General features: G+C 36.4%; 5 protein-coding genes and 1 pseudogene across 6 annotated transcripts; 5 read left to right on the top strand and 1 right to left on the bottom strand.

Annotated features, from left to right (window-relative positions):
- Positions 1 to 17212: 17212 nt before the first annotated feature.
- LOC137959596 (protein LURP-one-related 11-like) lies at positions 17213 to 18045 on the top strand (annotated as a pseudogene).
- Positions 18046 to 24531: 6486 nt separating this feature from the next.
- On the top strand, positions 24532 to 25330 carry LOC137959007 (protein LURP-one-related 11-like). Its single transcript, XM_068806261.1, has 3 exons — positions 24532 to 24768; positions 24873 to 25100; positions 25196 to 25330. Exons 1-3 carry the CDS (start codon positions 24532 to 24534, stop codon positions 25328 to 25330), a joined length of 600 nt encoding a protein of 199 aa, XP_068662362.1.
- Positions 25331 to 26056: 726 nt separating this feature from the next.
- LOC137959006 (uncharacterized) lies at positions 26057 to 37384 on the top strand. Of its 2 annotated transcripts, none has more exons than XM_068806260.1 (5): positions 26057 to 26734; positions 35589 to 35741; positions 35856 to 35997; positions 36260 to 36369; positions 36977 to 37384. In XM_068806260.1, the coding sequence occupies exons 1-5, from the start codon at positions 26309 to 26311 to the stop codon at positions 37181 to 37183; spliced, it is 1038 nt and encodes a 345-aa protein (XP_068662361.1). In that variant the 5' UTR covers positions 26057 to 26308; the 3' UTR covers positions 37184 to 37384. The 2 variants fall into 2 exon arrangements, with proteins under 2 accessions (XP_068662361.1, XP_068662360.1); XM_068806259.1 differs by having other exon boundaries at positions 36128 to 36369.
- A 1150-nt stretch (positions 37385 to 38534) lies between these two features.
- Positions 38535 to 39717, top strand: LOC137960545 (FCS-Like Zinc finger 17-like). Its single transcript, XM_068808196.1, has 2 exons — positions 38535 to 38836; positions 38995 to 39717. Exons 1-2 carry the CDS (start codon positions 38538 to 38540, stop codon positions 39164 to 39166), a joined length of 471 nt encoding a protein of 156 aa, XP_068664297.1. The 5' UTR covers positions 38535 to 38537; the 3' UTR covers positions 39167 to 39717.
- Positions 39718 to 42451: 2734 nt separating this feature from the next.
- LOC137959248 (uncharacterized protein At1g01500-like) lies at positions 42452 to 43772 on the top strand. Its single transcript, XM_068806632.1, has 2 exons — positions 42452 to 43162; positions 43438 to 43772. The coding sequence occupies exons 1-2, from the start codon at positions 42560 to 42562 to the stop codon at positions 43666 to 43668; spliced, it is 834 nt and encodes a 277-aa protein (XP_068662733.1). The 5' UTR covers positions 42452 to 42559; the 3' UTR covers positions 43669 to 43772.
- Positions 43773 to 43798: 26 nt separating this feature from the next.
- LOC137959249 (uncharacterized) lies at positions 43799 to 56974 on the bottom strand. The gene is made up of 9 exons (XM_068806633.1): positions 56929 to 56974; positions 56414 to 56526; positions 55108 to 55280; positions 53762 to 53855; positions 44966 to 45076; positions 44764 to 44853; positions 44475 to 44564; positions 44108 to 44168; positions 43799 to 44010 (listed from the first exon to the last, which is right to left on the bottom strand). The coding sequence occupies exons 1-9, from the start codon at positions 56957 to 56959 to the stop codon at positions 43904 to 43906; spliced, it is 870 nt and encodes a 289-aa protein (XP_068662734.1). The 5' UTR covers positions 56960 to 56974; the 3' UTR covers positions 43799 to 43903.
- Between the last annotated feature and the right edge of the window lie 14910 nt (positions 56975 to 71884).

Raw genomic sequence — 71884 nt, 5'->3', positions numbered from 1 at the left:
AAATGATATTTTTGTATTTTATTTTTTTATAGAAAAACAAAGATGTTGAGTACGTTAAGCATCAAAGTTGTTTCAACTATAAACTTTTCTATACCATGGTTGGAGAAAATTTAACAATTGGAAGTTTTGCGATTATGGCAGATGGTGAAAGTGAAACAAATGAAGTTACAAAAGTTAGTCATAATGTGCAAGATGGAGTATAAATAGGGTACGACAGTGTAATGGATTCAGGGACTTAACAAACACTTGGATCAAGTGATGGAGGTGGTGCAACTGGTAGCCATAGTCGAGGCCATCAGACTCCTTTGTTAACTAAGCGTAAACATCAAGGTTGAGTAATGGGGGGGCAATGGTGACTTGTATTGAGCAACTTTTTGCAGCAATTAAAAAATTAATAAAAGTTTGTAATAGTTTTAAAGCAAATAAATGGATTGATGAAATTCAAGAAATTCCTAATTTGGACACAAATATTCGCCACCATGTTCCTTCTTTGTTAGATACAAATGAAAAGAAAGTGTTATTTATTCGATATGACATTGGAAAACGGAAGAAATTTTTGATGTTCCTTTATGAAGAAAACAAAAATAGGAGGATATAATAGGAAAAAATTATGTTAATTTGTTCATTTTATAATCATTATATTATAAATTTTTAATTAACGTTTATGTTTTGATTTCTCTTGTTGATAATGAAAATGTTTGTTTGAATGTTATATATGAATTTTTAGCTATGTATGTGAATTTTAATGTTGATATCAATGAGTTCTTAATTTTTATGTGATTGTTATATAGTTTGGTATTTATATTTTATCATTATATTAGTATTCAAGATTACCATGGTTATTATCAATGAAACTGTTGATATTGCTTTAGGATTGCTTTAGGAGTACTAGTTATCATATCATTTATTTTAAAAATGTATTTACGCCTCAAAAAATTGGATTGAGTGGAAGGGCTCATATAAGCTTACTGTTGGAGCATAATGAACATCTATTTAGACATGTGTATAGGATGAGACCTTATGTTTTTACCAACCTTTGTAATTTACTAAGAAGTAGGAGACTTCTTATGGACACCAAGAACATTAAAGTTGAAGAACAAGTTGTTATATTTATTGTTACCTTAGGTCAAGGCCAAAGGTATCCATTGTCAATGGAACGTTTCAAATGCTCAATTTAGACTATTAGTACAAATTTCAATAGACTACTAAAGGTGATACTCAAAATGAAAAATTATTACGTACGTCCTCCTTCAACTAGAAATGTTCATAAAAAATAGGGAGTAATGAACTTTTTAGAAAATAATTATATTAACTTTTAATATGCAAATTTAGAATTACATTAGAGCAATTGATGAAACTTACATAAAGGCCCATATTATTGGTAAGGACATTGTTAGGCTTTGGAATTGAAAATAATACTTATTCCAAAATGTGATGCAAGCATTAGATGCACAAAATGAGCTTGTCGTCCCTAGAGGTAATATGCTTTTTTTTTTTGTTATTTTTGTACATGTTACCTTTATTCATATTAATCATTATTATTATTTTATATTGTAGGAAATTACTACTTGGTAGATGTTGAGTATGCTAACTTGTCGGGTTTTTTTTCACCTTATTATTCAACTAGATATCATTTAAATGAATATAATAAAAATCATCTCCCTCATACTGCAGCAGAATTATTCAACCATCAACAATCATAACGAAAAAACACAATTGATATGACTTTTGGTGCATAGAAGCAACGGTTTACAATTTTAGATCGAGCACTTCCATACTCATACAAGACTCAAGTGAAAGTTATCATTGTATATTGTATTATTCACAATTTTATATGTATATCAAATCACAATGATGAAGGGATTGAAAGAGAGAAACTAGCAAAAGTTATTGGGGAAGATGTAACATTTGGACAAGATCAAGAAGAAAGTGAAGACAGATTTGGAGGAACTAATTAACCAACCTACAATCACAATATGAGAGAAAAGAATGAAAAATGAACAAACTGAATTAGCTAACAATGTTCGTAACAATATATCAACTCAAATGCAAGACATTTATGACATGTACAATAGTTGATTTAACATGACCAGTTTGTTTGTAGAAAAAAAAAATTAAAATTTTTATTTGATATTTTATTTTACTAAAAATTTATTAGATAAGTATGGCAATATATGAGATTAATTATTAACTTTTATTTATTTCCCAAAAAAATGCACTTACACTATCTAATTTTCCTTGAAAAAATTTAAATTTTTTCTTGTAATTTCCTTGTAAGGCACTAATAGGTTTTTATGTGAAATTTTCTCGAAAATGCGTATCCTAAGAAGAGCATTTCTAATTTTTCCTGAAATATAAATTTTCAACTAGGCACTAATGGATCCTAAAAGAATTTAATTTCAAATAGATGAAGTGGAATATATTTGGCCATTTCCCTTGTTTAATGGACAAGCAATCAATACCAATAAAAGTTTGAAAGAAACAAAATTCTTCTTGACATGTTGTTTATGTCAACACAAGAAAACAAAATAACAAAGATATCAATTCTCTATAATTAATTTTATATTGGTAAATAATTTTCCTTTTATCGATTTCTTTTGTTTTTATTGTTATAAGAAGCAATTGGAAAATGATTTAAAATGTTGTGCCTACAATGGAAACAACTAAAAAATCAATTACAATGTTATGCCTAAACAAAATAAAATGTTCTATAAATAAGTGTTAGTTTCATAAGATAGATGATATCTCCATCCTAAAAGGATCCTACACTTAATACCAGCATGCAATATTGAACACATTAGACAAAATGGAAGTGAGAGAGGAGAGTGATGATGACAGATCAAATTAGGGCTTTCAATATACTTATCACTTTACAAGCAATTGCTACAAAAATTATCATGTTCATGTACATTTTCCATATCTCTATAAATCCAACATCCGTGTTGTCTTTCCCATAGAAAAGGTCACACGACTGTCTTTTAGCATAGAATTAACAGGTATTTTCCATTTCTACTCACCTTTTGCTGAAAATGCAGTTCATCATGAGCAAGAGTTTCCATCTGCAGAGATTAGCTGAAAGTCAAAGTCTTTCAGATTTATGAGCAGAAATTTCAGTTTTCTCTGAAAAACATACCCAACCACTCACTGTTGTGCTGTGTTTTATATTTAGATGCTCGCAGGTGGTTCCCTCAAGTTTTAAGCCTCTTCAGGGTTTGTCATTAATGAATCTGTATCTCCAGAATCATTATTAAACAGGATACTTCCCCTGTAATTTGTTACTTCAGTGGCAATTTAGGCAAGTACCTAGAGCACATTATTGAACTGGTGAGTGCAATCCGAGTATCTCGAATTGGCGCTACACATTTATCTTTTGCAACCTGGATGGATGCCTCTCTAGAAGCTGCAAGGTAGGCTGACATCTCACACTCTTCACATTCCTCCCCCTCAGCAAAATCTTCAGGTGAAACTCTGAACAAGGTTTTTGTTTGATGCAACAATGTAACATCCTACACAAGCTCCTTCCTTCATTCAAAAATGTCTTTATTAACTACCCTTCAAATGAGAAAAAAAACCATTCAACAATTAAGCTAATCATCAAGTTTGGAACTTAGCAATGTTTCCAGGTATCATTTAGAAAACAGCAGTGAAGCTTAATCTCATTTCATAAGGATAAGAGAGTTTTCTAGTAAAAACCTGGGGACATACTAGCACCAAAAAAATATTCTTTTTAAGGCGATATTAGCAAAAATTTCTCATATGTGAACTCCAGGAGAAAATACAAAAAAGGTAGGAACTGAAGCAGGATAAGAACAATTCTGTATGCATGTTTTGAAAATTAATCCGACAAGATATAGAGCACTGTCAATCTTGGCTGCTATAACTCTGCAGTCATGAGCTGGTTTGTGCTCCAACTTAAATTTCTGCAGCTGATTAACTTACTGCCCGGCGATTCTACAGCCGACCAGCTCGGCCAGCTGCGGCAATTAAATAATTTCATGAAGCCTACAAAAGTTAGAAGGCAAATGATTTATGTTCACCAATGGCCAAGCAACACAGACATAATGATTTATAGTAATTCTCTCCCGTAAAATGGAAGCATCCACAAAAGACAGTGGCAGAGGAATCATATACTTAAATTAACACGATCGATTAGAAATCGATTTTTTTCCCAAAGAATCACATGAACTGCAGCCGTTTCTGATTTTTCTTCAGATTCAAGTAAATATAAGAGAGAAGATCATTTCCCATGAAAGAAACTAAAATAAAACTTGAAACATCGTCAAACGCACCAATCGAACCAAAATGCACATCCCCTCAACATCCGTCCGTAAAACCACAAGTTAGGAAACGCGGTTAAATCACAAAAAGGTTATGGTAATTTATTGACCATTTAGTCTACAAAATGAAACCAAGTTTAAAAGCAATCGCACGTAATCGTCATTATCAGAGGCTCATCCCAACTAAAAATCAAGAACTATTTGACCAAAGTTGAGTAAACCCTAACAGGGTACCTCGCATTGTACGATAATTTTCGATTGCGTCTGTTGAAACGCTGATCTCCAACTACGGTCGTCTCGGGAGGCAAGGACGAAGGGGACGACGGAGGAAATGTCAGATAACCCGGCCAGACCCTGGGCAAAGGAACCGAATCGAAAAAAGAGTCACGCATGGGAAGCCGGAAAGTCACCGCTGTTCTAGGGTTTCTAATATCGCAGGAACAGATAAGTACAGTTTTAATCTTTTAACCCAACAGCACAAGAAATCAGCCGAAACTGAACCGAAATCAAACCCGACCGATTTATTCTCCTGGCACACGCACGCACACATACACACGTGATAAAAAAATCGTGTATAAAAGTAATTAATTAAAGGAAAGGATAACATGCATGTACCACATGGATAAATAGAGTTTTTATTATCAATGTTTCTCTATTGGTATTCACGGCAAAAAAATCTTTGCTTGGGAAAATTCCACTATTAAGTTCTAATAGTTGGAAAATTACAAAAGAGACTCCGACTATATTTGGACAATCTCTCCAAGAGATTGCTGGTAAATTTTAGTTTTAGCTAGGCTTTTCTATCTAAATTAACAGGTTCTAGATTAACCTTTCACAAATACATAAAAGAGAAAAGAAAAAATTACACCCTTACTTGGAGAGATGTTTCTCCTAGAGAGATTCAAGTCGCCTCATCCTTTGTAACACGTGAACTAATCAAGGAGTTTGTACTATGATGAATGCAATGATGATTGAAAGAGAATGAATGTTTTCCAAATTATGTGGCTCTCTCTCTCTCTTTCTCACTAAAACACTTTAATGAGAATTTGTAATATAAAGGTTTGTAGCTTGAGATATACCAATAAATACCCATTACCTCCTTTACTCGTTGTTTGATAGGGTATTTATAACTTTCCTAACACAAACTAGCCATTATTTGCCCGTTTGTGAAAATCTGTACTTTGATTGATTGATCATTGGTAAGTGATTGATCTATCAATAAATAATAACATCTACTTTTCTATTAGACAATGACTTATTAATCAATGGATTGATTAATCAATATGTTATTGTTAGTCTAGAAAAGTTAAGTTGATCGATCATTACCAGTGCCTAATCGATCAATCGAGATTCCCTCTGGTTATGCAATACAACTATGATCGATCAATGTATTTTCCTTTGATCGATCATGCTTGAAGTCCCTTATTGGCAAGGTTCTGATTGATCGATCAATGTATTTTCCTTTGATCGATCATGCTTGAAGTCCCTTATTGGCAAGGTTCTGATTGATCGATCAACTAGGAAGGATGATCGGTGATTAATCATTCCATGAGAATTCTACTTGCTTGGACAACAATTATTGATCAATCCAAGTGGGATGATTGATCATGCGTTATAGCATAAAATGACCATGTCATGGATGATCGATCAATCAAATATGGTTGATCAATGATGCTTTATATTTTTGGCCTGCACAGTTCAGGATGATCGATCATTATCAGTGGTTGATCGATCATTCTAATGCCAATTTAAAAATGTAACTTTATAAAGCATGAATTTTTTTCTCTAAGTGCTTTAACATGTTTCTAAATGATGTTTATGATGATCCTATATATGTTTATATGCAATTTATAATTGTTAGAAGATACAGATAGGCTTGGGTGTTACTGATGTAATTATGTTATGATCTTTGTCCCTTATTCACTTCTACTAGGGAGAAGGGTACACTTATAATCTGTGTACTATTGACACCTATAAATAAGGCTTTAGGGGGAGGGTTAGGACACAAGTCCACGACTCTAATTCTCCTCTCTTTCTCTCCTCAATGTGCTCTCTCATCTCCCTCTCTCTCAGTCGTCCTCTCCCCTCTCCTCTTCTCCTTCTTTCATCTCTCTTCCATTACTTTTAAGTTGAAGACCTTATATTTTGGAATCCTGAAATTAACATGGTATCAGAGCATTGATTTTAGGATTCCAATTGTTTTTTTTTTATTCAAATTATGAAATATGAATGTATTGTTCGATCTTGAAGATGTGAAGATTGCATGGGTTGTTCAATTTTGAAGGAGTTGCCTACGTTGATCCGAAAAAGATAGTTCATCTCTTAGTTTCTCTATCTCCCATATCTAAAGCAGTATGTCACGGGGCCTAAGCCCACTGCATGCCCATTGGGCTCGTGATCCATTTGAGGATACATAGAGGGGGTTCTTGTCCAAGTCCTCTATGGATGGCCCAACCCATGTTCTAGAAGGAGGGATCTCTAGAAGCTCTTTAGAAAGTTCCGTACATACACCAAATTGGGTCTGGTATATGTACTTGGGCATACACCCTAATATTGTATATAAGAGTCTAGAAAAGTCCATAGCTAGATGGTAGTGGAATAGTCTAGAAGGATCCAAGCCATTGGATCAATGACAAGTGTATACAATCTAGAATATTCATTGCTCCCCCTCAAAACTAAAAATAGAGGAGAACCTCTCATTTGTACACAACACATTGGAGTGCAATACAAACTCTCTTGAGCAAGTCCCTTAAGTCCTCGTAAGTTCTCTCATTGCTTTCATTGGGTGAGTGAGCGTAGCCCTTGCAAGTAAGAGTTATTAGGCTGACTTGTGTATTTGCAAAAGGAGTTTGCACACAAGTGTCGCATGGGCTAAGCAAAGGAGTTGCAACCCCATGACAGTTGGTATCAAAGCTTCGGTTCAAGAGGGGGAATTGCGGAGGATTGTTACTGCATCATGGCTAGTGATTCGCAAGTGACCAACGTGTTGGTGGAGGGCCAGTCTTCAAAGTCGAAGAGAGATGGGTCAAGGGACCGAGGTCAGGAATTGGCTTTGGATGCTCGTATCTCTATATTGGAGACTCGGTTCGGTAAGTTCGAACAAACTCTCTCTGAGTGTGTGAACAAGTCGAATGCTTTTGTAGATGTCTTGCATAGTCTTGAAGCTGACATGCAAAATGCGGCAGGGGCTTTTAAAACTTTGGGTGAAAAGGTGACAGGGAAGGTCAAAAGCATGTCGGAAAAGTTTGAGACTATGGAAGGTGAAATGACTAGCCTCCGTGAGGAAGTAGCTGAGCTTGAAGATGTTAAAATTCGGTTGGCCCTGTTGGAGAAGGTGGTAGCCACTGGGGGAGGGCTTGGACCGAGGGAGTTCCCTCCAAAGGTCAAAGTCCCAGAACCTAAGGGCTACAATGGGAAACGAGATGCCAAGGACTTGGAAAATTTTCTTTGGAAAATAGAGCAATATTTTAAAGCTGCTAAGAAGACAACATGTCATAAGTGGAGTCCCAACGAGTTGGATAATCAATAACCAACCTCTTTTCACCAAGTTCTAGTTGTCGTACAATTTCAGGAAAAAATGCGAAATCTAACCTCAGACAGATTTATGAATTTGATACTCTCACGCACATTATCAATGATATCCTTAATCTGAACAAGACCATCTTGGACTAATAAATTCAAAATATGAGCACAACAACGTACATGAAACAACTTTCTACCACAAACCAAATTTTTTTTCCTTGAAAAATCTTCTTTCAAAACTCTCATACAAACATCATTATATGTAGCATTATCAACTGAAATAATAAAAACTTTATTTTCAATCTCCCACTCTTTCAAACACTTGTAAATAGCATATGCTATATCAACGCCATGACGAGGAGGAGGAACATACACAAAACTCAAGACTCGTTTTTGTAGCTTTCAATTACTATCAATAAAATGCCCAGTAAAAACCATGTATTCAATCTTTTGATTTTGGGACTTCCAAAGATCCGTGGTAATACTAATCTTGTTAATTTCTTTTAACAAAATTTTCAATTTCTTTTTCTCTGCCTCATATACCTCCATACACTCCTTCTCAATTCATATTTGCCATCTTCATTAAAAAATTAAATCCCTCCTCTTCTAATATCTTGAATGGATGCTCATGCATAAGAATCTAATGAGCAATGAGTACTCTCATTTTAGCTTGATCATAATTTCTTCCAAAATCCATAAAAGGAAGTCCAGATGGACTCTGATCAATATTAGACCCCGCTCCCACTAGTTGAAAGTTTAAGGTGTTTTGTTTTCTCATTGCCACTTTTCAACTAGGGCAACATTTCAAATGTCGACGCATATGTGTGGTCACTCCACTACTAATAACACTCAAATTGATTTTACAATAAATACACTGAGCCTTTTTTGTACCATTAAGTGATACTTCTTTGAATTCCAACCACACATGAGACTTTTTTTGTCTTTTTGATGTATGGGTAGAGTCACCTTCATCCTCATTTATGGTAATTTCATCTGGGCCCACATATATGACAGAGGGTAGTGACTCTGGTGGAGTTGAGTCACTATATATGGCCACACTAGAACTAGTGTTAATTATTGATGTCAATTGAGGAGGTGTTGATATTCATACTTCTACAAAAAAAAAAAATTACAAATTAAAAATATAAAGAAAAGAAAGCAATCCAAACAACAAAGATCCTACACATAATTTAAGATATTTATCAGCAATAAGGAGAACAATGCCTAAGAAGATTAACAATTCTAGGGGGAACACTTTAATGACATTGATAGGAAAAGACAAAGCAAGATTATCAAAATATTCAAAAGTGCTGAAGTAGGAACTTGTATGTACCTCCTTCGGGAGGTTTCTACATTAACTACAACTTCAGAATACAATATCCTAAAATAAAATTACCTAAATACCCCTGACCTTTAATATTCTTATAAAATTACCAAAATACCCCTAACCTTTAACTTTCTTATATCTCTAAAAAAATATATGAGGTAGTTATTATTCTGTTATATCCGGATGATTTATTTCTCTCTCTCTCTCTCTCTCTCTCTCTCTCTCTCTCTCTCTCTCTCTCTCTCTCTCTCTCTCTCTCTCTCTCTCTCTCTCTCTCTCTCTCTCTCTCTCTCTCCCTATTTTTAAGGTGTCTATTATTAGGCCTAATCTTATATTGTCAAACTTGTCTATTCTTAGAGGAAGGTACTTGACTTGTGACAATCGGGAACGACCCTTGTCTTTCAATGCAGTTGGGTCTCTTCTAGCCTGTAGCCCTGCACCCAATAGTTTCCAGTCCAATATACCGATCCTTTTTTTATATATAAATTTAAAAAATTCTAAGAGAAGGAAATAGGCACACCAACATTCTCTTCTAATATTATGATGAAATTCAACCTCAATACCAAGAAATTAATGATAAAAATGAAAAAAAAATCACCACTTACAGAAACAGAAAAAGTGTTCGCCATTCAGGGATATGTCCAAAAGACTTTCCAAGAATGAATGAGCACTACTGAAATGAAATGAGAGTTATAGATTTTGTAGGGTTAGGTCAGCGACGAAAAAATAAGAGAACATTCAATAAAAATCTTACCTCCCGTCGGACCGTCACTTTCATCTTGTCAGCGAGGAAGAACTTCGGATGAAGAAATCAAAGAGGAAGGATAAAAATCGATTGCAAAAAAAGAGATTATTTACATCCGTTTGTATCTAACGTATCAATTCAACGAAATATTGGCTCTGAAAATAAAAATTATGCACTGTATTCCAAAATTGTCTATTCTGATATGTATGATGAATACATGCTTACTAGACTTGTTACTAGTCTAACATAATAGAATTGGGTTGAGTTCCATATGCATAAAAAAAAGTTTTGTTTTGGCGAACAACAATTTAATTATTATGGTTGTTCTATGGGCCACAATGACAGTGGTATTATACTAGAATATAATGGGGGAAATAGCAACACTTCCTCTTTGAACAGTCAAGAGGGGAAAACAAATAAAAAAATAGGGGTTGGTTGCTCCTCAATGTAATATCCATAATTATGGTAAGAATGGGTTCATCGAAATCGAATATTATATTTAGGAATAGGAAGAGTTCAGCTGGACAAATTTCCTATCATGTGTATTCCTTTGAGTTTTGAAATACGTATAACATCAAAATCAAATCATTCAAATATAGATCGAAAGATCATAGTTGTGTTTTGCTTGAATCAACACCGAAATCGTAGAGAAATAAAACGTACAGAAGATAAAAATGAAAAAAAAATCAACACCGAAATCACAGAGGAAGAAAATGTATAGAAAATAAAAATGAAAAAAAAATCAACACCGAAATCGCAGAGGAAGAAAACGTACAAAAGATAAAAATGAAAAAAAAATTCAACACTTACAGAAACAGTGTTCGCCGTTCGGGGATATCTCCAAAACCTTCCCAAGAATGAAGTAGCACTGCTGAAACGAAGCAAGAGTTAGAGATTTTGTAGGGTTAGGTCGGCGACGCAAAAAAACCAAAACATTAAATAAAAATCTTACCTCCCGTCGGACCGTCACTTTCATTCGTCGGTGAGAGGAAGAAGATAGAAGAGGAAGAAATCGCAAAGGAAGAAATCGTAGACAATAAAATCGAAGTCTTTGATAGAGATTGAGGAATCGAAGAGGAAGAGGGAGAACGGTGAATTTGAAGACCAAAATCCCCCATTTCCCATGAATACCCGCCGACGGACAACGATTTCTGCGAGAAAATCATGCTGAAACGGCAGATAAGTAAGGGTTTGGCAGGCGGCAAGACGGAATTGAAGAGACGGGACTCTCTAACCCAAAAAGTTTCCAAATCCCCCGATTCCCGAATCACCGCTCGTTTAATTAACAAGTCGGCTTGCGAGCCAGCGAGCCGAACCTGGCTCTGCTAGAGCTCGGCTCATTAATCTAAACGAGTCGATTTCTGATCTCGAGCTCGAGATATAACGAATCGAACTGAGGTGGCACCGAGCTGAACTCGAGCCGCTTGCGAGCCGGCTTGGTTCAAAGCCACCCCTATATATATATATATATATATATATATATATATATATTATAAATAAATATATCATCTCCATGTCACAACTACCCATTTCATCATGAAAATGAAGAGGACTCGCATGTTTCTGCTCGTGGTCTTGATCTCTTTGGTGATCATTGTAAAGTCAAATCAATGATCCAATTTTTTATTTTTTTTTTGTAGCAAAGCATAGATTACTGCTTGTTTTATAAGGTAATAATTATTTTTTCAAAAGCCCTCTTGACAAAAATATTCATGAACTCTTCAAAGATGACCTCAATATTACCTGCCAAATATCATTTTATGGGTGTCTAGTGCACTGGGTAACTTAGTTTCATTTGTATCTCATATTTGGATAGTTTAGGTTGCCTTCTTCACTCTTTCGAGCATCTTTTTTATGCAGAAATCTATCAATCTATGATCGAAAAAAGCAAGAACATGCAAAACAATAATAAACATAAATAAGATATATAATCTTCCACCTAAACTCATTTTGACAAAGCTAAAAGTGATGTTGATAGATCTCTAACATAATAATAATATAAAAAAAAAGAACTAGAAAAGGCGTTGGTCTCCACAGCTTACTTGTCTAGTTTTAGTCCATGGATTTGATTCAACCCATTTGCAATGGGGTAGGCACCACATATTATATTTAGTCACTTAAATTTCATATTGAAGGCGTTTCTAATATATGTTCTTTTGAACAACCTAAAAACCAACGATAGTTAGTACATTGATATCATATTTCAGTTTAAACAAAATCAATACAAAAACTATTATATCTACAATTGAAAGAAGGCCAAGATTAGTGAATGGACAATGAAAGGATTCACAAATGGGATTGATAGATTAGTCATCATCATTGTGAAACTCCCTTCACTCTATAGAAGCAATTTTTTTTGTCTCGTGGTCCTTTGTTGAGTATATCTTCAACATTTTCCAACTAGAAAACAAGTCTATTGCTTCATTAATAATCATTTAGAGGAACCCCTACCATACATTTCCTAAATTACAAAATAAGTCAATAGATTTGTTACAATCAGCATTATGTCCTTCTCAAGAGAGTCAAGACAAAAAAACATGTGACACATTGAACCATTTTCTATCATCAAACTTTCACTAATGGAACTTGCTCTAGAATCAATGGAAACTGTCACAGTCTTTGGAGAATGGAATAATATATATTTATTTGTAAAGGACAAAGATTGAGATCATGGTAGCTTTCAAAAAAATAATAAAAATAACTAGTAGAAACCCTACAAATTATAGTTTCGTAAACAAAATGAACAAATTAAGTTGAATACAGAAAGAAAACTAAAAATGGGCTCAACATGGAAAGAAGACCAGTCCCTTTTTGTGGTACTTAGTAGACTTATGTTTTCACTTGTAACGATATTAGTTCTTCCAAAATAGTCTAAAACAACCAGCATTTACTTCTGCATTGCAATTTATTTTCAGAAATAAAATAAATTAAATTCCCATAGATTTGTAGCACATGTGGCAACATTGTCATCAACTTGGTTAGATGGATCCCAATAAACAAAGGATAACATATCCTAATGTGTTACTCATATAAAAGAAAAAGAACTCTAGTATACATAAACTGACAAAACCCTCAACTATAAGAATCTATAAAAATGGAAGCTGGAAAAGATATCCAAGAGAATGGGAGATAAAAATTGAAGACCATGGATGAGATGGAGGAAGTGCACATTGTCTTGCTTGATAGGTCATTCTTGAAGTTGTAAAACCACCAAGAATGCAATTCTAGGAGTTGTTTTCATAAAATTAAATTAAATTAAAAAGGAATTGGGGAATTTATAAAGAAAGGGGAGATAGGTATTAATTTCGAATGGAGCAATAGACTATAAATTGCTTACACAAACGTTCAGAATTTTGCCTAAGAAAACAACAACATCGAAAAAAAGACACTATGAAACTTACAAAAGCTTAAAGGATCGAAAATTATCATCAGTTGAAAGGTACTAACCTTAAAAAAAGTAAAGTGAGAGATGTTGGAAGATGGGCCCAAGCCCACACGATCAAGGAAGACCCATATATTCAAGAGTATTGGTAGACAGACCCAAACCCATAAGACCAAGGAAGGCGCACATATCTAAGAGTGTTGGAAGGTGGGCCGAAGCCCATAAGATATGGGACCCACCATGATCACGTGAGGTGGCATAAGAAGTCTAACAGAGCCAGAATTATTATGGAATCAGGTCTCACAGAGGAGTTTCAATTTAAAGGCGTTTTAGTCATGTTAGTCTTTTATTTATATTGGGTTACTTAATTATGCTTAGACTTATCTTTAAGTGTTAGAGTTTGGGTGTAATTGGGACAAATATAATTTAATTGTGATTGAACTCTAGTACCTTCCTCTATTATAAATAGAGGTTTATGTACTCTGATTACAATAAGTCAATGAAGTATTTCTCTTTTTCATAAATTCAACAAGATAGATTTTAGTTCAGCCATGAGTGGTGTTGGGGAAGATAGTAATGTGGCAGTAGAGCCCTAGGGAGAAGTTCTCAATAAGACGGGACCGGAAAGAAGAGGTATGGATGGTGGTGAATAGCAACAAAGGAGATTTACTCCTACACATGAAGACATAAACAAAAAAACTGTTATCGGATAGGGCTCCCCTACAGGCCTGCATAAGGGGAGTTGGGCTGGATTGTGAGAATCCCTTAGTTGATAAGTGGGAGGAGGGTTTGGTCAATCGATTCACTACATGAACAAAGCAACAATGGTGAGAATCTCTTTGTCATCAAGTGGCAGGAGAGGGGTAATGCCCACCTCCTTTTGGGGGTGGGGGTACCTTAGTCAGTTGGTTCACTACAAGCACTAAGACAAAAAGCTATTGTGATCAACAAGACTAAACCCATTTTTAGGTCTTGTACAATGGGTGGTATGGTTTGATGGAAAGAGAGAAAGATTCTCTTCTATTTTTATTATAAACTCTAAACATAAAATAATAGTGAGCTTATAATTTAATTTGGAAAAAAACTTAAATTAACATCAAACACGAATGCATGGAGATAGTGAATGAATATAGAATAAGAATAAGTTAAATTTTATGATTAAATTAAACATAGGTGTACCTAACTTATATGAACTTAGGCATCGAAGTGCTTCTCTCTATTGGTGTTCCTACTAGATTATTACGACTCAAAATGGGGATTTGACTTGGGTCTCTTAAATTCCTACTTAGATTGCCTGGCCTACACATGCAGGCATATTTAAGTGGCCTACACATGCAGGCATATTTAAGGATTCTAACAGAGCATAAATGCTTCTACTGGAAACCATTTACTATTCAGCTATCAACAAAGTTGAAACCTTTTCCTCTAGTTTTTAGTAACACTTAGGCCATGTTAGTGCCTTTTCCAAGAAACACTAGAAAAATATTTTTAGTAGAAATATATTTCCTAGGACCATTAGTGTCTCATGTTTCCTGGAAACACTTTTCTATCTAGAAATTCTTACCAGGAAAATCATATAATTTTTTAGGTAAGATTTTCCAAACAAAATGGACCAGAAAACCATATGGAAAATTTTTGAATAAGTATTTGTCAATTGATGCTATAATACTTTTAGCACAAGGTAATTTTTGTGGCAATTTTGTATTTGATATTTATTTTACTGAAAATTTATCAGATAAATATGGTAATGTAAGTGATTGATTATTAATTTCTATTTATTTCCCTAGAAAAAGGCACTAATAGGACCATTTAATTTTCCTTGGAAATTTATAAAATTTTCCATATAATTTCCTATTACGACACTAATAGGGTTTTATCTGAAGGTTTTTTGGAAATTTGTATCTTAGAAAAAATATTTCTAGTTTTTCCTGGGATATAAATTTTCAACCAAGTGCACTAACAAGGCCTTACTCTTGCACATACAAGCATAAACAAATATTTCATAAGTTGATTGGATCGAAGTGCATATTAAGTTCAACCACTTCATTGCATCAGATGAATTTAATGTATTTCTTTACAAAAAAAATAGTTATATATAAACCCTAAAAATTATCACAAAAGATTTGAGCCAAAAGTTGAAGCAACCATTTTCTATTGTTCTTTTTTGAACTTAAGCCACCACAAACCTTATATAGAAGCAATAAAATTTCCTTATACTTGTACTTGATTGGCTGCATGACAGGCTCGCTTTGTCAAGTTCCAATAACTCTTGATAGATTATTATCAAAATTCTCCATCAATCCCATGTTTTTTATTTCATTTAGGCAGAGGCTATATGACTGCTTCTACTTAAGCATATGACCGATGGCATTGGCAAGAAGTCTAATGAAGAGATAAGGTCTCATGGAATAGTTAATTAAGGGCTAATGCATGTTAATATTTAAATAGTTCAAAGATTGCATCAGGGTCTCAATAATTTAATGGGAAGTAAATGTAGTTACGAAAGATTCGGATTCCACTGATGCAAACTAAAATGGATTGTTGGACTCTAAGCACATCAACCATTAAACTAGACCATGTTTTATAGTTGTTGAATGTCGACCAAAGAGATCATCAACAAACAAATAATTTTAAGGGAATTTTAGGATAATACCCATTTTTTTAACATATTAACACAAATAGCCAACTTTTTAACTTATTTGCACAAATATTCAACTTTGATCAATCAACTACACATGTGTATAATTAAAAGTGATATGTAAGCTTTGACCGATTATGTGCTACCACATCATCATGCCACATTAGCACCCGAAGAGTCTTACGCCACATAAAATAACATGTCATCGACAAGCCACGTCACACTGTAGTATGCCACATCAACTTGATGCATCATTGAATAAATATTTTTTTAAAATAAAAAAATTGATTCTTAAATTCAATATTTTAAAAATACTTTAAAGTATTAAATCGATTTATAAATATTTTAAATAGTTTTTAGTTATGAAATCAAATTTTAAAATATAAAATTTTATTTTATAATTTTTTAATGATTTAAATAATTTTTAAAAAATAATTTTAAATATTTTTATATAAGGTAATCAAACATGTACAGATAAATTAGATTTTTAAACTCTAAAATAATTTTTTTAATTAAAAAAATTAAATATCAATAATAGAAGGTGTTAAATCGGTAAAAATAAATTATTTTAATTAATTACTACGAATTTTATTTTTTTTGTTACTATAAAAAGGTAGAATATTTGTACCAAAAAATAAAAAATTTAAAACTAAATTAATTTTTACTAAATATTATATTGAATTAAATAATATCTTAAAGTTAAATTTACATTAAGGTATTAAATAAAATAGCATTAATTTTATTAACAAACATTTATTAAAATAATTAATAATCAAAATTTATATTTTTATTATATTAAAGTAAAGGTAATGAAATGAAATGCGTAAGATTTTTTATAACCAGAAATTAATATTTTTTAAAAAATATTAATTAAAAAATAACCAAAATCAATCATGAAAAGAAAATAGGAGAAAAAAAGTAAATTGAAGTAGAGGGCATACGTTACATTCAATGACCTGTCAGATGATGTGTCATCCTACATGGATGATGACTTGGTTTGATGATGACGTGTCGGTTGATGTGGCTTAAGACACAAGGGTTTTGATTGGGCATGATGATGTGGCACCACGTAATCGGTCAATGCTTACATGTCACCTTTGACTGTACACATATGCAGTTGACGGGTCAAAGTTGAATATTTATGTAAATAAGTTAAAAAGTTGGTTATTTATTTTATTATGTTAAAAAATTGGGTAATATCCTAAAATTCCCAAATTTTAAAAGGCCAATCTCAGGTAGGCTTCATCTGATCAATGACTGGTTTTTATTGAGCATATTAGTTTAGTCTGCTACCATTCCTGACTCTTCACAGTCATCTCCGATGGCAAAGATTCATCCAGAGTCCTCTTCTTCTTTTCTGCTTCTTCCTCGCCCTCGCTTTCTTCATCTATGACTCCAAAAAGAAAAGTTTATACTGTCTGGATGAAATCTTTGATACTCAATGGCAACGGCTGCGCCATCTATGATTCAAATGGGCAGATCGTTTACAGGGTTGATAACTATAACCGGAGATGCAATGATAAAGTTTATCTTATGGATCCTAGAGGCCATATTCTGTTTACGATACTCAGAAAGGTGAGGTTCAGAAACTGGCATACTTGAATTATGATCCTTTGTTACTTGATTGTTTCCACAGTTGGTTTACTCTCTTTAACTCCATGCAGAAACTCAGAGTTTTTGGGCGTTGGGAAGGCTATAAATCTAGTGTCTCGAACGTTGAGGATCATGAGCTGCCATGGTTTAGAGTTAGCAGAGCTTGCAGCATGTTCAGGGGAGAGACGACTTGTTCAGTCACAGTGGGTCTGGAGAAAACTCAGCCAAGCTGCTACAGCATCAAAGGACTCAAGTCGGGATGCAAGATATTCAAACAAACAGGAGAGCTTGTTGCGGAGGTAAGCTCTTACAGATCTTTTCTTCCACGGTTTATTTGGCTACTATGAATCGCTCTCTACACTGGGTCAGCTTCAAATTCCTCAAATCTCTACTGTCTAAACTTCTGTTACAATTTCACATGAACAGGTGAAGCAGAAACATTCGAGTTCAGGAATTGCTTTAGGAGATGATGTTCTGAGTCTAATGGTGGAGCCCGACACAGATCATTCACTTGTCATGGGACTGGTGGTGGTATACGGTCTAATGAACCGGAACATGTGAAACTCTTCATTCACATTTGCTCTTTTCATGAGAATCATCAATATGAGGGATTCCTCAAAATAGAGAAGGGCGGGCAGGGCTTCTGCAAGAGCCTCCCCCTCTTCCCGGTCAAGATACTGTCTAAACTTCTGTTACAATTGCATATGAACAGGTGAAGCAGAAACATTCGAGTTCAGGAATTGCTTTGGGAGATGATGTTCTGAGTCTAATGGTGGAGCCCGACACAGATCATTCACTTGTCATGGGACTGGTGGTGGTATATGGTCTAATGAACCGGAACATGTGAAACTCTTCATTCACATTTGCTCTTTTCATGAGAATCATCAATATGAGGGATTCCTCAAAATAGAGAAGGGCGGGCAGGGCTTCTGCAAGAGCCTCCCCCCTCTTCCCGGTCAAGATAGATGGGAAGGAGACGGACATAACCAGCCTCTTTGTTTCAGGGTGGAGCCGCCCTCCCTCCTGCTAATCCGGTCATTCCGAACCTGTCTTTCCCACCCCATTCAATTCAATTTTGGACTTCTCCATTCTTGCGATTCCTAGCCCCTTAACTGTATTGATTTCTTTCAGAAGGCTAGAGTGGGCTGGCAGCGAGGAGGCTAGTTTGCCACTATTAGAGGCAAGGAGGAAGACCCAATCACAATACAAACAGATCATTTGATCGTCTTGTTAAAGTTTTGTAGCCTGATTTCGGTTCATGAAAAGAAACTGAAAGTGAACTGAAATCGGGGTCTATTACGGCCGGAAAAGGATTAGAAGAAGAAGATGATGAAGTAGCCTGATTCGAGTTATAGAATGTAGGGAAAAAATCTTGAACATAGTTTTTATCAAATATGGGACATTAGCTTCATCCCCCTTTATTGCATTATTCCCCCTCCACTCGGCTCCTTCCTTGTGTATAAACGGAATTGTATTTTGAAATAATTTAAACGTTATTTTTTATATGAAAAAGAGAAGATAAATTTTTTATTTTAAATTTATGTATCTTAAGGGATGGTTCGTTCCACCAAAGGAAAACAAAGTGGTGGAAGATCGTTTTCTCTTTGACTACTTTTCTCTTTGGAGTTTTTTCTTAGTAAAAGAATTTCTTGTGATCGATTTTCTTGTGTTTGTGCCACCATACGAAAGAATTCAAAAAAAATAGTTACAGTGTTTATGTTTACACTAGAAATAAATATGATAAAGTTGAAGTAAGAGCAAGTAAATGATCAAGATGACAAGAACTACTTTAGGGGGGGTTAGTCAACAAAACGAAAATTTGATCTTCATCTTCATCTTCATCTTCATCTTATGTATCTACATGATCTTCATCTTCAAAATGGGTGTTAGTGTTGACAAGTTCATCTTTGAAATCTTCGAAATAGAGTTAGTCTGGACAAGTTCATCTTCATCTTCATCTTCGAAATTTAAAACCATTGATTATATTAATTATAAAAATGAGTTAATTAAACCAAATGCTTGAAGTAACAATATTTTACTTGCCACTATTAAATCACTAATACAATAGAGTAAATAAAAAATAAATATGATTAATAAATAAAAAATATTATATTAATAACATAAGATAGATTTTTACATGGTATTAATTAATAATATATTTTGACAAAATTAAAAATAATTAATTAATCAAATGCATACTTTAATTATATTTTATTTACCAAAGACTTAAATATGAACTTTAATATAATAATAAAATTGAACAAAAATAATAAATAAATACATATACAACTTTATTAATAACCTAAAAGAAAGATTATTCAAATAATGAGTTCGTGCCTTTAATATTAAAATCATCAAGTTACAAGTTTAGGACATATAAACGACGCATGTTCAAAAGTAATAAGATACAACCATCATTTATCGTTCCACAAGGAAGTCGATATGGCATCTCGAAATTGTGTGGCTCTTGTGGATTCTAATGCACTCTGCCTCTGAAAGCATGTTGCTTGGCTACCCACATTGTCAAGACCATCGCAATTAGGGGTGGCATCGAGCCGAGCCTAGCCCGAAACTGCCTATGTTCGAGCCTTGCTTGATTTAAATATTTTGAGCTGAACCTCGTCTCGAGCCTAAAACTGTTATCGAGCTCGAGCCCAAAAATTTTAACCGAGTTCGAGCCAAGCTTCGAGCCGAACTCGAGCCTCAACATACATTTAAAACTTTTCAAAAAATATATATCAAATAAATTGTATATAAAATTATGCATACATTATACATAAAATTGGACATGATCTCTACATAAAATTAGGCATAACATATATATACAATACATGTATAAGATTGGGCATAACCTCTTCTTAAAATTGAGCATAATTTATGTATATAATACATGTATAAAATTCGGCATGACCTCTACTTAAAATTGGGCATAATCAATATACATAATACCTGCATAAACACTTCATAAACACTTCATAAACACTCCATAAAATTGTCTATATATTCCAAAAACACTCCATGAAATTTTTTATACACTCCATAAAATAGTCTAAACACTCCATACACTGCATAACATTATAAATAAACTCCATACAATAATCAAACACAACAAAATTAAATGAAATATCACTATCAATTTATAATCACCCAAATAAAAACTATAAATCCACTATAAATTTACAAACTATAGTTGTTTCTCTTCATGCTAGAAAATGATATACGTCCCTGCATGAGCAAAATCTCCCATTATGACAAAAACAAAAAAATAAAATTAGAGTTATACTAACGCGGAAAACATAAAAAATACTTTATAGTACATTATGATTTACTGACCTTTATGTAGTCAAGCCATACAGAATTACATGCAGTAACTCGTCGTGTGGTTGCATCCCAACCGAACCCACTAGTGTTGATACAACTCGTTACCGTTTGGTATGTTTCCTTCCATGATCTTGTTCGATTCTTCACCTGCTCAACAATTTTTTTTATTGACTGCGTCTTCATTGAACTTATTAACATAGTCCATATATACCTCATGCTTCCATACCCCGTTAGGCAACTTGTTCCCTAGATTAACCTGCTCGACCAAGAGATCGAGTATTTTGCTATCGTCTTCGAAGGTCCAAATGTCATATGGTTGACCAGTCGGTTGTCTTCTTGTAGCCATGTATAATCTAAATCTGAGATGGTCCTCATGGAAAAAATTTTATTAGACAACCTTTACCCGTTATAGAAACACAAACCATAAAAAATAGAATACCATGTAGTGGATATGTATAACACCGGAATCTCCTCACCACATGGCAAAAATATTCCATAGCACTTCAAAAATTCTCAACAACATTCTCAAACATTTCAAAATTAATTAATCTATTTTCACTACTGCATATGCACTAAATAATGAGAAAACACACACATCAAGTCCAAATTCACCGAACACCCCTGGTAGAGCCCCATATAACTTCGCAGTCACTACGAACTGTACCTCATCCGTGATGGGGGTCGGTTTCGTTGGCTAATGGACGCCTGTGTAGGCTACTCAGCCTTGTTTGAATTGGACTGAAAAACCCCTAATAAAACCTAAACCATAAACCATCAAACCCTAAAGTCAAACCCTATCACCTACTAAACTCTAAACCCTAAATACTAATTCCATAACATAATACCCTAAACCCTAGACCCCCTAAACCTTAGAAGCCCTAACCCTAAACCATACACCATAATTCCAGACCCTAAATCCGAAAAACCCCTAGAGCTTAAAAACACAAAACCACCAAAACCTTAAAAACCCTAAACCATCAAACCCTAAACCCTATCACCTACTAAACTCTAAACCCTAAACACTAATGCCAAAACTTAATACCTTAAAAGCCCTAAACCTACACCCGAATTCCAGACCCTAAACCCAAAAAACCCTAGAGCTTAAAAACACAAAACCCCCAAAACCTTAAAAACCCTAAACACCCTAAACCTTAAAACCCTAATCCTTAACCATAAACCCTAAACCCTAATTACAGGACCCTTAAATACCGAGCAGCAAACCCTAAAAATAATCCATACACGAAGAAAAAATTTAGACTATAAACCGTAACCCTAAATCCCACAATAATGCACAAATAACCCCCAATTAGGCACTGAAAATAAATTTAAATCAAATAAAACACTAATTTAATGAAAAAAATTAGAGTTTAGGCATGCCTTTTGAAATTTGGGGAAAATCGAAGTTGAAGGGTGAAATCGATGCCTAATCGAAGTAGAAATTAAGCAATTGATGCCCAAATGTCCAAAATCAAAGAAAATGGATATGGAAATGGGGAAATCAAACGAAATCGGAAGGTATTTTGTAGGGAAAGGAGAATAGCCAGAGAGAGAAGGGAGTGGGAGACCGAAAGGGAGAAGACAGAGAAGAAAAGGAGGTCGGGAGGGATAAGAGAGAGAGAAGCGAGAGAGAGCATGTCTGAGAGAAGAGAGAGAGTCACGGAGACGAGAGAAGACCGAGAGACGAAGCCGGAGACGAGAGGGAGCTGAGACGGTGGCCGGAGACGAAAAATCCGATCGATTTTACGGCAGCAACGACGTCGAGGCACAGGGAGACAAGAGAGGGAGTGCGGGAGAGAGGAAGAAAAAACGAGCAATGACGACGCGCGAGGGGGGGGGGGGGGGGGGGGGGGGGGGAAAGCTAGAGTCACGCGTCCTTCAACTCAAAGAAGATCAAACAAGGCCTTCTTCGAGATGAAGGAAATTAAACCGTGGAGATGAAGAACCCATTCATCCCCTGCATCGAGATGAAGCTTCATTTGTGCTCCACTAACGACTTCAAGTGTTGAAGGGCGTTATGCTTTTGAAGATCATCTCGTCCTTCAAGTTGACTAACCCCCCTTTAGTGTTTCTACTTTTCTTCTTCTTTTAATTTCATATTGGAGCAATAGGAAACTCATTTTATATCCTTTTTAAGATTTCTTAAAAGCAAAAGGAATCAAGAAGAATCAAGTGAAAAAATTTCCCCTCCAAAAAATGATACAAACACTACAAAATTTTGATAGAACAAAAAAGTTTTCGCTAAGAATTTTTTACTTATATGAGGTTATTAGTTTATTAATAATTAATGATAATCTTTCCAAATGAACCACAAACACTTATGATTCTTTGACATCGACTTTTCAAAGGTATTTCTTACTTTCACAACAATGTTTTCATGCTATACTAAAAGCAAAAATACTCGTGTTCTCATGCTCTGTCTATTACCATAGAAGAGTGAAAAATAGATAAATAATTTGTATATAAGGCAGAAAGTAATTTCAGAATTCAATAAGTCAATCAAAACATGCCCTAATGTAAGAATTGTTAACAACTTTGCCTTAGGGCCTGTTTGGAACCCACGTAAAAGAAAAGAAATGAAATGGGAAAGAAAATTATTTTCTGTTGTATGGTAGCAGAAAATCATTGAGAGAAAAGAAAATAACTTTCTTTCTCAATTAATAATGTTCTCTAAAAATATGATGGAATTTAGGGACAAAAGAAGAAATGAAAACTTGAGAGAAATCATAAAAAAAATTAAAATATTACTAATTTTCTTTTCTTTTTCATTTTTCACTCGTATCCAAACAAGAGAAACTGTATTTCTCTACCATTTTCTCTCTTATTTCTATGGGCATCCAAACAAGAGAAAAGAGAAAAGAAATCTCATGTCATTTCATTTCTTTTTTCTCCACCTTTTATGTTCCAAACACAACCTTACATTTAGTTGAAAACAAGACTTCAATTTCAGTGTTATTTCTCATTCACATCATCAGCTAAAATAGCCGTTGCTATACATGAAAAGATTACGAGTAATTACGGGGATTACAGACAGCTTACATAATTACAGGATTGACGAAATATTTATAGGATTTATTCTTAGGGGAAGAAATCTTGGAGGAAATCTCAACACATTTGGCTTAGAGTTGATTAAAGATATGGGTCAATCTCCATCATTCAATAATACCTAGTAAGGATTGACATTAAGCTATACATGTAAGCCAACTAGATGTGTTGATTAGTCACATCATAATCATATCCTAAACTCTTAACTCATTACCCATTTTTTTTATACTCTTGCCCCCTGTTTGATATGGCAAGAAATTAAAGCACCCTTTAGATGATAACTTATTCTTATTCCCACCCTCAGTATTGGACTGGTTCCTTCTTAATATTCAAATTATTAAGAAGATAAGATCTGATGCAATCTCATATTTAGATAATCCAATGCAAATGTCATCCTGCAAATATTTTAGCCAAACCCAAAGCTGGGCACAAGGGTATGTTTCTTATTTATCAAGAAAAATATTGGATGTCAGGTCAAGCAAATGCCCTTGGACTAGCTGGGTGTTCTTATAATAAACTACTGCATTATGTTACATTAATTTCAATGACTTCAACGTGTTTTTTGTATCAAATTGTCTTCTTTGAATTGATCTTCAATAAGGAAGATGCTTGTCTTGTTCCCACCAAGTACTAGAATAAGTATCCATGTCTGCGGCTGAGAAGATAGTTCAGTCTAAATTTCAAATGGCAAAAGTTCAACCAAAACCCGTCTTTGCTTCTTCTTCTTCTTCCTACATGACTTCCAGAAGAGAATCGTTCACCATCTGGATGAAGTCTCTTGTATTCCATGGCAGCGGCTGCACAGTCTTTGATTCAAAGGGAGAGATCATCTATCGTATTGATAACTATAATCACAAGCATAACGATAGAGTCTTCCTCATGGATCTTAGAGGTCATGTTCTGTTCACCTTAGTTAGAAAGGTATATATCCCAGTAAGCTCCTCCCAGTTGAATGCCATTTCTATGTAGTTTTTGGTTGCTTTGTCAAAGCAGAAATCTAACTTGCTTATCTGTGAATGCTGCAGAAACTGACCGTGCTGGGAAGCTGGGAAGGCTACAAATCATGTGATAGTTCAACGGGAACTGAGGAGAAGCCGTCCTTTAAAGTCTCACGACCCAGTTGGATTTTCAGAAGAAGCTCACCCTGTAAAGTCACAGTGAGGTGGGATCGGAACCAAAACAGCTGCCATAAGATAAAAAAACTGAAATCTGGATTCGAGATCGTAAACCCACAAGGAGGTCTTATTACAGAAGTGAGTTCTTCGTCCGTTCTCTTTTAATGGTTTTCTTTTCCTCTCTTTTTGGTATCATCATCATCTTTTCTGATAGGAATTCTTTGCTTGGGCAGGTAAAGCAGAAACATTCAAGTTCTGGAGTTGCTCTGGGAGATGATGTCCTCAGCATGGTAGTAGAGCCCGATATAGATCATTCACTCATCATGGCGATCGTCGTTGTCTACAGTCTAATGAATCATAACATGTGAAGCGTCTTCTTCAATTTGCTCACTGAAGCACTTTCTGAAGCAATTCAAGCTCACTGAAGTGCAGTCAGAAGAAAAAGGCCAAAAAGCCAAGAGACGATAGTATTCAGACCTTTCAATTTTGCCTATAAAAAAGCTCGGTAGATGTATCTGTAGATAGAAAATTTTAATATTTGTTTTTTGTGAGCCATCTTAAGCAGATTGGCTTTTCAATTCTTGTAAAAAGATTACTCGTTTCAATCTATTTGTTCCTTTCTTTTTGTAAAACAGAGAAATCGAAAACAATAACAAAAATTCAAAGAATGATTTTTCGATGATGTATTCTTCTCCGTTTAGGAGGCAATTTATAATATATTACATGCTGATTTTAAGATCAATTTAGATGGAATAAAATTACAATCTGTTTCCTACAATCACTTTAATCAATTTATAAACAACTTATTACAGGCTTACAAACACTTTTTTACATCAAATTAAAAATATTAGGATAAGAAACGATTTTAGGATAAAATAAGTTTTAGGTTCTTTAAAATTATTTAATAATTAAATTTAAAATTAGGTATGACTGATTACATGGATTTAGGTTCAATTGTTTTGTTTTATTAAAAATGGATTAAATTTCTAGAATTTAAAATGATTTTTTACTTGGAAAAAACCGAAGCTTGCACGGTTGCAGGATCTAGTAGAGTACTGGAAAAGTAGCCAATGAATTTCCCCGTCGAACGCCACGAAAGGGCGGAAGTGGAATTGGATACGCCATGATCGATATTTGAAACTTCTTCAATATACAAATTTTAAGGAGAAACGATCGGCGTCGATTTGGATTTTGAGCGTAAAGGAAAGGGGAAAGAAAAACGAAGCGCCAAGGAACGAGAAAAAGGGTTCGAAAGGAAAAAAAATCCGTTTCTTTGCTCGAAAAAGCTGACGGGGGCGAATTCGACGGGCATTTCTATCCTCCACCTTGATTTTGACACCCTTTAAATGTGGACCAGATCGGCTTCCTTCATTCTGGATAAACGCCAACAACCACCTCTGGACCATGACCAGAAGAAGCTGACCCCACCCATCAAAATGGCCGACACCCTCCAAAACCCTACCCCTCCCATTAACATCTCCGCCTACTACCAGACCCGAGCGGAGCACCATGCCGTCGTCTCTAGTGACTGGCTCGCCCAGGCGCAGGCTGCCGTCCTCGGGGAGACAACTGAAAACGAGCGGAGTTCCGTTCGAGGAGGCGGAGGGAAGGCGTTTAGCGTGATCGAGGAGTTCAATTACTGGAGGAAGAAGCCCGACCTGGCCGAGGCAGTCGCCGCGATCATGGCGTTGGCGGCCGTGACACGCTGTAGCGAGGCAATGACAATGATGGAGCTCGAGATTGAGCTTAAAAAAGCGTCTGATACCTTGAAGGTAGGAATTCGAGGCTTTCATTCCCCTAAATACCGGTTACCAAATTCGATTTGGGACTGTTTAGTTTACTCTGCGGGGAAATGGTATTCGTTCGATACCGTAGTCTATAACAATTTTCAAATTTTATGTTGAGATTCAGTTGCATTCTTTAATTACGATTTTCTATGTGTGTGTGCCCTTGCTTGCTTGCTTGTCAGGTTCAGTTTTTTCTCCGTATAGGCAACCCGAGCAATTGTTGCAATAAAAAGTTCTTGAGATTGATTTGGCATTGATAAGTATGAGTTTTAAATCTCTCTTTCTGTTTAATGGTGTTGTTGATTTTCTGTTTTTAGGTAAATTTGTTTTATATTGCCATGTTTTGAACGTGATTTGATCTAAAAATGGGGGTTGCCTGTTGTTCTTGTTGTTCTATTTATGTACTTCTTGTTTTGATGTAGTAATGCTTGTCTTGAGGGAGACTTGTCTTGTCTATGGCCTGCATGTCAAGGATTAGAACTTGTGCCAGCAACCTGGTAACAGGTTTCATGATAAAGAAGCGGATAGTATGATTTTCATTTTGAGCAGATATTTTATTATGGAAATATTCTGGAGTTCCACTGTCAAAACGTTTTCCTTCAATCATGAGTCCAGAATCGCTTTCAATCTCTGAATGACAACTAGTTCATGTGAACCTCTCTTCTAAAGGTTTTGTTTTTTTTTTTTTTTTTTTTTTTTTTTTGTAGAAAGAATTCCTTACTTGACTGTTCGGCAGAAAGACAAAACACAATTTTCTGTCTATACTTCAGGCATATTACAGAAAAATTATTACAAATAAATGAAAATTAAATGTTCCTTATAGGTGTTGCAGCAGGCTGACATCCCACTCAATGGAAAGGCAAACTGGTCCTGCCTTAAATAGATCAGGGCAGGACTTGTTTAATGGCCCTGCCATCCCTGGTTATGAAAAAAATCAAAATGAAGGAGAAATTGGGTGTTCAGTAAGCAAGCCGAATTCTGGATCTCTTTTAAGTATATCAAATTTATGGGTCCATTTCCTTGCCATCGCCACAAAATTGACTGCTGTTGTTGATAAGCCCTGCCTTCCTGGTAACAGTAGAGACTCACATGAATAAATGAACCTGTCTCAATCTTGCTCACATTGTTATTGTTGCTTATTCACTAGATTTCTTGTGAATGGATCTGATTTGACTTCTGTAAGAATCTTAAGTTTCTTTAGTTAGATCTGATTGAGACCTGGACCTTTTCTGCACCCTGAACCTAATCAATTTAGGTATTTAAGCTATAAAAGACAAAAGAGAATAATTAGTCTGTGACTCTTGAGTTCTACAAAATCAGGACCTGTTTACGTTCCCACTACCATGGTAGGGCCCACTTTGTGTTCCTAATAGTTGAGTTTCAAACCTAAGCAACAGTATCTGTCAGTTAATTATTTGATTATGCTTTTGCGAAATATTCGTTTGAAAACAGTACCTATGTTTTTTTTTAAAAAATGAAGGTGAAGATATTATTGCAGTAATCCTTCATTTTGAGTGGCTTTGAGTTGTTACTACTGGTGCACAAAAGCCTTGAAAACAGCTGTTGCAGTTATATGATAGAATTTTTGGTTAGGAAAAAATTACAGAACTTTCAGCAGTAAGCACAACTCACTTGGGTGCTTAATAGAGCATTCAATTTACAATACATTACTTTATGCAAGCTTTGTTGGTCTAGGTGGCGCTGAACATGTGGTGAATTGAGTCATTAAACTAATCACATTTGCTATCTCATGTATATGGAAAAAAGGTGTCAAGTGTTGAAATATGATATGCAAATAAGGCTCACCTGAAATCTTACGTGGTTCAGCCATTCTTGACCCAATCCATGCTTACGCAACCTACTTGAGATTTGACTAGCAATCATGGGATTTAACAGAGCACTTAGCACCACCTGTTGGATTTAATGGAACCACTTCACCACATACAATATGAGCAAACTGTTCTTTTACAACACACCCAACTTCAATACAAACAGTCCACTGACCTTTACTACAAGATTCAAAAGAAAAAATTTCAAAGAAAATACAAGCTAATGGAATAAACTAGTGGACTACTAGCTTCATTCCTCCTTGAATGTGGACAAGACTGAAGATATTCAAATTTTAGAGCACTTGTGATTGACTTGAATATGTTTTGGCACAAAGATTTCTCAAGTTTTAGCTCAGTTAGATGACCATCGTTCTTCAGAAATGGGTATTTTTTTTTATAGAGCTAAAAAAGCAACTAGCTGTTTATGGGATGTTAGAGGTTGGTCAACCCAGCCTCGAGTCCTCTCGAGATATCCAAGAAACAGCTTAAAAAGCTTTCCCAAATATGATCAGGTTGACCTGACCACAACCCTAAGCTTTTTGGAATTCCATCCTGTCAATCTAATCCCTATCAAGCTGACTTCATAAATTCCATAAGTTTATTGGAATTTCATCCAGTCAACCTGTTCTATATCAAGTTGGCGTAGTGAATTGCAGAAAGTGTAATTTTGCTCTCATCAAGTCATTTTTTCATTTTAATTCATATTAAATGCCTCTTTTCCTACATGCTCCATAGTATTGTTCATACAGACCCAAAGTAATAAACTAAATTGAGTGCTTAGTGGAATCTCTGACCTTTACACAAAAATTGATTGTTAAGTGGAAATTCAACAACTTTATTCCTTCTTTAGCTCCAAGGATTTCACTCGGCAACTTCAATCTTCAATTTCTTGACTCAAATTCATATTGTGGGCCATTTTCATCTACGCTAGAAGGCATGTGTTTCATAACACAGATACAATTGCTTGTTGCAAACTTTCAAGTAACCCTTTTGCTACCATCAAAATAATGGAGCCCAACATGATTTGAATGTTTGGGGTAACAAACTCTTTGTTAGAAATTGCCATTTTCCAAGTTCAATAATAAGAAAGTTTTGGCAGTTGGTCCATAGCCACCTAATATGACCCCCTTAGATGCACCATCCCCACTTCACTCCCTCCTGCTAGGTGGCAAAAAATTTATTTTGATGGGTCTTATGTTGGTCTTGGTGGTTTCTCAAAAGAGGGGTGAATTGTGATTTTTTTTTAAAGAAGAAATTGAGATTCTAAGTTAAAAATTAAGGTTTTGTGTGCAATAATAAAATATGACAAATAATTAAAGGGCACACACTACAAGGAGACAATGATTTTTTTTTTCCCGATGTTCTCTTAATGGTAGTCACCCCTGAACAAGTCTTGCTCAAAAAAATTCCATTAATAAGCTTTATTAGCTGGAATTTTGTTTTAAATGATACTGAATTTTATTGAATCAAAAGCTCAGAAGAGCATGATTACAAGGGGGCAAGCTTTCCCATACAATGAGAGATTGTTGGGAGTTTCCAAATTTAACCAATTTATTAGGCAAGGAATTGGCTGATCTAGGAATGTGATTCCAAATACAATGAATTTTGGACACAATATCAGCAATACAATCAATAATAGGCTTGGGGGCAGTTCCCAAATAGCCATGACCGGCATCCTGTGAGGACCCGCCGTATAAGCTAGTAAGCTCCAATTGTCACGAAGGGAAATGTCTGACAAGGTGGCAAATTCCTTTCTAGTATACAACGAACTAGAGATTAAGCCCACAACATAGGAAGCCGTACTATCTAGGGTACTGGATTTTGAATTGAATCTTCGATTGTTGCGCTCTAGCCAAAGATACCACGGGATGTGAGCGAGGCATGCTAGGAGGATTAACTTGTCCAATCTTGGCAGGCGAATCCCCATAACCATCTAACAAGTGCTGAAAAGGTCTTTGTGAAGCCTCATTTGAAGGCCAATCTTCTGAAAAATCTTCATCCACACTTGCCAAGAGAACCCACAATGTAGAAGAACATGCTGAATTGTCTCTTCACACGCACCACAAAGAGGACAGGTGCGGTGGAACCTCTTTTGTTAAGGTTATCAGAAATGAGAATCTGCTCTCTGATGGCAGTCCATATAAAGAACTTGATCTTGCTAGGTGCAAAAAGCTTCCAAGCCAGATTTGCCTTATGCTTAGGCAGGCTGGGATCATGATCTCCGGTGTGAGCATAAGTGGAGGCAACTGTAAAAAGACCATTGATGCTGGGCTTCCATGTCAGTTTATCAGTCGCATGCTCTCTGATAGTAATGTTGCTAAGCCTGGAGAGGAGAGAGCAAAAATTTGTGGCCTCCTCATTGTTTAGCCTCTGGCGGAATGAAAGACTCCACGACTGGTCACAACAAGAATCTGCCACTGAGTAGGAAAGGTCTCTAGCTACCCTAGATAGCCCCGAGAAGTTCTCCAAGAAGGAGCAGGGGTCGCACCACTCGTCCATCTAGAAGAGGAGGGTCCTCCCATTTCTAGTGTAAAAAGATGTCGTAGCTCTGAAGGCGGGGAGAAGCTTGTAAACTGATTTCCAAATCGGGGATAGGTGTCGAGTGACGCCACCTTTTCTCTACTAGTGCCCGAAAAACTGAAGATAATACCTGACCATATCTCTCCATAGGCTATTATGTTTGACATTGAAGGTTCATATTCATTTGAGCATTAGGGCTTTGTTTATCTCCTTCGTAGGCCGAATATCTAAACCACCCTTATTATGAGGCAAGCAAATCTCCTTCCAGCTAACCAAATGGTATTTGAAGGTGGTCTCCAATCCTCTCCAGAGAAAGCGCTTACGAATGACATCAATCTTAGAGCAAACTGAAGCCGGACATTGAATGAATGATAAGAGGTAATTTGGTAGCCGCACCAAGCATGACTTGAGGAGAGTGAGGAGGGTGAGTCGCCCCGCTGTGGATAGAAGTTTGCCTCTCCAAGTGTCTAGTCTTTTCTCGAATTTCTCAATAAGAGGAGACCTTAGCACCCCCGAGGGCCGAGAGTCGAAAAGAGGGAGACCTAGATATGTAGCTGGCATGTTCTCTAATGCGCATCCCAGGTAGTCTGCCATATCACGAAGCACAGAGACATCAATGTGATAGCCGAGGAGAGTGGTTTTCTTCCAGTTAATATTCTGCCCAGAAGCCAACTCAAATAAACCCAAAATTGTACGCAAATTTTTTATTTGATCCATGGTGCCAACCTCAAAACAAATGGTGTCATATGCAAACTGGAGTATCGGAATATCGAAGACCGTGCAATCAGTCATGGGGAGAAGCCATCCCAAATCTTTGGCCGAGTAAATCAAGGAAGAGAGGTATTCTGCCACCACATTGAAGAGCAAGGGGGATAAGGGGTCTCCCTGTCTGATTCCCTTGGAACCCTTAAAATAGCCTCAAACAATTCTGTTGAGAAAAACAGAATAACTAGCTGAGGAAATACAACTTTGGATTCAGAAACAACACTTTTCACCAAATCCCATCTTTCTCAGGAGAGTGTCCGGAAGCTTCTAATTAACTCTATCGAAAGTTTTCTCAAAATCTAATTTGAGAACAAATCTTGGGAGCTTTAACGCCTTTAAGTGGTAGATGAGCTCGTGACACGCCTTAGCCGAATCCAAAATGTTCCTTCCCTTGAGGGAGGCACTTTGACCTTGATGAATAGCAATCGGTAGGACCGCACAGAGGCAATTGGCAAGTAGGCGAGCTATCACCTTGTAAGTACTGGTGGTGAGACTAATAGGCCGGAAATCTGAGGAGAGCTCTACCCTCTCTTTTTGTGGATAAGGACAATGAAGGAAGCTCCGATGCTCTTGTACCCAATGCCTTGATGATAGAAGGAATGAACCATGCGGGTAATGTCTTCACTGATGAGGTGCCAATAGCTACAGTAAAATTCCCCATTAAAACCATCCTGGCCCGAAGCTCGATCCAAAGGGAAACCCAAGGCAGCTTTTTCAATTTCACGGTTGGAGAAGGGAAGCTCAATGAGGCTGGCTGCCACCGATGGAATAACCTGAATATTGACCCTCTGAAAGAAAGGGCACACAGTCTGGCATTCAGATTAAAGATCTACAAAAAAATTCACCAACGAGTCAGAGATAAGGGATCGTTTTGATGTGGTCTCACCATTGACATTGAGCGAAGTGATGTGATTAGCTCTTCTCCGGGCTGAAGCAACAACATGGAAGAACTTGGTGTTTGCATCCCCTTCAAAGAGCCACTTAAAGCGATCATGTTGTTTCCAGTGCACGAGATCTCTATGGGCAAATGTTTGCAATTGCCCTTGGAGGAAATATCTCTGAGCCGCTTTAGATGAAGAGAGACCTCTAGACTCCTCCTTTGAGTCTAAGGAAGCAATCTGGGCAAGCGTGGAGACTCTCTCCACCGAGGTGGAGGCCTTTCTCGCTGAGGCCCAGGAGCGCAGTAGAGGCTTCAGCAGCTTAATCTTGATCGGGAGGGACTAGCCGCTTGGGCCAGCAACGACTAGCCGCTCGATCAGATACAACTCGGTTGAGAACTTTGCCAGTATCATTGCTGTAGAGTTGGAGCCAATCATTATTGGCTAAGATCCAATCAAACTTAGATAGGACGGAGAACTGTCTTCCATTAGACCAAGTGAAGGCCTTCCCATATAGAGTGATCTCATCCAGGTCCCAACAACCAATAAAGTTCGTGAATAGCCTCATGGAGGTAGTGATTCTCCTAGAAGGCGGGGACTTCTCGTGGCAGAAGCAAGTAATGTTGAAGTCGCCTGCTAGCATCAGGGGTATAGGCCATTTCTAACAAACCATGTGGAGGTCATCCCAGAAGAGGCGTCTCTCATTGTGCTTGGTTGGCCCTTATTACCTGGAATTTTATAATCAAAAGAGAATCCTGCTCTCTTAAGGCCAAGTGTATTGCCCAATTATACTAGACAAACCTCTCTCAAGAGATTGTACAACTAGATTCTGGCTCTAGTAAGCACTTTCCTTCTAGATTGAGGTTCTAGAATACGACTTACAAAATAAATAAAAATACACAAGTAAAAAAGGAAAACTTACACTTTTTTATAAGAAAGATAGTCTTCTCCTAGAGAGTTCAAAATTTTCAATCCTTTGAGCATAAGAGATAATGAAGAAGGGCTTGAGATAGCTAGTAATGTTGAGTGATTTGAAAGAATGATGTGATTTTCCAAGATAAATAGCTCTTTTTCTCTCAAAATGGGTTCGTATGAAAATTTCAATTGAAAAGATGTTCGAAGTGCTTTGAATTGTCAATACATGCTCACTTTCTACTCAACAACTAGTTTGATTTGAGGGCCAATTTATAATTTTTGAGCCAAACTAGCTATTTTTTGCCTGTTCACAAAAAGCTACAAAAAGTGTTGATCGATCACTGGAAAGGTATGATTGATCAGCCATGTATAACGACTATATTCTTTGTATTTCCTAAGCCCATTGATCAATTATGGTATCAATCAACGAGTTTTCAACCTTTCAAAAAACACGTTGATCGATCAACCAATTTCGATTGATCGATCATGCTTTATAGAAATGGCTATGCAAAATTCTGTATTGTCAATCATTGCGATAGAGGATGATCGATCATGCTTTCTAGCCTCTTCCTAGTAGCATTTTAGAGGATCGATCATGCTTGAGTTAGTGATTGATTGAGCTTTTATAATTTTTGTTAGTATGGTCGACCAAGCTCATGTAGATTGATCTATCATGCAATATGCAATGTGTTATTTTGGCATTCGATCATGATATAGGCTATTCTAAGGGATTTACCAATTGTAAAATATGTATATGCATCGGTTAAAACATAATTTTGAAATATTTCATGCCCTAAAGCTCTATAACATAATTTTGCTCAAGAATTTGAGTTGAGTTGACTATCTACATACATAGCTAGAGTTCTTGAAATTTTCTATTTGATTTTGACTCGAGGTCTTCAAGTCTTCAAGCTTCATCTTTGTGTAAATTCTTCTCCACAGCAACAATCTTCAATGCATTTTTTGTTTTTGGTCTTGACTGAGCAACTTGATCGATCATTCTTTTGTCTTTAGCTTTTGTCATAGGCCTTATAACATTTGTATTGGAAAACATGTGTTTAAAATACACTTATAACACCATTAATAACACACTTTCGAGCTACCACTTTTGTTATTATTAAAATAATGGTGACCAACATGATTTTACCATGGTTCTAACATTTTCAATTGCCAATCCAAGTCTGACTAGAGCAGGAGGGGCCACTAGAGATGGTAATGGTGGTATACTAGTAGTATCCTCTGGTCTAGCTGGTACTTGTGACTCTAATGGAGCTGAAATAAAGGCACTTTCTTACAGGATCAGGCTGTTTGATTGGAATTGCTCTAGTCCTCTAATTATAGAAGGAGACTCAGCTAATATGATTGGTTGGATGAGGAAGGGTCCTCTTCCTCTATGGAGATTCGGCCATCCATTTGATGAAGTCTATGACATTTACCTCTACTTGACAAATCATTTGGAAGTATGTGCCTAAATCAGCTAACTCCCTCTCTGATTAGTTAGCTAAGTAGGGGGTCACTATTCAGTTCCTTGTATTTCGGAGCTCCTTGTCTTTTAATTTCAGGGGTTTCCCCTTGTATCTTGTTATTGTATAATTGTACTCTAGCTTGTATTTTAGCTTTTCTAGCGATAAAAGCTCTCGTCGTTTTCAAAGAGAGAGAGAGAGAGAAAGAGAGATCAGTGTCAAGCATGTCCGAATTTCTCCTTGGTTATGAATTCTTTGTTGGTTAATGAATTATTCAGTGATTCCCCAATCAATTCTTCCATGTTTTTTCCCTTTTGTGTGGTTTATTAGCTCTTCAGTGGTTTCTTCATGAAAATTTCCAGCTACTTTTCTGCAAGTTTACTGGGCAATCTTTAGGCAGAAGCTGTGGTCTATTCTTGCCTTTTAATAATTTTCTTGATGGTTGAATTCAAATTTTCTATTTTTTTAGTCATGGGACACAACCTCTATCTCTTTGTCAGCCGGCTGTGACTTGTTTATGCGCTATGTAACCAGAACTTCAGCTCTGGAATACGAGAACTTCTCTGCTGCAAAGTCCCGTTTGATAGAAAGGGGAGAGAAGTTTGGTGAGATATCACTCAAGGTACTTTTTGGTCTTCTATGTGGTTATTTAGTTACTTTTCAGTCTCTGAGTATTCCTAATGTTTGCTAGTGTAAACTTCATATCTAATTGGATCATTGAAAATTTTGTTTCCAGGCACGCAGGACCATAGCGATGCTTAGTCAGGATTTTATCTTTGATGGATGTACTATTTTGGTTCATGGCTACTCAAGAGTTGTATTGGAAGTACTGAAGACAGCAGCCGTGAGCGGGAAGAACTTCAAAGTATGTTGCACAGGTGGGCCTCTGGTTCCTTTTTTTTTGGTATATGGTACATAGTAATACATTGCTCTTTTTTGACTAATTTCTTTGGGAGCATTGCTGTTGCTAAGGGTGCTCACTTTCTTTAATTTGTTGTTGGAACCTAGAGGGAAGACCTGACAGAACAGGCTTGCGATTCTCCAAGGAAATGGCAACTCTAGCTTTGCCTGTTAAGCTTCTCATTGACTCTGCAGTGGCTTATACAATGGATGAGATTGACATGGTCTTTGTTGGAGCAGATGGAGTGGTTGAGAGCGGAGGTATAATCAACATGATGGGAACATACCAAATTGCGTTGGTGGCCCACAGCATGAACAAACCTGTCTATGTAGCTGCAGAAAGTTACAAGGTATGGCAAATTCAAATGCATGTGCATGTGTACTATAGGGGGGTTGCATTTTGAAAGTACAGTGAAAAGTAAAAGTAAAAGTAAATTACTTTTTTGTGTTAGTATGCTCAATGAAAAGTATAGAGAGGGGGAGGGAGCACGGCGAGAGGGTGCAAAGGAGAGACCCACTAGTGAAAGTGAAATCATAGGGTCAGGAGAAAGATTTCAGTTTCACTCGTTTCTCTTAAGAACAAGTTAAAAGTGAAATACCTAGGTAACTCACTTTCACCTGCCCATGAAAATGCACTCTAACGCGTTTTGCCTGGTGAAACTGAATCTTCACTTTCACAGCAGACTAACAGGCCCTATATCTATCACTATTATCTTATCATCCAAAAATTTGTCATACTCAATAACATTTTGGATGTGTTGGTTATGGTAAAAAAAATTGTCCAGAGAATGAAGATCCAGTGAAACAGAAGAAAAGATTAAGTGATTTTGGGGTCCAGTGCCCACAGAGATATGCCACCTGAATAAAAACATTTAGTAGGCCCTGTTGTTATGAGTTTTAGTGGTTCAAATTGCAAAATACTAACATGATCTGTTGTGTGTTTTGGTAAATTTGCAGTTTGCTCGTCTATATCCTTTAGATCAGAAGGACCTGGCCCCAGCTTTACGCCCTATTGATTTTGGGGTCCCTATTCCTTCCAAGGTTGAAGTTGAAAAATCTGCTAGGGATTACACCCCACCTCAGTATCTTACCCTCCTTTTTACCGATCTCGGTGTTCTAACCCCATCTGTAGTCAGTGATGAGCTTATTCAACTATACCTATAGCTTGAAGTCAATTAATTTTAATTTTTGTAGGCTATATGCAGCCCCGATTTCGGTGTTCTAACCCCATCTGTAGTCAGTGATGAGCTTATCTTTTTTGTAATAATAATCTGTTAAAGTTTCAGCTTTCAAGTCAGTGATAAGTGATAATCAGACATGAACAAGTAAGCAGAATAAACGGTTCAGAATTGTTTGCTTCTGCAATTGTGGGTTTTTACAGGTTATTGGTTGACTGTGAAAACTAAAAATCACCCACCTCCATTGACAAGATAAATGACAAAAAAGGAATTCCTTCCTTTTCTTGAGGTTTTTTTTTTCTGTAAACTTGTTTGGCAACAGAGATCGATTAATTCGTTCCAGAGATTGAGACACGAAACAGGGACCATTCGGCGAACCTCTTCAATTATCTCCCAGTTCTTGAACGTCACCTTTTACCGGAAGAATGGAGTTAAGAGCTATGCCCGGAAGCGGTCCCTCATTCTCGAATAAAGCAGAGCACAAGGAGCTCTGCCTATGACCTATATATTTGTCGCCGTCGTTGCCTTCTCACATCTCACTATTAATATCCTCCATCGTTGAGGTGTGGAGGTGGCGATCGGATCTCCGGTCATGCTCCTTTCTCATTTGTTAGATATCATGTCTATTCATCGTCAGAATTTATCGACGGTCATGTTCATGTAGGGGTCTCAGTCACGAAACGAAGCCCTCAGATGCCAAAGAGCGACAGAAAGACGGCAGGAGACGAGAAGGGGGAGGCACAAGTAGAAGACAAAGAAGATGAAGGAGGAGGATTTACTGAAGAGAAGAGAAAGGATAGAACAAGGAGAAGAGAGTTATGGCGAGAGAAGCAAGGTAGACAATAACAGGAATGCCTCAACCAAATCGGGAGTGGGAAGACGACGATCAAGATCAGTACCAGAGTCAAGAACGAGAGGGAGTGAAAATAATTTTTAACGAAACCAGCGGTGACTCGTGATTAAAAACATAAATCTTGGTATTATTATCCGACAACGCCAAGTTACAGTCGTAGATTCACACATGAGTCAACATCCTCTTTTTCCTATTAAATATGTGACACATTCATCGTTTTTCGCCGTCGTTCCGGAAATCTACGGTTCTGCTTCGGCACTTTAACTTTTTTTTTGGAGTGTTTCAGACGAGGAATGTACAGTAGAAAAGAACTCTTTGTCGTCTATTCTGTATTCTCTATCAGTAGGCTTTTGCCCACGTTTTCATTGAGCCTGGTAAATTCTCAATAAGAAAATGCCGAAGGAGAGTGAAGAGATAGTTCCGATGTGGTCCGCCACTGCTTTTATATCTCCATCGCTCCTTCCATCCCACGGCCATTCTCTTCTCCATGGAAGGAGCCCCGTTCCCCGTCAAATTCACCATAGGTAGTGAAGAGGAAGATACGAAAGAGGCTCCCACGAGATTAGCGATGGAGATCGGCACCACATACGATGCCGTCGGACTGCGCATTCTTATCGTCCGCAAGCCGGGTAAAGCGTTGAGTGCTATCAACAAAGTAACTTTAAGAGGATCGGTCAGCGCAATGAGCCCAAGAATCCGACCGGCTGTTCCGCAAATGGGTTTTCTTGAGGCGTGCCGGCTGTGCAAGAAGAAGCTGAGCCCCGAGAAGAATGTTTACATGTACAGGTTGGTTATAAGCTATAGCTGTCTCATCTTTAACGATTCTACAGTGCGAATCTTCTGTGTTTCAATTGTGTCGATTTAATTTGCGGTTCATTGGCGAAGACCTGATGTTTAAGGGATAATGAAAATAAGAATTGATCGTTGGTTTGCTGTGGATGCAGGGGTGACCAGGCATTCTGCAGCGTGAACTGTCGGTGCGAGCAGATTTTGCTGGACGAGATGAGTGAGAGAGAGGATTTAATGTTGCGAAGGAGGAAGAGACAAGAATCATGCAATGCGGGGAATCATGCACAAGAATCGCATCGACTTATAGGCACTTGGGACACCGGCTAACTCCCAGCCTCCGGCGGCTTTTACGCCAATTAAATCGGATCAAACCGCTGAATTGAAGCTAGCTATTCCGTACTGTTTTCTTTTAATTTTTTCTTCAGAAGAGAAACGAGTGAAGAAATATCTTGACATGGAAACAGCCATAAATCCGAAGAAAATGAGTGATTGAAGCCTTCTAGTACTATGATTTTTGGTTTTTTCCCCTTGTATCCTCGAGGCGGATCAACTGTAACAAGCTCTAACCAAAAACTCCCACTGGCCAGTAATGGAGGGGAGACTGTGTGCCTGATCAAATTGCTTTGACACTCGAGCCCCGGAGATGCCCCTGCATCCTTTCTCTTCCACGACATGGAATCCAAGGACTGTTTGGATGTTTTATCACCTGCCAGCAATGGAGTTTTAACCGATTTCTAAGCTCCTGCACTTTTTCGAAGAACCAGAGAGAGAATACAATACAGGCTCCATCATATTAATTCTAGTTTTATAAGATTTTATGAGAGTTTTTTTTTTGTCAGACTCATAAGAGACTCTTCTATACCTACTCTTCGATACTCCCCTTCAAGTTATTGGAGTTTATAACTTCAGTTTGCAATAAAAAAAATCTTAGTCTTTAATTTTCTTTTGCTGAAAAAATTCTTCATAGATGCAAAAACTTCGTGTTTCGTTCTCCCCTTTTCTTGAATATTTTGGTCACATAAAAATTATCATAATATGTAGAATAACAAACCTTCTTTCTTGTACTTTTTTTTCTTCTTTTGCCCTTCAACCTGGGGATAAAAAAGACAAAAAGACATAGCTTAGAAAAAACACAATATGGAGAAAAAATTACTCCTAGTCATACGATAAAGCTTCATGCACCAGTCAAAATGATCATAGTCTAAAACAGACTCAACTCAATTTTAAAGGCAAAAAAATGACACAACGAAGAGAATACTCACTTTTTAATAGTAGCTCAAACACAAATCACTTATTAGGTGAACAACAAAAACTTGGTTCGAGCTGGATGTTAGACACACTCCTATACTTTTTAGGTAGTGGGTCTAGGCATTGATCTAAAGTGATGAAAATACAAAATGATAAAGCTGAAAAATCCTAGAGAAAAATAACTTTAACCGAAAAGAGATGACTATGCAATAATCATACTTCCAAACGAATCTAGAATGTGAACCTTTTAAAAAAAAATATGGGAGACTATAATGGTAGAAATTAATAAATTTGACCAAGAATTACTTTTGGGAGGTGTTCACAATTTTGAGGAGATGACAATACGAAAGATACAAAACTAATATTAAAAAACTCAAAAAATAAAAACAACATCAAAGCAACATACTGATACCCTCAACAAGCACATCAGGGAATGATTAAGACTGACCAAAAAAATTAATTAGAAGAAAATTTTGCCTAAAAAACTATGACTCTAAGAGAAAAGGAAACTCAATTCATGTCAATGGATGGAAAGATAATAGGAGAGAAAATAGAAGAAGAAGAGATTTTTGGTAAGGAAATAGATTCAAAGATATTTAATTTGATATCCAATTTGACATAAAAATCTTTTTTCTTGAACCTTTTATGACGACTTTATTTGCTTTATTCTCTAGCATGATCCTTGTCAACATCAATTAGAATATCTCCTTTCACATAGATCAGATTGACATGAAAGTTGATTCTCCTTAAACTAGACTTCGATATCCTTCATTCAAGTATAATTCTCCTTCATATAATATATTTATTTTTGAGAAAAAATATAATATATCTCAGACTTTGTAATTAGGCCGAATTGAGCACTCGTTCTTAGTTGGCTAGAATGACCATTGTTTCAAAGTTGATATATCCCAATAGAAACCTCAGATTGATAAGTTAGAAAATGTACGTAGAGATATTTCTTTTGACATATAACTCTCCAAATAAAGTCTCGTTCTTGATGACATAAAATGGCTAAAAAATTAAAGCTTATTTGTTGTTGCTCGAACCTCTCTTACGGTTTAACCTTTGTTACTTCAAATATCAATTTCTTTTTGTAGAAAATTTCGATTACCAAAAATATTTTTGCATTGGAAAGTAGACTCAAGAATCTTTCAGTTAATATATAATTTTTAATATGAAAACTCTTCAACATAAAGGTGTGAATGCCGAGGAAACCACAAGTACTAGGACAAGAAACAAAGAAAAAAAGGTAAAATACGAACCTAAACTACTAGAGATAATAAATCAGAAATAGATCACATTATTTCTGTGGGTTGACCAAGTTAACTCATAGAGTTTGCTCTGATACTATGTTGAATTTCTGGAAAAAAAAAAACTTCATTGATAAGTTGGAATTTGGGTACAATGAATATCTATTTATAATAGAGACAACAATAGAATCCAATTACAATTGAACTACTATTGTTCTAGTTACACCCAATTTTAAATATTAAAATATAAGTCCTAAAATAATTAAACAATTTATGACTAATATAACTAAAACACCTATAATTGTGACACTTCTGTGAGGTATCTTTCTATGAGATTCTCATAAGACTCGACCTTATTAATTCTAGGTTTGTGAGACTCCTTGTTATGAGAGTAATGTGAGACCCCACATATTCTAAAATAGTTTTATGAAGCTTATTTTTAAAAATATTTTATTTAAAAAATTATTAAAATTGGATCAATAGACCCCACATATTAGGTGTCATGTTTGAGATCAAACATAGGTATTTTGGGAGGCTTTTAATAAACAAAAAGTTTGAGTCTAAGTGGGAAGTTAAAGTAGAAGAGGAAATCTGATTAGACACCTAGATAACTGGATCAAGTTTTATACCATTGCTTAAAAAGATTGAAGATTGACACGGTCTGGACACTCCCTGGAACAGAGCCAACAGAGCTCTGCGCTGGCTCTGCTATTCCAGTATAAGCATCCAGAATCTCTTTCCTATACGCATTTTCATCGATTCCAGAAAAAAAACAAATATCTGCTTCGTATGTTTTTATGAAGATGGTGATCTTGTTTCATAATCTTCTCAGCAACCAGATGCTTTTGGATTTCTTTTGTCGGGTATAAGGGGTGGTTCTTTGTCATTCACCCAAGCCTTTTCCATGCTACTGTAAAACGGAAATGTAAATTTGTTTTCTAGGTGTCTTCAACATATTCCGACGCCCTTCTCATCTCACCGCCTGTTTACACATCAAGCTTTCTATTTTCAGTAAATCCATGGTCATCTTGTTTACATCATTGTAAACAGCACTCACCCCTTTGTCCGTCCTCTATATATTCAGATCCTTTCTGAAAACCCATCTTCTCTTTCACTGGAAGTGATCTTTAGGTATCAGAAACCTCACAAAGCTCTTTAAGGATTTTTAAGTTTTCTGAAACTAACCTATTTTCTGTTCTTCAAGAATTACCCTGATACAACCATGGAAGTTCTGAGTCTAGCCACTGATTCCCTTTGTTGCCCGTGTCGTTCCGTAGGTCACCCGAGTCCTCACAGTATACGGTCAGAAGCTTTTGAGAGCAGGGTGATATATACGACAATTGTGACCTCCTTGGACATGCAGAGCAGTCTCAGCATCGTCTTCCCACCTAGAGTTGTCCAGTCGTCTTTGCAGATAAATGGTGTGAAGATCAGCTCTTATGTGAAAATCTCGAGAACCCTGAAAAGGCACAGAATGAATGCTTTAATGTCCGAGTATATCTATGTGAACACTGATAGAATCAAGTTCCGTGGCTCCTTTGTTCCATTCGAGATTCACCTGCAAGATGGCCGAGTTCTTGTTTGTGGTATCCTCAGACGAGGAAACGGGGTAAATGGTGCCGGTGGTCCTTGCATGTGGTCGATGGAGTGTAGGAAAGGAGGGATCAATGAGATGAGAAGTGGAGGACAGGTAGATGTTTACTGTGCTGGTAGCAGTTTAGGGAAACCTGCGCTTTTGAATGGAGTCGTGGATTTCAAGAAGCAAAAATGGAAAGAGTTGGATTCAATCCCTGAAGGAGATGATGCTTTGCATGATAACTCCAAGGTCCTATTATAGTTTCAATTTTTTATTTTAGATCACTGAATTTTAAATCTTATCACCTGTTTAATCCCTTTTTGTCCATTTTTTTTCTTTCTAAATCTCTTGTTTCTTTGAATTGGGTTACTTCTTTTGTTTCTTCCCTTATCCATGGCGCATTAGTCTTTTTGTTTCCATGCTGCTTACAACATCTGGATACCAGTTCCACTCTGTTTCGTCGACTTAGTGGTAGTGGGTCGTTCCCTATCTAACCCTCTATGATTCACTTGTTCTGCACCCAGGAATTGGAGGGTCAATTGGCGGCTGACATTGAGGAGTGGTCAAGTATTGGTTTTGGTCGCCATTACAGAGCACGACTGGAGGAAGAAGAAGAAGCACAAGAGGCTTCCTGGTTCAATGCAGGGGTGAGGTTAGGCGTGGGTTTTGGACTTGGGGTGTGTTTAGGGGTTGGAGTTGGAATAGGGTTGATTGTTAGGACTTCTGGGGCAATCAGAAGACTCATCCCACTCTAATTGCCAGCTGACACTTGTTATCATCATCCTTGTGGCTCGCAACTGTTGAATAAAGAGGCAGAAGTGGAGTCGTTCTAAGCTTGAGTTAATTCCAATTCCTTGGCCTAAGATGGCTGCCATGGAGGCCGTATGTGAAGTGAGTAATGGTTACGTTCAGTCTTTTCTTAGAAAAATTACTGAGCCATACCCCAAGAGGTTCGACCTAAAGCCAAAATGGTAAATTTTGAAGCCATGCCTACAATTGCCCAAGAAAATAAGGGAAGCTTGTATACTTTGGCTCCCATCCAATCTCCTCCCGGGTTTTTGAGTTATTTAATCGTTTTCCCAATGGGTCACTGGTTCCTGCAAAATGAAAAGTAGTAATTAATTCATTCAAGGACATATGCGTTGCTAAAATAACTTAACAACTCAAGATCAGAACTGTTAATGTCAAACTTGCCTGTAAAACCGTGAAACTTTTTATTGAACTTCCCACTTTTGTTTACCCACTCCATTATTTCCTGTCTGCAGGCCATCAGCTTTAAGATAAGCAGGAAAACTCTATAGTAAAGAAATAATTTAAATGTTTCATGTGCATAACCTTAGCTATTAAGTTAGGCAATCCTCAGAATCCTTTTGCTGGACAAGCAAAAGATTTAACTAGTTTTACCTAAAGAGAGCTCATGGATAACTGATGCTGCTTCAAGCTACTGTTTAAGTGTACAACCAAAGAACTGTGCCTTCATCCTAAACTACATGTAAAGTATAATTTATTTTTCACGAATGTCTACTAAAGTGGAAGGTTTAGAGCTTATTTACACAAATACTTGCCTGGATAAAGGATGATTATCACAACCCGTGAAAATCCGACACCTAAGCTTCTTTTTCATAATTGCAATTGATAGAGATGCAGCATCCTGTAACAGAAAAGCCAAACAACAAAACTAATTAGTAGTGTACACCAGATTGTTTCTCCACAAAGATCTCAGAGAGTTGGCCAATAGGATAGTATAGATACCACTGGTTAATTTTGGAAAATTGTTCTTTTCCAAGCTTCTTAAAATAAGGTGAGTAACATTGTAAAATTAAAAAGGATCAAAGAAGAAAATAATAAACCTTGTAGTGAATCAAATTTAGAACATGGTCTGGACGAGCCTCGACTGTCCCTTTCTCCAGGTAGTAAACGTGTGCACCTCTATCAGCGTTGTAAAAATTGTTAATGGAACAACACAGAAAACAGTCCAAAAATAGAGAAATTTATGGTCGACTAGTTGCAGTAGGAGTGATATAAAGTAAAAGAAGCCACTCTTTAGGATATATAAAGGCCTGCCAACCGAAGAACACAGCCACCTACTTCCAGCACTGCTTGTTCTGCTCTCAAGAGGACATCAGTCCGAGGACTTCTCCCAAGTGGCACTATTGCTGACTCCTATATAATGAAGAATAAAATTATAAAAAAACATAATAATGTTAGAATTCATGTAAGGTTATTTTGGTCATTTTACCCTTAGTATGTTATAAGAGTTTAAGTGCCGAGGGGTATTTTTGTAACTTATATTGACTCTCACTCAAGTCATAAATAAATAGAAAAGTCTCGAATTTCTCCCCCATCAAGTGCTGGAGAGACGCACTCTTTTTGTCCCTCTTCTCTCTACTCTTTATCTTTTTTTTCTTTTTTCTCCTACAATTTTATATTTTTACATATTATCAGAGCTATGAGATCCTATTGCAGAATTTCTCAGACATCCTTTTTCCTCTTTCTACTACTTTTCTTTTTCACAGAGGAAAGCAGTAGAATCCAATTACACCCAAAGTCTAACACTTAAAGATAAGTCCTAGCATAATTAAACAACTGAACATAAATAGAAGACTAACATAACTAAAACATCTTTAAACTAAAACTCTTCTATGAGACCTCTTGTAAGACTCCACCATATTAATTCAGGCTCTATGAGACTTCTTACTGTGAGAGTCATGTAAGAGTCTTTCATATCATCTCTTCAACACTCCCCCTCAAGTTGGAGTTTATAACTTCAACTTGCAATGAAAAGGATTTTGGTCTTCAATTTTCTTTGCCGCAAAAAAATTCGTCATAGATGCAAAAACTTCATCTTTTGTGCTCCCCCTTTCTTGAGTATTTTGGTCACATAAAAATTACAATAACATATAGAACAAAATACCTCTTTCTTGTACTTCTTCTTCTACTTCTCCCCCTAAAGTTAGGGATAAAAAAGACATAGAGACCTTGCTTGGACAAAACACAATATGGGAGAAGAAAATCACTCCTAGTTGTACGACAAAGCTCCATACACCAATCAAAACAGTCATAGTCTGAAACACACTCCGCTCAATTTTAAAGGCGGAAAACTTGCCCAACTTTAGGGCTTAAAAAAGAGACTACTCACTTTTTAATGGTAGCTCAAACACAAATCACCTCTTGGGTGAAGAACAAAAGATTTGACTCAAGCTGGATGTTGGGCACACTCTTATACTTTTTAGGTCGAGGCATTGCTTTGAAGTGATAAAAACACAAGATGATAAAGTGAAGAAATATTTGAGGAAAACAACTTTAACCGGAAGGAGGTGACTATGCAACATTCATACTTCCAAAGTGATCTTTTTTTTTTTGGAAAACTAGGGGAGACTATAATGGTAGAACTTAATAAACTTTACCAAGTATAACTTTTTTGGGGTGATCAAAATTTTTTGGAGTTAACTATGTGGAAGATATACAACCAAGTAACAAAAACACAAAACTTGAAAACAACATTGATGCAAAATATTGCATATCTTGAATGAACACATCATGGAGTGATTAACTTGGATCAAAATTCTCTGATTAGAAGACAAATTTGGCTAAAACACTCGAATTTTAGGAGAAAAAGTAAACTCATATGACAACAACGCCTAGAGAGATAATAGGAGAGAAAATAGGGAAAATGAGAGATTTTCGACAAAACTGACTTTTGATACTTCCGATATCAATATCTCCAAAAATATAGCTAAGATCACAAAAAGTTTGTTGATCAAGAACTAGACTCAAGCATATTTAATTTGATATCTAATTTTACATAAAAAATATTCGTTCTTGAATCTTTTATGACCTCTTGATTCTCTTCATTCTGAATCTTGACCCTTGCTGACTGCAATGCAAATATCTCCTTAAATATAGATCAAATTGACATGAAATTTTCTCCTTATGAAACTATACTTCAATACCTTTCATCCAAATATAACTTCTCTTCATAAAATATACTTATTTTGAGATAAATAAACTGATATATTTCGGGAATTTGTAATCTGGCCGAACTGAGTACTCTTTCTTCTTTGGCTAGCATGACCATTGCCTCTTCCAAGATTGATATCTCCCTATAGACTTAGATTGAAAATTGGTTGAATAGGTAAGAAAATAGACTTACAAATATTGTTTTGGATATATAATTCTCCCTATAAAGTCTCGTTCTTGATGGCATAAGACGGCTCGAAAGTAGAAGCTTTTTGTTGCTGCTCGAACTTCTCTTGCAGTCTGACCTTTGTTGCTTCAAATATCGATTTCTCTTTGTAAAAAACTCCAATTGCAAAAATTCGTTTTGCGTTGGAAAGTAGACTCGAATATTTTTTCATCAATATATAATTTGTTGTATTAAAATCTCTGTATGGAGATGCGAACGCCAAGAAAACAACGGGTATTGGAACTGAAGAGAAAAAAAAAAAGATAAATAAGAACCTAAACTACTAGAGATGATAGATCAGAAAAGGATCACGTTATCTCTGTGGACTGACCAAGTCAACTCATAGAACTTGCTCCGATACCATGTTTGAATTTATGGAAAAGAGAAAAATGTCATTGACTTAATGTAATCTGAATACATGAACCTCTATTTATAATAAAGGAAAGTAGTAGAGTCCAATTACAATTAAATTACCTTTGTCCCAATTACACCCAAATTCTAACACTTAAAGATAAGTCCTAGCATAATTAAACAACTGAAAATAAATAGAAATTAACATAACTAAAACACCTTTAAATTGAGACTCTTCTGTTAGACTCCACCATATTAATTCTGGCTCTGTGAGACTTCTTACTGTGAGAATCATGTAAGAGCCTTCCATATATTCTCTTCAACAATTACTATTAAAAAGTTGAATGGCCAGAACTACTTAAGCTAGTTCAAATCAGTTAGGATTGATCTTAAGGTCAAGTCGAAAGATTAAATATCTTAGAGATGATCCACCTGTCTCAAGAAATAATGATTGGGAAACAAAAGATAGTCAAGTAAATTACTTGGTTACTCAATAGCATGGAATCAAAACCTAAGAAGTCAGATTATGAATTGTGAAACTGCTGAGGAAACTTAGATTTCACTTGAGTCGATGTATGCCCAGGAAAGTAATTAGTCCAGAATTTATGAATTGTATGCCAAGTTGTTCAGTCTAAAAAGAGGTGACAAAACATTCATAGACTATTATGATGAGCTGCAAAGTATTCTACAAGAGATTAGTATTTATCATCACTTTACCACTAACGAGAAGGAAATTAGGAAGCAACAAAGAAAAATTTATGTAGCAAAGTTTTTGTGGTCTAGGCTCAGAATACAATGCAGACTAAGCACAATTGCTTACCTCCAATGACATGCCTTCACTTCTTAATACTTTCAAACAGGGTAATGCATGCAGAATCAGTTGTGGCATCACAAGGCAACAAAAAGAAGTTAAGAGACTTGAGGCTGCTACCCTCAACATACAACATAGGCCAAGTCAGTCAGAGGCCAGCCTTGAGAGTGGAGGGGGCAACAAAGTACGAGGCCGAGATAGCTCGGGCCATGGCAGAGATCGAAGTGATGGTAGAGGTGACAGACGGTGTGTCCATTGTGGGCCTATCAACTACTTTTATGATAAGTTATAGGACAAGTTTGGTAAACCGGCATGGGCGAATTCCAACATTCTTGACAACAATGAGATACTTGCAACTCATGCAATTGATATTGTATATAGTGCCTCAGGTGAATTCAGCAGTTAGAATAGTGGAAGGCCCATTTGACTTGTTCCTTTGCATCCATAGTCCAGCCTACTCCTTTAGCTAAAGCCACTTTAGCCAATTCATGTAGGTTTTCTTTGCATGTGAGCCCAATTCTACATGGTTATTGATTCAGGTGTGTCTTCACATATGTCAAGTATGTCTTCTTGTTTTTGTCTCTTAATTAGTCCTTGCTATTTACATATGTTACTCTTGTTGATGGTTCATCCTCTCCAATTAGTAGGGTACGCTCAGTTCAGCCTACTTCGTCTTTACTCTTAGATTTTGCTTTCTTGGTAGCAAAATTTCTTGTTAATCTTCTTTTTGTTAGTTAGATCACTAAATTCTAGAACTATTTAGTAACCTTCTATCCTACTCACTATATTTTTCATAACATCTAGACAAGAAAGATGATCGGTTCAAGGTGTGAGAGAGATAGGTTATATTACTTAGAAGATTCATCACAACAAACATCTTCAACACTTCAAGTAGATGGTACATCATTCCAGTGGCATCTTTAGCAAGGTCATCCTTCTCCAACAAAGTTACTCTCAGTTATTTCGTACTTTTCCGTTTCATCTTGTGTTTTAGTGTAAGTCCTATCAACTAGGGAAGCACAGACAAGTGTCATTTCCATCCAATCAAACTCATAATAGTGGTCTATTTGAAATAATTCATTTAGATGTACGAGGACCATGTCCTATTACTAGTGTCTTTGGTTGCAAGTAGTTTTTTTAATTTATTGATGATTTTAGTAGGTCTACTTGGATATATCTCCTAAAGGAGACATACGAAGTTTCAATGTATTCTTGAATTTTTACAATGAAATAGAGACACAATTTAGTGTTTCTCTTTGTATATAAATTTGATCTGTTTTGTCAGACCAATAGTATTGCTCATCAATCTTCTTGTGTCCACAACATAATGGAGTTGCAGAAAGGAAGAATCATCATTTGCTTGAAGTTGGATGCACTATGTAATTTTATATGCATCTTCTCAAATCATACTAGGGTGATCCAGTTCTTACTTCTTACTTTCTCATTAATAGGATGTCTTCCTCAATGCTTGGAGGGAAAATAGATTTCCAAGTCCTTAAGCCTGATAGTGAGTTATTTCCTATTTGTCCTTGAGTCTTTGGTCATGTGTGTTTTGTGCATGTGTTTAGCTTGTCTATTGATAAACTATCTCTGAAAGCCATTAAGTGTGTTTTTTCTAGGTTACTCCCACGCACAAAAGTGGTACAAATGATCTTGTCCTTCTATCGGGAAGACATTTATGTTGGCTAATATTACATTCTTTGAAGATATTCCATATTTTTACATGTCCATCACTTCGCCATTACCCCCTCTTTTGACACGGATCTTGTTGCTCTCAATCCTATGGAGGAGGTTCCTAGTCCTGTGCCACCAATTTCTGAATCAAAGCCATAAGAGGTCCTTAGAGCAGAAAACCTCCCAAGACATCATTAAAGGCTCTCTCCACTACCTGTGCTAGCACCTTCTTCATTTGTAGTTCCTGAGGTAATTGATCTGGATCTTCCTATTGTTATCCTTAAATGTGTTTGTACTTCTACTAGATGTCCTATTTTTCAGTTTATTTCCCTTGACTTTCCATCGAGCTCCTTCAAGAAGTTTGCACTACCCTTGACTTCATATATTATTCTACTTTAGTGCAGGAAGCCTTGTTGTCTCCTCCATAGAAGCAGGCTATGGACGTAGAGATGAAAGCTTTACTTGATAGAGTTACATGGTCATTATGTAACCCACCTCTGGATGCGGCAATTGTAGGAAGCCATTGGGAATATAGGTCTATTAATAGGTATAAGGCCCGACTTATGACTAAAGGATATACTAAAACATATAGTTTTATGTCTTTGAAGTTTTCTCACCCAAACCAGATAGTCTTCTGTCCGGATTCTTGCTTCAATGGCAATGACTAAAGATTGGCATTTATTTCAGCTAGATATCAAACATACATTTTTATATGGGGACTTGGATGAAGAGGTATACATGGAGCAACCTCTTGGTTATGTTTCTCAAGGACAGACTGGAAAAGTATGTATGTTGAAAAAGACAATTTATGGTCTCAATAATTTAGGGTGTGGTCTGATAAGTTTAGCAAGGTGGTAATGTCATTGGGTTTTTCAAAAAAGCCTTTGTGATCATTCCTTGTTGTCATGAAGAGACCTACTAAAACTATGCTACTGATTATATATGTGGATATAGCACTATCTGAAAGTGATAAGCTAGGGATTGAAGAGGTAAAAGTGCATCTTGCTAAATACTTTCAAACCAAGGATTTAGGGTCACTTAAATATTTTCTTGGGATTGAGGTAGCCAAAAGTAAAACAGGAATTTTGTTGACACAACGAAAATATATCACGAATATGCAGCAAGAATATGGGTTTCTAGGGGCAACACCAACAAAGATAGCCATGGACCTGAGTCATAATCTTCATAATCTTCATGATGACAATAGTATGCAACTCAAGGATAAGACCATGTACAGAAGGCTTGTAGGTGAACTTATTTATGCTACAGTTATGCACTCAGATATATCATTTGCTATAAGCGTGGTTAGCCAATTTATGAAGTGTCCTTGTAAAGTTCATATGGAGGCAACTCATAGAATATTGTGATACTTGAAGGAGGCACCAAGAAAAGGTTTTTATGAGCCACACGATCACTTAAAGATTGAAGTATATTCAAACACAAATAGTGTGGGATCCAAATTGAATCGGAAATCTACCATAGGCTATAGGGTATTTTTTGGTGGAAATTTAATTAGTTGGAGAGAAACAAAAATGGTGGGCCCCTCTAGTGCAGAAGCCAAATACAGAGCAATGGCGCATAGAGAAGTGAACCATGTTATAGGAGTTAAAGTTTCCCACTGTAGAGGCCATGTCCACGCATTGTGATAATCAAACTGCAATTTGTATTAGTAATTTCGTCTCTCATGAATGAACTAAGCAAGTAGAAGTTGATTGTCACTTTATTCATGACAGAATGATAAGTGGCGTAGTAGTCACTCCATATGTCCAATCTTCTGCTCAGTTTGGTGATATATTTACCAAGGCCTTGGGTAAGAGAGAATTCGAGATTTTTTGTAACAAGCTAAGACTTCTCAATATGCACGCTCCTGCTTGAGGGGAAGTGTTAGAATTCACTAAGGGTATTTTGGTCAATTTACCCTCCTAGTATATCCCTCTAGGTGCAGCAGTAAGTCTGGTATTATGTTAGAAGCATAAATTTCAATTTTCATAATGTTCTAAGTAGCATTTAGTAAGTTATGAGAGTTTTGTGATGAGGGGTATTTTTGTAAGTTTTACTGACTCTCACTTAAGTGATAAATACATAGAAAAGGGGTTGAATTTCTCCCCCATCAAGTGCCGGAGAAACGTGCTCTTTTCCTCCCTCTTCTCTCTATTCTTCTTCTTTTTCTTTTCTATTCTCCTACAATTTCATATTTTTCAGTCTCTTCACATTTCTTGGAATCACACAGTTCAATCTACTAATTCCATAGCAGACTCCCTTACAAAGATGGGTACTTCTCATCAACGTCTTGTTGTAGGGGAAAGGTACCTCTTTAGCTTTCTTTCTTTAGAGATCTCCTTTTTGGCACTCACCCCTTGCAGTTTCTCTGACTTTTATTAAGGAAATTGTGTTCAATATAACCCAAAAAAATTAAAAAAGATCTTTCTTAGAAGAGACCTGAAAATAACCACATTTCGTTATTACCATTTGAAATCTCCAAATAATTACAATCAGATCCCTCATTTAAAGTTTACGAAAGCTTGGTTTGTTGAAAGCCCATGTAACATGTAGTTGTAGCACCTAGGGGTGTGCATGGGTTAGGTGGGTTCTGGGTTTTCAGAAACCTGACCCCGACCCTAAACCCTAACCTCGAAACCCCAAAAAAAAATCCAAATGGGGTTAGTTTCCCAACCTTGTTTCTGCCTCATTTCCTTTTCATAAAACAGAAACCCACATCGAATGGTCTTAAATTAAAAATAATAAAAAATGAAAAGGCAACATATTCAAACATGACAAGTCCAGAAATATAATAAAAAATAAATCAATATTGAATGAGGTGAAGTTTAAAAATAAATAAATAAATAAAACTGCAACACTTTAAATAAGGTGTTCACCTTCTAGCCATTTTTTTAGACGATGGTTTAAAATGTTTGAGTTTTCCTTAAATACTCTTAAGAAAAGCAAAGAGATTTTGTAACATGTATTGTCATTTTATTTAGGAAGGACAAGTTGGGGCATTCAACACTGCAAGTTGGATTCAGGGAATTCTGACCCCACCCCCGATTTGAGCAGGATTCTCTCACCTCATCCCCATAGTAGGAATTGAGGCAAAAATCCCAGTCCTGGGGTTTTCGGGTCAGGGTGGGTCTGGTTACACATGAAACCCAACCGAATCACCCGATGCCCACCCCTAGTAGCACCCAATTTGTTTCCAAACATATTCTTCCAATATAATTGTTAGCTTCCAAAATCATAGGCTTTTCTACTGATAAATTGAGACACTTATTTCTAGAAGGCAAAAAGAGATACCTCAATATCCTCTGCTTATCTTCCTCAGTACAATTCAGCCAACAGGAAACATGCAAGTTTTAGTTCATACTACAAGATCCAGATGGAAAGAGGACCAGAATGTTCTAGATGCATAAAATGCACCTTTTGTTTTATCCACTTTTCACTAGTTCTCATTATGAAACTAGCAGAAAATGTTTAACTTTATACAAACAAGAGACATAAGCGCAAAATAATAGAAGCTAGTATGGGTCAAAACACTTCCAAAAACATGTTAACATTTCTGCCAAGTAACTGAAAATGTCTCATAATAATTTGACAACATTGATGTCATTGAGATTTTTTATATGAAGCATTTAGAAAACTCGCATATCTCCAAGAATATTTAGAACTCCTGATATTTCATGATATTTCATATTCCATTACTCTTTGTATATCAGAAATCCAACGTCACCAATCAAGCAAGCAATAACAAATATTTCTATTCCTATGAGAATTAGAATAATAAAAACAAAATATGTTACCAGTAGAAAGAGTATCTAATCAGATGTAACACCTCATCACATAATGAATTGTCATTGCAATCATAGGTAGCGGTGCTTGATGTAAATAAAAGTGAACCATCACCACTCCAGCAAGATGCAGCCTGCCTGCATGCAAGGTTTGACAATTTACAGTTTATAACTGCCCTAATTGCAACTAGAGACAGAATTGGACAACTATTACTTGATTGTCATGTTAAAACAACAGACACAAAGGAGAAAGCAGAACAAGAAAAAAACAGCTGCGGGAATAGATTACCAAATGTATTTGCTTCTTGTGTATTTAAATCAAAATAAAAAAGAAGACAATTACTTAAATTTTTCAATAAGACTAAGTCCCCCCAGCCATGCTTTCTGCCCAAGGCCTGAAAATATGGAATTATTCAAAATCTGTTCATAATGCAATTGAGCAGTTGCAAAATACCCACATAGATGTTCTGAGATACCCATGACAAATAAAAGAGTGGCACACAAACTCAGTAGACGCTTTGCCCCACAGAGCAAGAGAAGCCTCCACAAGTCACAAAAGATGCACATGAAACACAATTAATAACAGTAAGGAGTATTTTTCAAGCTGATAAAAGCAAAGTATGTTTAAAAAAAATAGTTGTGTAAATAACCTTGTCTCTGAATAACAGAAACGAATTCAAACATAAAAAAATACTAAAAGATGTATAATAGGGACTATAATTACATTTAAATTTATGTATTTTCTGTCGCTTTTCTTCTCCTCTCAACTTCTCTTTCTATTAGGGGAAAAAAGAAAGAAAGACACTATATTATAATTTATTACACTTGGACCACCTTGAAAATTATCGTAGAAGTTAAGAATAAAAAATAGACAAAAAACTCAAGAATATAATAGAAAGATAGTCTCCAATTTTTTTTAAATATTCATTTAAACATAATAAAGAGAAATAACTGCTAAAAAATTGGAATTGTTCTGAATCATATTGAGTGGATTGGGTCTTTGGCTCAATAACCACATGGGGGGTGGGGGAGAGGGAGGGGGTTCTAGTGTGAGGTCTTCAATTGAAGTCTCACTCAGTGAAGTGAAAAAAGTCTGAATAGTATTGAGGCACACTGCAGCTTACTTCAGCTTAACAAAATACCTACACTCTGAAGTGAGTTGAACTTTAGTATATTACATCAATTTTACCTCACCAAGACAATTTAGTAAATGATGTCATTTGAACCCATAATCTTATACCAAGAAAAACAGATCACAGCAGCAAGAACAAAGACACAAATATATCACAATTCACTAATCCCACTCCCACTAAGAATATTATCACAACAGTTAGAAACTACAACCAGGAAAAGTAAACAACTGCATGTAAAATTTATATTTCAAGTGTACCTAACATCACCAGGGTAGTCAGAACTACGAGATGGAGGAGCACAGAAGATAACGTAAGGGAACTTTTGAGTTTCTAGTGATCCTCTCAAAAATGGCTTAATTCCCATTTTTCTCAACTCTTCATGATGGTCCATGGTCATTGTCTGTCCGAAGATTTGGCAACCAGGATGTTCCTGTTCCATATCAGATGTTTTGGTAGAACCATTGCCATGAATATATAAAAACAATAATAGAGTCAATAAAGTCAACCCAATCAAATTTAAATATGATAAGATTATATTAGCAGTAAAACTTATTCTTCAGAGCATAGGTATGCTGTTAACCCTATTCAAGGGCGACAGTTATGACTAGAGACAACAAAAGTCCAACTGAAGACCTATTAAAGCATTATAGAGTCATTTGACGCATGAGAAGCCTGAGGACTCAGCAATAATAACCTGGGTCATGTATGCTAGCAAACAAAATTAACTCATGATTGAGAGTGGGTATTTAATGTTTGATTGGAACAGTACTTACAAATTCATAGTCGGAATAATAATAGCTGTTCAGTGAAGGCATTGGATACAGAATCATAGTAAATTACCTCTTAACAAAATAAACTGCCACATTAATACAGCAGTAGTACAGGTGCAAATTTCCTCATCGTTCTCTTAATGAGAAAAGCTTGAGGAAGACTTAACAGAGTGGACTCCCATATTTTTCTACACATTTATGTATCCTCTTCTTTTAAATAGATCCTGATCCTAAACCTAAGAAAACTACAAGAGTAAAATAATAAACATGTAGGACTGTGCAAGAAAGATATAAGCATTTCTATCATAATAGAAAATGTCCATGATCATGAAGAATTTGGAAGCAATTACATTGCACATTTTTCAAAAAGGATCATTTATTGGAACATGAAAAGAATGCTTCCAACATTGTCATCCTTTGACATGATACCAGGTTTTTCAGCTCCTGTTGGCTTTTCTTGTCTTTTATTTGAGCTCTACCATATGATCTAATTATAGGTATTATAAAAGAATCAATTTTGGATACCGTCAATTATAACATTCCAAAATTCCAACTCAAGTACTCAATCTCATCTCTAATGTTTTTTATTGACCTTTGCAACTCAACTAGTTCTCATTTAGATATAAGTACTAGAGTAAATCTGGTTGAGTTGAATGACGTTCAACTTTTGAGTTCATTTAAGAAATTTCTGATAATTAGCATTAAGAATTCTATGCATGCCATGAAAATTCTAGCATTATGTTTCTTGACATGTAAAATCACAATTACCAAATCTGAAAAGAAACAACAATACCTGATGCCATTTTTCTGCTACAATACGACCGAGTACACCTGGCCCGACAATCAAGAGATCATTTTCTCCAACCAAACCAGAAGAAGGTACTTCTGATCCTTTCACAGGCAAACCTGCAAGCATCAGAAAACAATTGGTTGTTGGCTTTACTTCATAATAACAGATATTTAAATGAAACTGAAACAAAAAGACTATGGATTTTAATGGCCTATAAGTCACCATTAATGGACAATTGGGAATTTTTATTTGTCAATGACAACAAATTAATTCACCGATAAATTCATATTGAAGTGTTACGGATCAAATAGCATTCACCCACAACGAAGAATCTCACATGTAGAAGGTGAAACTGAAAACGATACATTCATATTGCAGTGATACAGATCAAATAGCATTCACCCACAAAGAAGAATCTCGCATGTAGAAGCTGAAAGTGAAAATGATACATACTAAGACACGACTGAGAAATGATAAGAGCATTCAATTTATTAATAGAATTGACAATAACTGCTTACTTCCGAACAGAAACCATTTCTGAAAATACATTGCGAGAAAACACCGACGCAAGTATACCATTTTATTAACTTAAAAATGATGAATGTATATTGAATAATAAATCCAATCAACCCTGTTTTAAGCAATAACACAGCAGATTACTGGGTCCAGGCGAGGCACATCAAATGGATACATAAGCAGGTCTGCAGAAAAATCCAAAGCGAGATGGCATTAGCAAGATAGGCAAAAAGCAGCAGGGATAATTGTTTGGTCGACAAGTTGCGAAGTACAATTCAGAGGTCAATGTACTGTCAAAAAATTTCACGGATTAGGGGGAGCTTTCCAGGCGGTTGATTGCAAACAGGTACATGGAAAGATCAAACTTGAACGAATCAATACACGACCATGCAAGGGAATTACTAGACGATTTGAAAATTTCTCGACTTTATGACCTGACTCAACAAATGCTTCATACTAGATGAGAAGGAAATGGATGTACGAAACATCATAACCACCACTATTCCTGAGATGGCTGCCCGCCTGTACCAGCACCAACTCAACGGTGTAGATGACTAGGCAGGGTGTCACGTGGGAACACAAGAGGGACCCAGCCCAGTCACTCCATAAGACGAGGGAAGAGTGGCACGAAGATCGAGAATAAAGAGAATAAATAAAGTCGAAAATGAAAATTTCAAATCCAGCGCAGAAAATGTACAACGGGAGGTCAAGAAAACAAAGGACTCACCCTCAGAGGAAGAAGACGGCTGAGAGGAAGCACTGAGGGACATTGCCACCGGCGTCGGTCTTCGCGTCGTCGGGAAATTAGGCTTTCGCAGGTAGGAGAGAGGAGGGAGATGAGACGTGGAAAGGCAAAGCCAAGACGAGAGGGCGAGGCGATGGAGAGAGGAGTGTCCTGCGGAAGGAATCACGATAAGATATGTGATTTCCATTGATTGGTCTAAAGTAGACTTTGAAGAGCTCCTCTGTCATTTTTAAGCGGTGGGCACCGAGAGTGTTTGTTTATGTCGTTAACTATTTTGACACGTGTTTTATACAATCTTGTCTAAGATATATTTAAGACAATATACATATATTTTTATAAATAAATATAATTTTAAAACAAAAACTATAAACAAATTATAAAAAATTAAAAATTAAAATTAAGAAGGAAAGTAAAAAATCTAAAATAAATTTAAAACAAAATAGAAATTCATCAAATCTGAAAGTGAATTCTTATTTAAAATGAAACAACCTAAAATGACTAAGACAAGACCCAACCCATTGGGAGAGATATTGTCAGATATTGTCATAGTGTAATTGGGTATTACACTTAGCTTAAAGAGAGTTAGAATCTCTTTGGAGTTGTAAATTTTAGGTAATAGAGCTTATTAGTGAAATTTTCTCAAACAAAGGTTCTTGGGCGGTGAATAAAATTTATTTGTGTTCTTTATTATTCTTTTGATTACTTCAATTTTTCAATTTAGCATCATTTTTAAAATTTTATATCTCAAGTTACTCCTTTGTTGATAAGTCACTTTGGCCAACAATTGGTATCAGAGTATGCCAAAATATTTTAAAACAAAACCTTACTTGATTTCACTCATCAAATTTCAATAGCATATTAAGACAAAAGTCTCCTTCTCGAAGGACAGTTCGCCAACCATCCCTTAATGTTTAATAGTATAAAATATGCGTATTAGAAAGTAAGAATGAAATTTTTTCTTCAATCTATGGATTGAGACATTTGACATGTAACAAAGAATGGGTTGTTTGAGCCTCCAAAACTAGTTGATGGCCACTTGATCACAAAAGAATATAGTGAACTTACTACGAAAGACAGACCAACTTAGAACAAACTCTCCTAATGAGTTCAATAGAATCTCAATTTTTTAAAACCGCAAAAGAAATTTGGGACAAGTTGGAAGTGATTCATGAAGGAACCACACGAGTTAAGGACTTTGGGATTAGCCTTTTGGTAGCCTAATATGATGAATTTAAAATAAAAATGGGTGAATCCCTTGTTGATATAAACTCTAGATTTACACATATCATCAATGAGTTAAACATACTTAGAGAGGAGGTTTTTCTATATAGACAAAAGGACAAACTTCTTGTTAAGTTGTGGAGTCTAATTAATGCCCTACGCTGAGTTGGTCACGGATCGATATATTAAGTGTTATATTATTAAAGACAGTTTGGGAATTTTACTCTTGTATTGGGGTTGCCCTATGTTGGAAGATGGACCTAAGCCTACATGACCAAGGAATACCCACATATCCAAGAGAGTTCGAAGATGGGCCCAAACCCATAAGATATAGGTCCACCATGATCACATTAGCTGGTGGGACCCACCATGCTCAATTGAGGTAGCATGATGAGTTATCACACGAGATGGAATCCTTATCACATAAGTTGGAAGATTTGGCAAATCTTCCTAGATTAATGTAATTGATTTATCTTTCCTTGATATATGTAGATTTGGATAATTATGATTGATGTAATTAGGTTTAAGTTACAGGGACATAATTATAATACTATAGTTTGATTAATCTATAAATTGAGCTTCAGATGAAGGGTTTGGATATAAGTCCATAACTTCTTCTTCCACTTGTTTTCTCCCAAACATGGTATCAGAACATTGATTTTTTAGGATTCCCATTATGGTTTTTCAATATTCATTCTTATCTTTTTTTCCATTTTTTTTAAACTTAGTTTTTTTTATTTTGTTACTCGTTTTTCCTCTTTCCTGCTACCAAGCATTACACAATGCTGTTTTTTTTACCTTCTGATCATGTATAGCTCCTCTACTGTTAGTTATCATTGATAAGTTGACGTCAACCATTGGGCCTTGGCAATGGATTGGATTTTTCATCAATGCACACATCCAAAATACAAAGAAGTAGAGAAGGTATTAGGAAGAGAAAGGCGAGGGGAATTATGTTTGTTGCTACTGGTTGGTGTGAGCAGAATGAAAATATTTCTGCTGCTGTTCTGCATGACCATTCCAGAACCGCACTAGCCATCGGCAGGTGTCGCAAGCAATTCTGCTGCTGGCCATTGTCTATGACGATGATCTTGCTATTGTTTCTCCACTGTCTTCTGTGCCAATTACCATCACTGTTTTTTGGGACATTGCTGCTTTCAGAAATTCATATTTTTGTTGCCTAGTTTGTTGTCAATTTTGCTGGACAATCTTCATTGCCTTTCATATTCCTCTGCTTGATCCAGCCTGTTGGCTGATTTATTTTGGGAAGATTGTCGAGCAGGGCAAAATTATCTCACGTCTCTCTTGCTAGTGCTCCTCTGTAGAAAAAAGGAAGTTTTCTACATGATTTTCAATCCTGAAAGTTACTACTGTTTTATTTTTTGAAAACTCCTTTGCCATTCCGGAGAGGATGGGCCCGACTGATTGATCTTATTGTGATTGCCATCTGAGATCTCTCATTGTTGTCCCACACTATTTCCGGAAACTTATCTTCATCTTACTATTGGTTTTCTGGAAAATACATTGATCGACATTTAATCTGCCCGAAAGAGGTCTCTGTTTCCTTCACTGCTACTGCATATTTCTGCAAGTGAGAGGTTATTTCTGGATTCAACAACAAGCAATCTGATCATCTATCTTTATTTATGGAAATCTTATCTTTGTTATTTCTAGAAGATATATCTTCTACTGGATTGATTTTCTATTCGGAAAGTTCTCGGAAACTTTCAATTGGTGGGAGTTATCATTGGTCAGAAAGTTTCCTGCTACTGGTTATCTTTGAAAATATTTTCCGAAAACTCCTCTTCTCTGGTTTTTCACTCTGTTTTTCGGAAAGTTCCTAGTTCATCGCCAGCAATCCTCTCTAGTGTGCTGCTGTTTTTTTGAAAAGTCTTGCTGTCTCGTGGCTTGTTGGAAGATAGGGCCCAAACCCACACAACTAAGGAAGGCCTACATATCTAAGAGTATTGTAAGATGGGCCACACGACCAAGGAAGGCCCATATATCTAAGAGTATTGTAAGATGGGCCCAAGCACATAAGAAGTAGGACCCACTATGATTACCACGAGCTGGCATCCTTATCACATAAGTTGGAAGATCAAGAAGGACTCACAAAGATAACCACGAGTTGGCATCTTTATCTTATGGTCATGGCCTAGAAGAGTTCTACTTTGAGTTATGTTTGTCTTTTATTTATATTGATTTATTTAATTATGCTAAGGTTTATCCTTAAGTGTTAGAGTTTGGGTATAATTTGGGACAAAGGTAGCTTTATAATAATTGGACTCTACTACCTTCCTCTATTATAAATAGAGGTTCATGTACTCTGATTATAATAAGTTAATGAAGTCAATGAATTCAATGAAGTATTTCTCTTTTCCATAAATTCAACATGGCTATATTGCAACTGGTTTTCAAAAACTCCCATTGTCTCTACAGTATTGTTGCCAATTAATTTCCATTGGCTCGTCTCTTTGGCTACCGTTTCTGCTGCTTGGTTTCCGCTGGAAGATAACCCACCGTTGCCGAAGAAGACGAACTATTGATAAAAATTTTCCTAAGGAAAAATTAAATCTGGCACTGGTTCTGAGTCTTGCGCCGGCCCGCGCCTGTTCCGGCCCAAGATTGGGCCAAATTAACCCACCAACTTGAGGAAGCTTCTGTCCTGTCGAGTCAAGTTGACCCAACTCGGTCTAGTTAACTCGGGTCTTGGTCAAGTGACTCGGCCCATTTATTTTCTGCATCGGTTATATGGGTTCGGATCCCGAGTTCTATACATATTTCTTCCGCGACTTGGCTATATTGGTTTACTATTTGACTCGACACGACCCAGTTTTTTTTCTCCGGTTGGATTATTATTTTGAGTTATTCGCAACTTATTCCTTGGTTAGCATATTATTTGGTGCATAAACTCGTAATGGATTATTTTATGGATCTTTTTTTAAGATTTTCATTATTTGGTATGTGTTATTGTACCTATGCCCATTTTAGCTATTGATATTGTGTCTCTTTGGATGAGACATTATTATTGAAGGACTTCTCAGTTGCTGATTTTTATCAGCATTGGCTATTCTAATGGATGACAAAAGCCAAGGTGGCCCCAAAATATTATCTTTCGGGTAATTACCCGTTAACCCCCTTAATTGGCATTTATTACTCTACCAATTGAGAGTCGATGTCTAGGGTTTAGACATGGCAATGGAGGAGTTTTATTATACTTCTAAGCATTGCGCATAGACCCACTACCTATAGAAGATAGGAGTGTGCCCTACATTCAGCATGGGTTATTAATGGGGTATGGAGCAATGTCATACGACTTGGAGTGATTTTACTCTCACTTATCTTATGCCAGTTGGGCCTCATGGAAGAGACCACCAGCGTGAGGGGGAATGTTAGAAAATATGGAGGATTGCCATTTTATACGAGAAGATTCTATACACTATTTGCAACAAGCTAGGAGTCCATGATGTTCTCTCACCCTCAGCTTTAGGAAGAGTGTTGGAAGATAGGTCCAAGCCCATAAGATATGGATCCACCATGATCACACGAGATGGTGGGACCCACCATGATCGCGTGAGGTGGCATGATGAATTATCACATGTGTTGGAATCCTTATCACATGAGTTGGAAAATTTGGCAAATCTTCCTAGATTAATGTAATTGATTTATCTTGCCTTGATTTATGTAGATTTAGATAATTATTATTGATGTAATTAGGTTTAAGCTCCAGGGGTATAATTGTAATATTATAGTTTAATTAATCTATAAATTGAAATTCAGGGAAAGGGTTTGGATATAATAAGTCCATAACCTCTTTTTACTCTTGTTTTCTCTCAATGAGTGTCTCCCTTTTTTTCCATGACCTAAATCTATGGAGTCCTGAAAATCAACACCCTAATTTTCTCTTTATAGAAGAGGGGCACTGCTATTAGGGTTTGATTATTATCATCAACGAGAAGGAGATTGAATTGCAACCCGAGAGTTTAGAGAGAAACACTTATAAGTGTGTGATTTCTCTTGTAAAGTATTTCATTTTCATAGTGGATTACTGCAACGACTGAAGACAGGACGTAGTCTTACCTTTAGGCGAACTTGTATAAAACTTGTTGTATTTTTTCGTGTTCGTTTTTTCCTTTCTTCCGCGTTCAATATTATTGTTCTCGTTAGTTTGGAATTAGGGCGTTTAATTCCTAACACTTCTCTAGGCACTTCCAAAGTCAAGGGATATGAGGAAGACAACCATCAACTTGAAAGAGCTACTAGGAATTCTCCTTACATATGAGATGGAACCTAAAGAAAAGGACGATGAGCAACCTAAAAGAAAAAACATTGCTCTCAAGGCTAAATCTAGTGTGAATGATGATACAAGTGAAGATAGCTCCTATTAGGTAGGCTCCATCATTAGACATCTTCAAAAGATGTATAGGAAGAAAATTTTTAGAAGGGACTCTATCGAAGCTAACAATGAAAAATCAATTACAAGGATTAATGTTTATTTTGAATGTGGAAAAGTAGAGCATAGAAGGAACAAATATCCAAATCTTGAAGAAAGAACTCACATCCTCTAGCAAGGATTTAATGAAAAAGAAGAAAAAAGTCTTGATCTCAGATTCGGATGCAATTGAAGATGAATCCAGCCACACCGTAGAAGAAGAAAGTGATGTGGGTTTCATGGTGATTGAAAATGAGGAGTCCACTTCAAAAGACGTAAGTGATTCTAATAATGAAAATGAATTGGCAATTCTACTTGAAAAATCTGTTATTAGCTTAACTAGGTATAAAGAAAAATGTGATTCCCAAAGGCATGAAATTGACAAACTCAAAAACAGTTGACTACCTTGCAAGAAGCAAAGGAAAACCTCAAGGAAAATGCTTCAAGGCAACAAGGTGCGATAGAAAACTATATTATGATAGGTTAGATTTTGAAAAGAAGTGTATTGACTTTGACCATGTTATGCACGCAATAACATTATTATTTTAGTGTTTTCTTTAATTTACTTTATTTATTTCAGTTTTAGGCCACATGGGTATTTTTGGAATATTTTATTTATAGGGGTATTTTTGTAATATTTTATCTTAAACCTTAACGAGGTGAACCCTATTTAAGGGGTATGAGTAATGAGAAATGGAAGGATTGAAGTATTAAGAATTAGGTTAAATTTAGCGTAAAGAGGTTTAGAGTTTTCCTCAACGAGCTCTAGGGTTTTCAAGATTCCCTTTGGCTTGATCTTTCGTTTTCATTCTCCATGTCTTCCTACAATCCCTACTATCGGTATGGTAATCCGTGGCGGATTGCAGATCCTCGCAAAGAATCCACGTGTCAGATCCGGGACCGTAACAGACCAAAAGTTCAAAGTCTCATCTTCTCACAAGAACATACCTTGGAGGAAATATTGGAGAAACAAGAATGGAAGCAACAAATTGGGTCACTATCCCACATTTGTAAGATCAATAATGTAAATGGCACCAAATAATATTAAGTGCCAAAATCAACTGAGAATATTGTGGTAACCCAAAAATCATTGGGCAAACAAACTTAGATGCCTAAGGAAATTAGAGTTAATGGTTTATCAAAGGAACCTAACTTAATTGGAACCTCAAAGGGATGCTATTTTTTTTTATTATTTGTAGGTTTGTCTCTGAGCCAAGGTACCAAATAATGTATGGATTTTGGATAGTGGGTGTTCACGACACGTGACTAGTGATAAGAAGAAACTTGTAGAGTGAAAACCATAGTAAGGTGGTCATGTTACTTTTGGAAATAATAGTAAAGGTACCATCAAATGAATTGGAAAAATAGGTACCTCTAAAAAGGAAGGCAGTCGTGTTCACGACATGTGACTAGTGATAAGAAGAAACTTGTAGAGTGAAAACCATAGTAAGGTGGTCATGTTACTTTTGGAAATAATAGTAAAGGTACCATCAAAGGAATTGGAAAAATAGGTACCTCTAAAAAGGAAAGCGGTTGTGTTACTTTTGGAGATAATAGTAAAGGTGCCATCAAAGGATTTGGGAAAAAAAATACCTCTAACTTTTTTATATCAGATGTATGTTGTGTAGAAGGGTTGGTGGATGATTTATTAAGCATTAGTCAATTTTGTGATAAGGTTAATTTAATTTCTTTTGAAAATAAAAATACATAGTAAAAAATAAAAATGATGAAATTCTGCAAAGAGTGTCATAGAAATAAAAATCTTTATATTATGAACATAATTGATTTACCCTCTACTAGTGTTATTTATTTGGGTGCTAACATAGATGAATCTTGATATGAAATAAAAGATTAGAACACATAGGAATGGATTCATTGAAAAATTTATAATTAAAAATCTAGTGTGTTGAGTTTAGGACCCATGAATAATAAATCAAGCAAGTGGAGAGAGAAAAGAAAAAGAGAAGAGGGAAAAAGAGCTCTCGGGTAGAGAGAGGAGAAGAAGAAAAAACTAAAGAGAAGAGAAGAGAAGAGCTTCACGTGAATGAGAAAAGAGGAGAGAACTACTCGATTTTTTATTGATTTTTATTGAATACAAGCTCCTCCATTTATAGTCGAGGAGTGATATAATTTATGTACACATTCCAACTATAATTCAACTCAATTTAGAACTTACTTAAATTCTAACTTACCCAAATTCTAACTTACCCAAATTCTATCTTACCCAAATTCTATCTTACCCAAATTCTCACTTACCCAAAACTAACTTTCTCAATTCCTTCTTTCACGAGCTGGCTAGGTTGAGGATGCCAGTTCATGCTATATTCTTGTGGGTCCCATTAGATCTTCCATCTCATGGGACAAAGATGTCAACTTGCGGTATCTTTGTGGGTCCCACTAAATCTTCAATTTTGTCAACTTATTCCAACTCGTCATCCAACTCATTCCAGCTTGTGTGTTGACTCATCTAGGCTTCTCACGTCCTCATGGTGGGTACCACTAGCTCATGCAACCATGGTGGATTCCACCAAGTCATGCAACAATGGTGGGTCCCACATTATAACACTCCCCCTCAAGCTGGGGGTGAGAAAACATTGTAAACGCCCAGCTTGTTGTAGATGGTGGACAAAATTTTTTGAGTGACAGGTTTGGTGAGATTGTTTGCAACTTGGCTTTGTGTAGATATATACTTCAGAGATAATATGCCGGATTGGAAATTTTCTCGTATGAAGTGGTAGTCTACTTCAATATGCTTTGTCCTCTCATGAAAGACTAGATTGGATGTGATATATATGGCTGCCTGATTATCGCAATAAAGGTCCATAGGAGCTTCGTTGTAGAATCCAAGTTCAGTAAGAAGATATCTGATCCATAGAAGTTCACTGACCGTGTGTGTCATGGCTCTGTATTCTGCTTCTGCATTGAACTGTGGAACTAAATTTTGTTTCTTACTTCTCCATGTAACCAAGTTCCCTCCCCCCATCGTACAATATCCTGAAGTAGATTTTCTGTCATCCAGGGATCCGACCCAGTCCGCATATGAGAATCCTTCGATGTTGAAGTGACCATGATTTTTATAGAGGAACCCTCTTCCTGGTGCTCCTTTCAGATATCACAATATCCTTTCTAGTACTTGCCAATGACTGAATTGTGGGGGTGTGCATATATTTACTTACCACATTGACTGCATATGAAATATCTGGCCTCGTTACACAGAGGTAAAGAAGTTTTCTTACCAATTTTTGGTATTTTCCGACATCTACCTCTTCTCCAGTACTGTCATGTAATTTTTTATTTGAGTCCATAGGAGTTTCTACTGGTCTGCATCCCATCATTCTGGTCTCCTCCAGTAGGTCAAGGACATACTTCCTTTGAGATAATATAATTTCATGCCTGGATTATAATACTTCAATGCCCAAAAAAATTTGAGCAGTCCGAAATCCTTTGTCTTGAATTCAGCACATATCCTTTTTTTTGTTGTCTGGATGCCCTCGGGATCACTACCGATTATAATAATATCATCAACATATACTGCCAAAATCACCTTGCCCTTCATTGTGTCTTTAATAAATACTAAGTGATCTCCAGAGCATCTGTGAAATTCGACATGTATGAGTGTTTGGCTAAAATTTTCAAACCATGCACAAGGAGACTGTTTCAGACCATAAAAATATTTTTTGTATAGCCTTTAGAAACGAGGCGAGCCTTCAGCCGAGCCACGGACTCATCCAGATTGTGTTTCACAGTAAACACCCATTTGCAACGGATGAGTTTCTTCTCTGATGGAAGTGGGACTAGAGCCCATGTCTGATTTTCATAAAGTGCCTGCATTTCTCCGCCTTGGCAAAGAGAAAATTCATCGATCATGTTAAGAATATTGAGCATTAAAGAAATGAATAACTAAATATACTCACAGATTGTCCTTTTCTATCTCAAGGGTCGAAAATCCGTCCTTGTTTGGTAATTAACATCCTCTAGAAAGAAGTGGCGCTTCAATTCATGTTTGAAATCTTCCCATGTGTCCACTAATTTTTCTATGCTCTAGGCATCACCAACTCTTCATCTCCACCATATAATAACATCATCAACAAGAAACATTGAACCTAGACTAACCTTTACTTTCTCATTTGCGAGTTTGAAAGCTTTGAAGTACTACTTCAATTGCCAAATTCTTGATCACCTTCGGATCATGTATGCCATCATACGCTTTGGGTTTCGACATTTTGATCATCATTTGTGATGGAAGACCTCCTCCATTCAAAATGGCTTTCTCAAGAATCATCATCCTCATTTATATCTCATTTAAGTTGTTGCACGTGCTAGACTTCAGCACTGCAACCGCACTATGAACATCCTCTTCCAACCCTTGAATCGTATCAATACTATGTTGTTGAACATCCATAATTTATTGGATCTTCTCCTTCCAACTCAAGTATTGGAACTCCACCTTCTCGAGCCTCGACTCCAAAGAAGAAAAATAAGAATAAGATTCTGAAACTTTCTTCTTACCTTCAGCAGATTGCATTTCCAATATAATTTTTGAGAATTCCATGGCTGAATTGCTCTACTAACAATTCCTTTGAAGTAAACTAGCTATGATACCAGTTCTTCTTAATCAAACTAGCTAGGATACTAGTTGTTAGGCTGCTACATTGAGTGAGACGTCATACCTACAACCTTAACATGCAACCTAGCTTACTCCAGACAAAAGTTGTTTACTATGATACCAATTCTTCTTAATCAAACTAGCTAGGATACTAGTTGTTAGGCTGCTACATTGAGTGAGACGTCATACCTACAACCTTAACATGCAACCTAGCTTACTCCAGACAAAAGTAGGGTAGTCAGCCTTCCCAAACAAAAAAAAAAAAAAATCGGAAGAGAAATTATTGAAGATAAGATATGGAAGTCTCTTACATGACTCTCATAGTAAGCAATCTCACAGGGCCAGAATTAATGTGTTGGAGTATTACAAGAGTCTCACATAAGGTGGTCTCACAGGAGAGTCTGTTTGATTGAGACATTATTTCTGCAGAAAAACTCCTCTGTTGCTTGCCTTGGGTTCATTATTTGATAACTATTGTCGGCATTGGTTCATCTGATGTGGAATTTGAATTTCTTAGAAAAATAAAGCACATGGTGGAATCAACATCTTATCTTCCTCTTTACCCATTACCCATTGGTTATTTGGCAGCTTTTCTCCTACCATTACACTTTACCTCTTTACTTCTTTACCCGTTACACTTGGATATGTGGGTCTTCCTTGGTCGTGTGAGCTCGGGCCTATCTTCCAACACTCCCCCTCAAACTGGGGGTGAGAGAACATCATGAACTCCCAGCTTGCTGCAAATGGTGTATAAGCTTTTCTCATATAAAATGGCAGTCCTACATATCTTCCAACACTCCCCCTCAAGCTGGGGGTGAGATAATGGTAGTGATCTTAGCTTGAACCAAATAACATAGATGTTATATTAGGCTCCTCTATCATGATGTCCCAACCCGAGTACCGACTCTCAAAGGTTGAAATGGGTGATAAGTGGGTAATGCCTGTCATTTACAAGACGGTTATAAAAGACCCACGGGTATATATATATATATATATATATATATATATATATATATATATATAAATCTCAATGGACTTAACACCCATATATATGATGGACTTAAAACACCAACTGAAGCAACACACAAGAGGTTGGCCCAAAGATATATTTGAGAATCAAATAAGGGATGGTAGGAGAGAGGCTGCCAAATAACTAATGGGTAATGGGTAAAGAGGAAGATAGGATGTTGAGGCTACCATTTATTCAATAATAATGTCTCATCCAAAGAGACACAATAGAAGTAGCTGAAATGGCACTGTACACATATAACACAAACCAAAATAATAAAAATGCCCATGAAATAATCCGATGCGAGTATCTCTACCAAATAATATGTTGACCAATGAATATGTTGTGAATACCTCAAAATAATAATCCAGCCGAAGAAATAGAATTGAGTTGTGCTGAGTCAAATAGTAGACCAATATAGTCGAGTCGCGACATAAATATATGTAAAACTTGGGACCCAAACCCGTATATCCGATGCAGAAAACAATTGGGCCGAGTCAATTGACCAGACCTGAGTTGACCTAGACTGGGTTGACTCGACCCGAGTTGGCTCGAGTTAACTTGGCAGAACAGAAGGAAGCAACACTCGGGTTGCTAGATTAACTCGGCCTGGTCAGGGTTGGGTCAGAACAAGTGCCCTCGGGATGTAATCCAGAGCTTCCCATCTTAGGAAATTAAATTTAAAAATAGTCATCGTCCCCGCTTCCAAACAGAGCAAAAAATCAGAGACACAATCAAAGGAGTTTCCGGAAAAGCATCAGCAAGATCAAAATCAAAATTCCAGAAATCAAGCGGTAATAAATCAGCAGCAACGACACGATGATAGCAAGACCAACAACAAGTTTCTAAAATTATAGAAAATCCTAGGCAAACGCGTCTTTGTAAGTGGCAATGGAGCTGGTGTTTCTGAAGGAATGAATAACATAGCAGATACGACTTGTTGTTGTGGTAGCTGTCAAAATTCCCGGTAAGGTAAGCAACGATATGGATGGATGGATGATTTGCTGGGGATTACAGGAAGATGCTAGCAAAGAGCAAGATTGAAGACAACAGTGAAGACGATGGCAAGAATGATGTGGATTTTCAGTAGATATCCCCACCAACGAGATTGACTAGCGATGAAGGAGACAACAGTGAATCAGCCAAAAAATCAGCAGTAGGTAGAGTTTATAAACTCAGCCGGTGATGGCGCAGAGATGAACCCGAGGAGTTTCCAAAAAAAAAAAAAAAACAGCAGGAACGTGAGTCAGAATATTAGAATATCGGGCCAGATATATGCCAACCAATGAGATACCAGCAACAACTTGACAGCTCAAGCTGGATGTATATGGCTGCAAAAATCAATTTGAAAACAACAACGTCCTGGAATACAAAAACTTTCCAGAAAATAGATACCAGAATTATGATAGGATATTGGTGTTGTATATGTCATCCGCAAAACAGAGGTGGATTCGAATCAATGGATGTCGAAGAGTACCGCCTCAAGAAAGAGAGAAGTCATGTGCTGGAAATGGAATCGTCTCCTGTGACGGTCGGTGGTCATGAACCAGAAACTCCCGAACATAGAATAGATGTATAGAGGTGCTTTAATGTAAAGCAAATAATGGGTATAGGGACTGAAAAAAAAGATAAATATGAACCTAAACTGCTAGAGATAATAGATCAGAAAATATCACATTACCTCTGTGGGTTGACTAAGGCAACTCACAGAACCTGCTCTGATACCATGTAGAATTTATGGAAAAAAAAATTAGTTTATTGACTTAATGTAATCAGAGTACATGAACCTCTATTTATAACAGAGGAAGGTAGTAGAGTCTAATTAAAATTAAACTACCTTTGTCTCAATTACACCCAAACTATAACACTTAAAGATAAGTCCTAGCATAATTAAATAACCCAAAATAAATAGAAGAGTAACATGACTAAAATACCTTTAAACTGAAACTCTTCTATGATACCTGCTTCCATAATAATTTTGGCTTTGTAAGACTTCTTATTGTGTAAGACTCATCATGCCACCTCATGTGATCATGGTGGGTCCGACCAGCTCATGTGATCATGGTGGGTCCATATCTTATAGGCTTGGGCTCATCTTCCAACACACTTGGGTATGTGGGCCTTCCTTAGTCATGTGGGCTTGATGCCATATTCCAACACTCCCCTTCAAGCTTGCTACAAATGGTGTATAAGATCTTCTCATATAAAATGGCAATCCTCATATCTTTCAACACTTGTCGTATATTTTGACAAAACCATTCCTTCCACCTCTTCCTCGTCCTCCTCTAAAATTTCTTCCACGGCCTTGGTTGCAGTCAGTCGATGTTCCTCTATGCCTGGAGTACGTAGCGGATGACACTTCAGTAGGAGAAGGAGAAGAAAAGTCTGGAATGCGAAGTAATGTGGCACATACATCATCAAAGGTGGGAATAATAGAGACACTAAGGAGTTGACGTTTAGCACCTTCGAGATATGGCTTAGGAGAAGAAAAGTCTGGAATGCGAAGTAATGTGGCACATACATCATCAAAGGTGGGAATAATAGAGACACTAAGGAGTTGACGTTTAGCAACTTCGAGATATGGCTTAATGTTTGCTAGGCAAATGGCAATGGCTAAGGCTTCCTTCTGCTTGTCTTGGACAGAGACATCGGTGGAGGTAGGTTGAGCTAACTTCCATTCTTGAAGAAGGCCTCTAAAACGAGCCAAATATTCATGGATATTTTCTCCTTGTTTAGTGTTGAATATTCTTTGGGGAATATCATATGGCTTGTGTAAGTTGTCAGAGTTAGAGTACAACTTAGCACATGTCTCCAAAATTTATTTGGAGGCATCGAGATGAGTAACATTATTGGAGACAAGTTTTTCCATGTTGTTGATGAGTTATTTAATTAGAAAAGTGTAATTTTTTAACCACTTAGCATAAGCAACATCTTCTTCATCAATG

This window comes from Aristolochia californica, unplaced genomic scaffold (assembly GCF_029961685.1).
Source record: "Aristolochia californica isolate CCGP_79_NKW_82.1479 unplaced genomic scaffold, dmAriCali1.0.hap1 SCAF_3, whole genome shotgun sequence".
Lineage (NCBI taxonomy): Eukaryota > Viridiplantae > Streptophyta > Magnoliopsida > Piperales > Aristolochiaceae > Aristolochia > Aristolochia californica.
This window is presented reverse-complemented; position numbering and strand designations above follow the sequence as displayed.

Bases quoted from the DNA above. Each gene is read 5' to 3' on its own strand.
- LOC137959007 (XM_068806261.1), top strand. From the start codon at position 24,532: ATGGCAAAAGTTCAACCAAAACCCGTCTTTGCTTCTTCTTCTTCTTCC. The intron at 24,769-24,872 runs GTATATATCCCA...TGAATGCTGCAG, and splicing joins TGTTCACCTTAGTTAGAAAG to AAACTGACCGTGCTGGGAAG. The intron at 25,101-25,195 runs GTGAGTTCTTCG...TTGCTTGGGCAG, and splicing joins AAGGAGGTCTTATTACAGAA to GTAAAGCAGAAACATTCAAG.
- LOC137959006 (XM_068806259.1), top strand. From the start codon at position 26,309: ATGTGGACCAGATCGGCTTCCTTCATTCTGGATAAACGCCAACAACCA. The intron at 26,735-35,588 runs GTAGGAATTCGA...CTATTTTTTTAG, and splicing joins AAGCGTCTGATACCTTGAAG to TCATGGGACACAACCTCTAT. The intron at 35,742-35,855 runs GTACTTTTTGGT...TTTTGTTTCCAG, and splicing joins TTGGTGAGATATCACTCAAG to GCACGCAGGACCATAGCGAT.
- LOC137960545 (XM_068808196.1), top strand. From the start codon at position 38,538: ATGGAAGGAGCCCCGTTCCCCGTCAAATTCACCATAGGTAGTGAAGAG. The intron at 38,837-38,994 runs GTTGGTTATAAG...CTGTGGATGCAG, and splicing joins AAGAATGTTTACATGTACAG to GGGTGACCAGGCATTCTGCA.
- LOC137959248 (XM_068806632.1), top strand. From the start codon at position 42,560: ATGGAAGTTCTGAGTCTAGCCACTGATTCCCTTTGTTGCCCGTGTCGT. The intron at 43,163-43,437 runs GTCCTATTATAG...TTCTGCACCCAG, and splicing joins CTTTGCATGATAACTCCAAG to GAATTGGAGGGTCAATTGGC.
- LOC137959249 (XM_068806633.1), bottom strand. From the start codon at position 56,959: ATGTATTTTCAGAAATGGTTTCTGTTCGGAA. The intron at 45,077-53,761 runs GTGTTACATCTG...TTCATTATATAG, and splicing joins ACAATTCATTATGTGATGAG to GAGTCAGCAATAGTGCCACT. The intron at 44,169-44,474 runs GTATTTGTGTAA...GCCTGCAGACAG, and splicing joins ATCATCCTTTATCCAGGCAA to GAAATAATGGAGTGGGTAAA.